The sequence below is a fragment of the Callospermophilus lateralis genome, chromosome 16 (assembly GCF_048772815.1).
Source record: "Callospermophilus lateralis isolate mCalLat2 chromosome 16, mCalLat2.hap1, whole genome shotgun sequence".
Classification (NCBI taxonomy): Eukaryota; Metazoa; Chordata; class Mammalia; order Rodentia; family Sciuridae; genus Callospermophilus; species Callospermophilus lateralis.
Genome location: NC_135320.1, coordinates 35,598,398 through 35,670,486, shown reverse-complemented (window position 1 = coordinate 35,670,486; position 72,089 = coordinate 35,598,398). Strand labels below are relative to the sequence as shown.

Below are 72,089 nucleotides of genomic sequence, written 5' to 3'. Positions count from 1 at the left end.
GTTCTGAGGCAATTCCCACCACATCTGTTCTGGATACTACAGTCATAATTATTTCCTTCCATTGAACATCTCAATAATACCAGAGTAATAAGCCAACTAGGAGCAAAAATTCTATTATTAAGCAGTTACAATAGCTTTAAATTATTCCTTCCTCTGATGTTTGATAATTGAAGTCAATTACTTTAAGACATCAGGTGGAATCCTTTCAAAATAAAGCTTATTTGTATTTATCACCCATAAATGAACACTTGTAGGGAACTAAAAATACAGGATTTGGCTTATTTTGATATTTCATGTACTCTTTAAATTATGAGTTTCCATTCCTCCTAGCCAGAGAGAAGACTACATCCATTCCAAGGTAATCAATTTAATCCTATAGAGTAACTCTTCAGTCAACTTCTCAAATATCAAAGTTTGCCTGTATTTATGTTTTATATGTTTGTAAGTCATGCATATATTAAACAGATTGCTAAAATATGGATTTTTATACGCATTTCCAAAGTTAAGTGCTTATCATATGCTCCAAAATTATATATGAGAACAAAATTGGAGAAATTCATGACTTGGAGAGTCATGTTGCAGATCAAAGATACAAAATGAAGTCAGTAAGAAAGCATCAGATTTAGTGGAGAGCTGCCATTGGGGAGTGAGATCATGCTGTCAGCTGCGTGTTGAGTGGAAGGAGTGAGGCCCCTAGCTTATAGAACTCAGCATAAGGGATGCACGAGAGCTTCTCATAAGCAAGTGTGAGCCTGCTAGAGATAACTAAATGTTCCCCTAGGAGATGTAATCATCAAAAGGATGAGGGACACTATAAATAGAATTTGTATTGGATTCCTAATTTTGAACAAAAAAGAGACCTGTAAAAAATAGGAAATTCTGCCTGATGTGGCTGAGCATGTCTGCCATCCCCACAGCTCAGGAGGATGAGTCAGGAGGATCTTGAGTTCAAAGCCAGCCTCAGTAACTTAGTGAGTCTTTAAGCAACTTAGAGAGATGCTGTCTCTATGTAACAATATAAAAATGGGCTGGGGATGTGGCTCAGTGGTTAAGCAGCGTTCCATCCCTGGTAAGACCCTGCCCCCTAAGAAAAAAGAAATTCCATAATATAGGAGGAAAAAAGAAAAACAGAAGGAGAAAGAATGGCCCCTGGTGGGGTCAGAAATAACAGTTGGCAAGTAGGATGCGATACAGCTGAAGGAGCAACCAGGAGATATTTCAGCTGTGAAGCTGGGTGGCCACCAGTTACTGATGTTAGCATATGAGAGAAAAAGGAAGGGTCTTAACTCTGAATGAAGGCTGACTAACTTTTGGTTGTTTGCTTATACCAAGACCTGTCATTTAAAAAAAAATTTTTTTTAAATTAAGTCTTCACTTGTAGTTTGCAAGTTTGATTATTGATTATTCTGAAGACTGAGAAGAAAAATCATGAAACTTTTCCAGAGTTTCCATTCAAGGACAGGGAAAATTATCCCACTGAATATATTTTAAATAATTATTATAAAATAAAATTTTTTATCTTAATTACAGAGCACATCATCACTATTTAACATGGTTAAATTGATTATTTTCCACCATAAATATGTCATATTCAGTTTTTATTCTTGGTAACTACCTGATTCAAGGTCTCCATCTCAAGATTTCCTGTATCTACTCAACAAGTAGGCTTACTTTGTATGGATTAAGTCACTTTGACATGGAAAAGGGAAATGGTATGGATAGTTCTGGTTACTACTGCCACTAAAATACTCAGTCATTCTGATATTTAGGACAGAGGGCAGCCATCTACTACACCATCATGGGGTCCATCTGCTTCTAAACCCACTGACCAAATCTTAATTTCAATTATTACATTATAGTTAAAGAACACTCATTTAGTTTCTTTTTTTATAGATTCCAGTGCTCTGGTGAAATTCTTTCTTTTCATCTATGTTTTTAACATATTAATCGGTTATTTTAAGTCTGTGTCTGATTATTCCATTAATTGGGTCACAGACACATCTGTGTCTGATTATGTGTCTCTCTTTCCCGTTTGTTCTGTTTCTTGTTATGCCTGGTCATTTTTTATTGAGTGTTGGGCATTTTGTATTGAAATTGCAGAGGCTCTGGATTGTTATTTCCCTTCTTCGGTCATATTCTGTGGTGAGCAGCAGAAAAGCAGATCACCTCAAACCAGTCTGAGGCTGCTCTGACTTAAGGATTGCTTATAGTCTGTCTCAGGCTTCCTTCATCTCTGTTTATCACCACTCCCAGATGGAAGCATCCAGGGGTCTCAGATTTTCCTTAGGGCATAATTTTTGGCAGACCCTGACACTAATTTTTAATTATCTCTCTATCACTGTGATACTAACAAAAATTTTCCCTTTCTTTTTAGAGCCTGTGCTTGGTTTCTTAGCATCTTGCTTCTCAGAATACAATCAGCAAATTCCCTGACCTTAAGGGGTGAAAATAATTCAGAGCTAACTACTTAGGGTCTCTCTTCTTTTGAAACATAGCTCCTCCTCGGGTTCTGGCTGACTTAGCATCTCTGCACTTGAAATTATCTTTCCCCAATTCCTTGAGTTTTCCTAAGGCTTTTCTGGTTTCTCTGTCTCTCAACAGCCACCCTCTACCTAACATTCCAGTTTTGTATCCAACACCAAAATTGGCGAGTGCCTTGTGGGAATGAGGAGCAAGTACAAAGTCAAGCTTACTTCAGTGATTTTCCTTCTCTTCTGGGACCTGGCCCTTTGAGTCCTGTCTGCTTTCACAGTTCTCAAATGTCTTCATACAAAATCTATGATTTTAAAACACTTTATGTGGCTTTTTTAATTCTTGGTAAGTATTTTGGTCTGCCATAGGCTTCATTAATATAGGCAGAGTGGAAGTTCTATGTGGAGTCTTGAAGGGCAAATTAGGAATAGAAAACCAAAAAAGAGAATCTGTATAACAGACAAAGTAAAAAGCATTGCAAAGCACAAAGTAGAAAGAAACTATGCTCTGTTTAGTGGGCACAGAGTTCCAAGAACAGAAATAGCACAAGTTTGATAAGGGGATGAGATGAGAGAGAGATTCTGGGTTTAAGTAAGCAAATGTCTTGTTTATCTTTCTAAGTAATGTGGATTTTGTCTTATCGATAGTGGAATGCCATTAATAGATACTTGGCATGGAAATCACACAAGATACATGAGATATTTTTTTTAAAGTAAAAAAAATAACTCCTATGATATTGTAAAACATGAATTTGAAGTGGTACGAATGATGGGTAGGTCAATTAGGTGGGCTGTGAATATACACCAAACAAGACCATCTGAGGACTTGAAGTAAGAGAGCACCAGGGACCGTGGGGAGATGTGAATTACAGAATCAATGTGATTTTATGATGGGTCAAGCATTATAAAGTAGAAGATCGATTCAGAAGTAACTCAAGTTTATGACTGATGGAAGGTTCTACCATTCAGTTATAAACAGAATACAGACAAAAAACAGATTTCTTAGTGAAGAGGATAATATGTTGGACCTGACTTTCAGAGGCCTGAAGTACATTTATGCAAAGATGTGCAGTAGGTAGCTACCCTGATATGTCCAACCATTAGCAGGAACATTGGGCAGGAACTTAGGGTGGGGTGTCATTGTGGGCTGAGTGGTAGTTACAAAAACAGCACCGCCCAGGCAGTACTTGTTCTCCTTTTTACACTAGTAATCCAGTCCTTCCCTACGAAATCAAGATACCAAGAAAATTTTTTTTTTTCTAGAAGATGCTAGAAATTTGTTTGGATCATAACTCATTTTCTTATTCCAGAGTTCAGATGAACTATCTGACTTGATCTATGCTTCTAATACAAAGATAATTATGAATATTTTTAAGGGTATTATATTATTATATACACAAACTACAGATTGAACCCAGGGGCCCTCAACCAATGAGATTATCTATACATCCTAATCCCTTTTAATTTTGAGACAGGGTCTCAGGAAGATGCCAACGTTGGCCTTGAACTGGTGATCCTCTTGCCTCAACTTCCTGAGTTACTGGGATTATAATGGTACACCACAGTGCCCAGCCATAGACATAATATTGTTACTAAGGGCTCATAAAAACTTGAATTAGGCATAATTTTAAAGAATATTTGCTGTGGATTACTCTTTCTATTTACGTGGGAAGGCATTCTTGCAAAAGGAAGGCTTTTGTGGCAGATAGAGAATCTATTATTTGGAAGATATTTTTCAATTCACAACAAAATTTCTACTGGCAAAAGTAACTCCTATGTGATATATTAAATTGCTCTATTATTATCTTAGGTATTAGATCATAAGTTGATTCATTCTGATACTATTTATTAAGAAAAAAACAATACTAAACCTAAAATTGGATACATTTATACAAGGTACGTAAAACATTAGCTTTGTCAGAATTACTTAGATAAGACATTAATTTTGTATTGATAATATTGAAGATTTAAGACAATGTGCTATGAGGGAATAATAACATTACAAGTTTCAAAAACATGTCAAAGAAATAAGTCCAAAGTCTGAATTCTCAAAATACTCCCATCTAGTATATTTTAGCTCCTTTTAGTTTTGCCCTTTCCACTTTATCCATTTCAGAATTATAATATTTTAAAACATTTGAAGTTCTCAGTTTATGCCTTCAACTTATTTGTAAGATGACATTTCTGATTGTTTAGAGATAAAATTGTCATGTTCGAGTACAATTTCTGTGTTCTTCCAAGCTTCAGAAAGCCTCCAATAGCATTCCTGCTTTCTAATCAAAGTCAAGAATTGATAAACTAGTAATGTCTGTGAGAAGCCACTAACATTTGTATGAAGTAAGGTGTCTAACAAAACCAAAACACTTTGCAAATCATGTTACTTTTTAGAGATAAAGTGGCTGCTGTTATTGAAATCTTTTAAGCTAATTAAAGTAAAAAGTAATGGAAGATAGAATTCTCTTAGATTATATTTCTTTAAAACTAACTGAGGATTTCTGCTTCTCACCATGATGGAATGACTGGGCCAGATTTCCCTTTTCAACTGAAGTGTGTAAAATGATGGAGAAACTACAAGAGAACACTCATTTCAGACTTCATCAGATAACCCTTGTAGTGCCCACAGGAAAGAAAGCCAGCAAGGTGATCCCCATGATGACCTTGGCTCTGTGCCCTGAGGAACATTCCATCTCAAGGAGTAAGTTCCCAAGCAGAGCACCAGAGCAAGATTGTCTGAGCTGAGCAGACAGTATAAAGTTCAAAGGAAACATACTCTATATACAAAGATATGAAAAATTGTACTCTATATGTGTAATAAGAATTGTAATGCATTCCGCTGTTGTGTATTTAAAAAATAAAATCAATAAAACTAAAAAAATAAAATAAAATAAAAGCTAATATCCAGAATAATTTTTTTAAAAAGAAATGAAATGTCATACTAATTTTTATTTACTACTTTTTATGCTTCAAATAATAAAGATGTTCTTCCTAAAAAAAAAAAATTAAAGTTCAAAGGAGGCACTTCTGAATATTGTAGATCAGACTTCTGGAAAAGAGGGAGCGATATACAGAATGAGGTCAAGAAATGTGCATGGGATCTCCTTGAGTGTTTTGCTGAATATGAAGCTACTCATGCATAATATAAAATTCTAATTTATTGATTCTTGATTTTATGTTTTGGGCTTTAGGAGTCATATTGGGGAAGTCAGTTCCTAAGCTGACATGTTGGAGAGTTGGGCCTACTTTTTCTTCTAATAAGTACAGGGCCTCTGGTCTAATTCCTAGGTCTTTGATCCACTTAGATTTGTGTTTCATGCAGGGTGAGAGATAAGGGTCCAATTTCATTCCATTGCATATGGATTTCCTGTTTTCCCAGCACTATCTGTTGTATCTGTATTCCAATGTATGTTTTTGGTGCCTTTGTCTAGGATGAGAGACTTTATTTATGTGGGTATGTTTTTGGTCTTCTATTTTGTTCCATTGATCTCCATGTCTGCTTTGGTATCAATACCATGCTCTTTTTGTTACTATACCACTGTAGTATGATTTAAGTCTGATATCATGCATGAGGCCTCCTGCATCACTTTTCCTACTAATGATTGTTTTTGCTACTCTGGGTCTCTTATTTTTCCAAAAGAATTTCATGATGGCTTTTTAAAATTTCTGTGAAGAATGTCATGGTCATCTTTATAGGAATTGCATTAAATCTCTATAGTGCTTTGGTAGTATGGCCATTTTGACCATATTAATTCTGCCTATCCAGAAACATGCTATGAAGAAGATTGAAATAATGGTATTTACCAGTAAATGAACAGATGCAACTGGAGAGAATATCATGCTAAGTGAAATAAGGAAATCTCCCCAAGCCAAAGGCCGAATATTCTCTCTGATTTGTGATGCTAACCCAAAACAAAGGAGGTTGGGAAGGAAAATAATAGAAATCCATTGGATTAGACAAAGGAAAACAAAGGGAAGGGCTGGGAAGGGAATATAAATGACAGTAGAATTAATAAGACATAACTTTTCTAGCCTTGGATTTGAATAAACAACCAAGGTAACTCCACATCATGTACAGTCACAAGAGTGGGATCCTAAATATAATAAGTCATACTCTATGTGTGTATAATTTGACAAAATACATTGTACTGTCATGTGTAACTACAAAGAACAAATTTTAAAAATATTCCAAGAAACTGGCAATTGGGGAAGAAAAGAGGGAACTACTTCCAGAGCTCTGATCAGGGACAGTGAAGATTCCTTTTTCATCATTTGAAACAGTTAACAGAGCCTTGGGATGGCCTCAAGTATGAGGCTAAACTCTTTCTAGATAGTGATAAAAAGACAGTCTGCCAAAATAGCTGCCAAGGAAGAACCAGCTGGTGCAGTGGCCCACTCCTGTAACCACAGAGGCTCCTGAGGCTGAGGCAGGAGGATCACAAGTTCAAAGCCAGATTCAGCGACTTAACGAGGCCCTAAGCAACTTAGAAAGACCCTGTCTCGAAATTAAAAAATAAAAAGGGCTGGAGATGTGGCTCAATTAAGCGTTCTAGATTCAACCCCCAGTATCCCCCTCCTCCAAAAAAGAGAAGAACCATAATTTAAACCACAATTTAGAGATGAATCCATCTATAGACTTTTCCTCACAAAACACATAACTCAGAAGACAATGAAATGTCATCCTTTAAAATTGCTGCAAGCAAACCACCGTGAACCTACAATTCTATGCCCAGTGAAAATATTTCTAAAAAAAAAGCAAATTAAAACTTTTGAAGGATACTTGTAATAATAAATTTGTGAGTGAATATAAAGATATTATATGCTATGTCTATGTACAAATATACCACAATGAATCACATCTGTGTACACATGTGTATATATGTGTACATATATTTATGTCATATTAATGTACTAATTAAAATAACAACAGTAATAGAGGGATATTAGTAGAGTTGAGAAAGTGAATAGGGAAATGATGATGGGGGGAGCTGGAGAGTAATGGGAAGAAGACTCAGCAAATTATTATATACATGTATGAATATAGGGAGTGAATTCCACTATTATGTATAATTCTAATACACCAGTAAAAACTTCTTAAAAATATCAAAATATGCTTGATAATTTAAAACAAACATAATTGTGTATTATGAAATTTACAATAAGTTAGAGTTAAATTTATGTGACAAATAGTATAAAAGGGAAAAATGTGAGCACTTTACTATAAGTGTTTTATATATAAGTAGAATAATATTTTGTAGAATAACTGTGATAATTTTAAAGACGCATATTGTAAACATTAGAGCAACCACTAAAAAATTAAAACAAAGAGAAACTGAAAAGGAGTGAGCAATGGAGATAAAATGGAATATTAAAAATATTCAACTAACCCAAAAGAAGACAAAGAAGAAGTAAAATAAGATTGCAAGTAAAATAAAATAAAAAGCTAGCAAGTTGAAACCTGACCATATTAATATATACATATATAATAAACAAATATATATATTTAATACATATGACCTAAATATCTAATTCAACTAAAGAAATTGTCAGACTGAATTTAAAAAGAAAATGTCCTATTCTATGCACCTATAGGAAAACCATATTAAATATATTAAGTAGAGAGATTGAAGGTAAGTCTATAATGATACACTCTCACTGCACACCTATTAGAATGGCTAATACCAACACATGCTGGTGAGGATGATAAGTAAATCTCAGACATTGCTGGAAGAAATTCAAAATGGTACAGCCGCTTTGGAAAACTTTTTGGAAGATTTGAAAATGGTCAGATATACAATGTAATTTTCAAGGCAATCACTATAAAGCTTTATTTATAATTACCAACATGTGAAAACAATTTAATGTCCTCAACTGGTGATGAATAAATATACTGCAGTACAGCCAGATAATGGAATACTTCTCAGCAGAAAAACTTAATGAGCCACGGAAGAATGGCTCAATATGGAAGACTCTCATATTGGTTATGCTAAGTGAAATTAGCCAGAATCAAAAAATTACATTGGTTCTATTTATATGAAATTCTGGAAAAGGCAGAAAAATAGTGACAGTGATTTCAGGAACCAATAGTAGGAGATAGTAGGAGTCTGAGTTCATCAATGGAGCATCAGACAAATTTGGAGGTTCATAAAACAGTTCTGTAATTGTGTTATTTGCTAAATGACTATATGTATTTGTCAAAAGTCAGAGAATAGTACACTAAATATTATGCAATATATATAATAAAATGCATGAAAATTAGGTCTCAAAGATAAGTAAGTGAATGGATGAAGATCTTTTTCAAGAACAATCATAGATTCTGGAGTGAAAAATAAACTAGTCTTTAGAATAAAATTATTACCAAATATTTTATAGAGATTGTAAGTTGGAATAATATTTCATATACATTGGATTTAATAAAACATATTATTCAAATGAACTTGATCCTTTTTCATTTTATTAATGTAACTATTAGAAATTTTAAGATGATATATGTGACTCACATTAAATGTTTATCACATCGTGCTGGAGTCATGTGTCCAGATTTTTTTTTAAAACATGAGTATCATGGTAATTCAATGGGAAGGGACAGTCTTTTCAACAAATGGTTCTCAGAAAACTGGATATGCATATGGAAACATAAATAAATAAATAACCAACCAAATAAATAAATAAAGTTTTCACTCTTACATCACATATCCACAAATATTAAATCAATAAAATCATAGACTTTGACTACAAAACTAGAAGAGACTATTAGAGAAAATACTTGTAATCTGATGTAAGCAAAGAATTCTTAAAGATGACATAAGAAGCATAATCCACAGAACAAAGAAAATAACATATTGGTTTTTATCAGAATTTAAAACTTTTGCACTATCTGGAAGTAAATATTTGAACTATATGTATTAGACACAGGCCTCTTATCAAAGATACATAAAATATTTATTTTTATTATTATAACTCAATAATAAAAAGACAACCACCCCAATTGGGAAATGGGCAAAAATGTGAACAAATACTTAAACAAAGTAGATGTATAAATGGCACATGAAAAGAAGCTTAACACTACATTCATCAAATAAACAGAAAATAAAACCAGAATAAGATGTCATTACACACGTGTAGAAAACGTAAAATTAACAGGTGAAAAATACCAAGTTTGCCAGACATGTGGATCAATTGAAAGTTCTGATACCTCACTGTGGAAATGTCAAATGTCACAACCACTTTGAAAACTAATTCAGCAAAATGTTTTAATTTAGTCATACATTTACCATATGACCCAGAAACTCTACTTATTTACCCCAAAGAAATGAAGATATATGGCCAGGAACAGTGGTGCATGCCTGTAATCCCAGTGGCTCTGGAGGCTGAGGCAGAAGGATCAGGAGTTCAAAGCCAGCCTCAGCAAAAAGCGAGGCACTAAACAACACAGTGAGACCCTGTCTCTAAATAAAATATAAAAAAATAGGGTGGGGATGTGGCTCAGTGGTTGAGTGCCCCTGAGTTCAATCCCTGGTATTAAAAAATAAAAAAAATGAAGATATATTTGAAGACTTGGATATGTATATTCATGCACCTTTATTCATATTAGCTAAAATCTAGAATGATTTTAATGCCTGTAAGTAGGGTAAGTGAATAGGCAATTTGTTGTATATTTATACAATGAAATAAATACAAGGCATTGAAAAAAAGGAGAAAATTACTTATAAATGTAACTGCATAAATAAATCATAGAAACATGCAAAACAAAAGACACCAGCACAAGATAGTACATATCATATCACTAAATTTATATGATAAATTTAATCAGTAGTAGCAAAAAAGGATAAAAGTCATTGCTGAATCTGAGGGCATTTGGGGATTGACAGGGACCAAGTGCCAAGGAATTTGTGGGAGTTTGTGGAAATGTTGTTTATCTTGATTATGATGGTTGTATACATTTGAATGTATACATTTGTCATCACTCAGGTAACGGTTTAAATTGTGTTTGCCAAAATTCATCTGTGTAAGTCCTAATTATCAGTACTTCAGAATGTGACCTCACAGATTAACTGGTTAAGATGAGGTCCCAGTGGAGTAGGGTAGGTCTCTAATCCAATATGATTGATGTCCTTATAAAAAAGAAATTTTGAACAGACCCACACACAAGGAGAATCCTCTGTGAAAATACAAATTAAGTTACAAGCCAAGGAACGCACAAACTTGCCTGCAACCCAGCAGCAGACAGGAGAGAGGCATGGGACAGATCACACATGCAATCAAAGGGAGCATGCCCTACCAACACCTTGGTCTTAGAAGTGTAGACTCCAGAACCATGAGAAGGTAAATGTCTACATTCCATCCGTGGTGCTTTGTTCTAGTAGCCCTAGGAAACCAATACAACCCATAAAAATGTAGCACACAATATTTGTGTTTAAATTGTACCTTAATAAATTTGATTTAAAGTAATTGAATATATTTCATAAAATAATTCTGAAAGAAAATCCATGCAACCTCTGAGAATACCATCTCCTTCTGTCTCCCTATGTGTGTATATGTGTGTGTGTGATATCATTTAATTAGTGTTCAGCAAGTGCCAGGCAATTTCATCTATGTTCTTTAATTTCTCGTATCAATGTTGTGAGGAATTTATCACTCTAGCATTATATGTAAACAAACTATACTGGAGAAGTTTGATAAAATGTCTCAATAATATGGCATTCTCTGATTAGAAAAAAGCAAAACTGTTACAAAAATACATTTCTCGCTAGAAATTCAGTGCTATATCATGCCTTACCCTTAATTTTTACATGATTACTGGTAGTATCAATGTACGTGGATGACTATTTGTATTGTATATTTTTATCTTTAAGTAGAAATTTTTCTGTTCCATCTTCCATAGCTCCCTTAAGACTCTGACTTTTAGTCCCCATCATGATGTATAAGCTTGTCTTCATTCTCAGTCCTTAGAGTAAAATAGCTGAGTCTTTCCTCCTTTGATTTTCAAAGTCTGATATTGTTTTTGTCCTCTGATTATTTTTTTATAAACCAGCCTGTTCTTGTTTACTGTTCTTGTTTACTTGTGTACTGTCCTCTAACCTCCCTTTGAGGATATTAATAATACTGTTAGAGGAATTTTTACCTGAAACACTGGTTTCCTCTCATGTCACTCAAAGTCATGCTCACTTATCTGTGCCTTTCTCTGATGACCCTTTTAGTTTTTATGGATATGTTTGAAGAAATTGATTCATGAACATAGGAATCTCTTTTTATCAGTGATGGCCTGACCTAAAATTCCCTTGTGTACCTGGTGACATGTTGGTTAGTTGGCCTCTTCTGCTGTTATGTAGGCAGGGTAGGGTCAGAGAGTAAAGAATGAAGTCCAGCTGCCAGCAACTGGATGTTAGAAAGCAGATTCTGTGGTCACTTTAGTTTGTGACTCTACCATCAAGTCACAAACTAATCCCTCACCCCAGTGTCAGTCTTCTCTGCTGTGGGTGCTGAGCCCAGTCTCCTTGTGCTCTGAATTAATCACCAGTATAACTCCAGCTGCCATCCATCTTCAGGACATTCTTGCTTTTACGAGCACATTTGTGTTTCTCTTTATTTTCCCTTTTATGAACTGGGGGAGGGGTATTCAGTCTGTTTCCTGGGGAAAGTAGCCCAATGATTCAAAATCTGTGGAACACAAACCTCAGCTTTCTTTGATGTTTCTTGAACCAATATTCTTTTTATCTTTGTTATAGTCCACTTGTAAAGAAAGCTATTATCTCTATTCCTCTTCTACAGACCTTCCTACATCTAGCAAATTCCTGGAATAGCCAAGGATTATAAAATGTTCTATGTTTCTATCCCTGGCATGGGAGGAACTCTTGAGTTCATTCACAGTCCCAGCAGAAAGATCTTGTGGGGGTGATCCAATAGAGGAGAGAGGACATTGCGCTTAGAGAATGGAGATATGAATTACTTTTCTCAAACTGGAGACACAATTTTGCTTAACCTTTTAGAATCTGCATTCTCACATTTAAGAATGGAAATACAATCTTGTCTCTTGGGTTTAAGAATCAACATGAAATGTATAGTGGTTTCTCTAACACATGGTTGGTACTCAATACATGTCATCGCTTCTCCCTGCTCATAAAATCATCCGCAATCCTTGGCTGACAGATATTATAATCACTTAAGAGTCAAACTCTTTAGGTTCCCAGAGTATTAAAGCACTTTGTTGTAAAATGATAGAGAACTCTAAGATTGATTTCTTTAGAGAATGTATTCATTACTTTTCCTTCTGTGCTCAAACTCTGAATATCTGAGTGCCTTTTGAGTGTATTGATACCTGTCACTTCATAATACTTATTCAATCCAGGCATCTCTTTGAGCTCCAATGGTGCATTTTAATCCTAGAAAGGTTCTATCCAGGCTTCTCTGTTCCCCAACTTTGGTCCTGACTCATATAGCACATCATTTCTTCTATGCCCTCAAAACATACTGACCTTTTTTTGTTGTTGTTGTTGTTGCTGCTGTTCCTGGAATGTTCCTGCAATATGGTATTTCCTTCCTTCCTTCTTGTTGGTGTGATTATAATTAATGTCTACTTAATATTTCTCCCTCACTAGATTCTGGTTTCCAGAAGACATTTTTGTTTATAGGCATGCATATCTACATTGATCAACAGTCCACAGCACATTGTAGAAATTCATTCATTTTTCTTGAATGAATAAAACCCAAAAGCAGAAAGCTTCAGGAGAGGCTATTGTATTTGTTGTTTTTTTTTTTCCTTGTATTGTTCCTAGGCATGCTGTTTTCACATAGCTTTTAAAAAATTCTTTTTATGTTCAACCCTCAGGACTCAATCAGTTTGGATTTTAGCAACCTGATTGCTATTAGCAACCTGATATTTTAAACCAGTTCATGCCTTTTAAATATAAATCCTGGATTTCTAATTCATTTTCTAATTCATTTTCTGTGTCTTTTTAAATTGAGCTTTTCAGTTAATCTTGTGTGAGCCCTCTGCTTTTCATATTCATGAACATAGTCATAAACATAATTGACAACAATTATGGTTTTAATTAGAAAATAGTTTTTAGCAATCATGGAAATATTAGTTTCCAAAACTTAATGGTCTAGTGCAAGGATGTTTAGTTATTAGCATTGTTTTCCAGACTGATTATTTTGTGCAATATACATAAGAATTGGAGGATAAGAAGAAATAAAGAATGTTTAATTGCAAAGTGGTAATAGCAGCTCTAAGGAGAGTGCCTGCCTTTTAAAATCTCAAACTGATATAATTTAGCCTTAATTCCAACAAATGAATGAAAGAGAATCAGATTATTTCATTCAACTATTTCTTTAGCTCCTGAATGCTATGGTGCCACGGTGAAGATATCACCTCATACAAGTTTGTTTGTTTTTCTTTTTAAATCAACTTAAACAGTGTAATTCTTTGTGAAATAAATACACTCCAAATCTGAAGTTTGGTATGTTTGTGAAAATGATAGCATGTTTCTTTGCTTAGCTCATTATATTATTTAGAAGAGTTGAAATTTCTTTTAAAAACATTTTTGAAATTCTAAAGAAGAGATTTCAAAATATAATATTGAATGGAAAGTAGACATTAATATGAAAATTAACTAATGGATTAGGAGAGCAATTTATTTTTGTATTTTTCTCATTTGCTTGAAATTTAGGAATTATTTTTAATAGATGAAGACACTAACATAATTAACATGTGTTCTATTAAAAATTGAAAGCTAAAATAATGATGATACTATTCTATCAGTATTGACCTGTTTTAAATCCACATAAAGAATGTCTATCATCTCCATGAACTATAATACTTTACATTAGTGTTGACCTTCCACTATGATAATATGCAAAAAAATTCACTTATGTAATCCACAATCAAATTAGGAATCATTGTAATATTCATTCAACAATATAGACCCGGTAATTGCAGAGTGTAATAAGTGCAAACTCATTCAGCTAATTGCACTCTCAGGTAGAGAGAAATAAGAATATTATTATTCTCAAAAACTTACTGTCAAGGTTAAAGAACTAGATATAACACAAGCCAATTTAATAATTAATAGGGTCAAATTAAAAAGGCATGATATTGGGAGCATTTAATTATTACCAAAAGAATTAAAGAAAAATTCCTAGAAGATTTCACACTTACTGAAATGTCAAAGGATGAATAGTATAGTATGATAGGTACATAGTTTTTCAAGGTAAATAATAACAAAAATGATGATAAAAATGAACACTGACCATATATTATTTGTGTAAAGTTTTTCTTACACGAAGCTGAGAGCTAGGAGGACTGCGAGTTCAAAGCCAATCTCAACAACTTAGTGAGGCCTTAAGCAACTCAGTAAGACCCTGTCTCTAAATTGTACATTACACATAATGTCACAATTGATTCTGAGGGCACTCTCTCTGAGAGGTTATATGTCCGTTTTTCAGGTGTGGTAACAGAAGAATAAAAAGTTTAATAACTCGCCCCAGTCCATAGCCTTGTGAAGAAGACAGACAATATAAATGTGACCATGTAGGTTCTTAAATGCTTTTATAATGGAGTTTGGTTTTCTTAAACAATGGAAACTCAGGAAAGGGAAAGATTGCAGTGAAAAAATAAACATGCATTGAAAGGAAATGAGAGGGACCTAACAAAGGGGCTCCAGTGAGTGACAATGCATGATGGAGCTCTAACTAGGGACAAATTCAAGAAACTGTATAACTAACAGAATCGATGGGAAGTCCCTATTGTGGGATAACAAGTGAGAAACAGAAGAATAAATTCATAACACACTATTTTAAAAGGTGGTAAAGTATGTATATTTTGGAAAAAGTGCTCCCACAAAATCTGCTTTAAGTTTTGAATTTTTAATGTCTAAATCATTAACTTTTGGCTATCTATATTTTGAACCAGCCATCTGCCTGTTGATTCCCCATTAAGAAATTTTGGCTCATTCACATTTTGCCTTTCTGTGGTCATATGATTCTCTTTTTTTCTTTTTAATTATACGGCTTGCTTGCTATCCCTGACCCCTGCATGTAAATGATCTCTCATTTATCTGCACCTAAACACTGCTCAATTACTCTCTAAAAATACTTGAAGTATTTATTGTCTTGTCAAATCTTTAATAATTTCAGTCACTGCATATCTTTTGAGCTCTTTTCTTCTACTTTAAGAATACACTTCTCTCATTTTATTCAAATTTCTTCTTGTGATTATGCTTCTAAAACTACATGACTATAGCCAGGCCTGGTGGCACATGCCTATAATCCTAGTAGCTAGGGAAGTTGAAAGCTAGGAGGACTTCGAGTTCAAAGCCAATCTCAACAACTTAGTGAGGCCTTAAGCAACTCAGTAAGACCCTGTCTCTAAATAAATAAAAATATAAAAAAGGACTAAGGATGTGGCTCAATGATTAAGTGTTCCTGAGTTCAATCACTGATACCAAAAAAAAAAAAAAAAAGTGTTTTCTCCTCCACATTTTAAATATACCTAAGTAATTACACTGACTTTGCAACCTTCTATTATTATGCTTATTTATACTAATATCAAAGTTATGGTTTGGATATGAGTTGTCCCCCAAAAGCTTCTGCTAATGCAAAAAAAAAAAAAAAAGTAGTTTTCAGAGGTTAAATGATTAGATTACGGGAGCTGTGACCTAATCAGTTCATCCTAGTTTGAATGGACTGAATAGGTACCAACTGTCCACAGGCAAGATGTGGCTGGAGGAGGTGGGTCACTGGAAGGGCACATCTTCCCCTCCCCCTCACCTTTGGCTTCCAGACTGAGCCATGAGCAGAGCAGCTTTCCTCCACTGGGCCCTTCCTCCATGATGTGCTGCCTCACCTTGGGCCCAGAGCAACAGAGAACTCTATGAAATGAGACCTCTGCAACTGTGAGCCCCAAATAAACTTTTCCTCCTCCAAGTTGTTGTTGTCAGGTACTTTGGTCACAGTGATGCAAAAACTAACTAAAATAGTTAATAAATCAAATTTAGCAACTTCTACCAATTGTGCTCATTAATTGCAATACTACTTCTAAATCAAAGCATCCATCATACAAACAGAACTGAAAACAATACTTTGAAACATTATTTTAATATGTTTATAGGAAATGCATAAATTCATCAGCAGAAAAAATACCAAAAGTGACATTTTACAGATTTTTTAGTCTCAAAGCACAAAACATCTTTCATAGAAACAAATATATCACCACTATAGGTACCATAATATGACAACATTTATACACAAGGCCATTTGCCACTATGAAGATCAGTAGCAATGATGATGCAATACATTAGTTCATCTTTGTTAGAATGTTTTACTATTATACTTCCTGGCCTGCAGGAGTATTTGCCAGGATATAAAAGACAATGTTGTGACCTCAATTTAAACATTGCACAGGAAGCTATAACTACCCATGCTTAACCTATGTTTATGACATGACCACTAGAAATGTTTTCATACCACTACTTTTACCTTATTCCATTTACTATTAAAGCCATTCCCAAGAAACCAAACATTTTAATAGATTCATCTGAATATTAAAGAATTATTTTATACAAAATAGCAAGTGTAATAACATGATTTACTATTCTATATTCCTAAACTTAATAAAAGAAAAAAAAAACTGTTCAGGTATTCAATGGAAAACAACTTGAGATTTAGTACAAGTAACAATAGCTGAGGAAAATGTGATAAAAAATTTCATTTTAGAGTTGATTATTTTTAAATGCACCAGATAATTTTCTGAGGGCCATTCACATTCAATGTTGAGATTTGTTTTATTAGTGGCATATACAAAGCACCATATAATATAACATATATAATGTAGAACAATCATGACTATGTAACTAACTGTAGAAATAACTGCTAAGAAAATATAGCAATATTTAACACAGGATTTCTAAAACCATTACATATTCATTACTTTTTTGAAAGCTAATGTCCCATGTTTTATTTCATAGATTTTGTCCATCAATTTTTATGCAGTTGGCACTTTTGGGGGGCTGAAAATAGCTGCTATCTTCTGTACAGTAATGTTACAGTTTTATACAAACTTCAGAAATATGACATTTGGAATAGTCTTTATGATCCCCTTCCAAGTGTTCCATTTCACACAACAGCAAATACTCTGAATGCCTTTCCTCCTGGAGGATTCTGTAAACTGCAGAAATGAAAAAAAATATTGATGTCATCTCTACACATAATCCTTCTAATAAATCATGCTGTCTTATGACAGTTAAGAGAGCAGTTATATGAATCCAGATGGTCAACTTTCTAAGGCCACTATAATTTGTAGCTATTGGAATGTGTGAGGGAGGATGACATAATTCTTTAAATTTTGGTTGTACACTAGACTGCAAGTTCATTAAAGAAATTGAAGATGTGCAATAGGAATAATAGTAGTCTCTAGAAAATGTCACAAAGTCTGGATCAAGTTTTCATATTTTATTTCCTTTGATTCTAATAAAACAGTGCTAGGCACCTATTGCTCCACTTTCTTGAGGTAATGCTGAGACTCAGTTTACAATTGATATTTATAGACAAAAGTTAACTCCAAGTCAAAAAGATGTCTGATACTTAAGCAATATTGTTGATTGAGTACTAGGTCAGTACCATTTCTGACAGAATTTAAATTATATTGCTATTGCACAGATTAATTCTTCTTGACATACACATTCTCAAGAAAAATATTAGCATGAGAATTTAATGGTGAAGTCTGAAAAGATTCAAAAATTTCTTCACCAAAATGGAAAAATACACACACAGACACATACACACACACCACAAAGCATGCAGTGTCATTTTGGAGGTACTTTTAAAACAGAGCTAAAAGTAATGAGAACCATAAATTCTATTCTTTATTAAATTGTTTATTTTTTATTTGGCATCAATGATTAAACTACATTTTGTTTAAATTTCTAGAAATTAAAACATATTGATAAGACCACTAATCATTATTTCATCTTTCAACTAGAAGCTTTTTAAGTTTTTTGCTTTTTTACATAGTTCTATTGGCTTAATAATTTTAAAAGATTTTAAAGATAATAAATGATCAATACAACAAATGCTAAGAAAGAGATAAAGTATAAGTGCTTTCATGTATTTATTTATATATATGTAACAAAAGGAAGAGAATTTTAAAGTGAGAAAATGATGCAGAAACCACAAATGTGCACCCACACACCAAATGTATGGATGGGCACACATGCACCAAGTTTTTCACACAAGCAAATGGTCAAGTTCAAGGTTTATCTCTGAGCCCATAGCCCTAGTGTGGAGCCTGAGTTCAGGAATTATTAAGTTATGTGACCTTGGGCACATCAATTATTTAATCAACTTGGAACATCAGTTAACATGTATATACATCAGAGTTTACAGAACTGAATTGACATTATGGGGCTTTTGGTGAAGTTGAGAGAGAATTCTTAGAGTATAGTAGTGTCTAGTGTCTGGAATATTCATATTACGTACTCCAAAATTATTATTCTCAGTTTTATTAGAACATCATTTTATAGCTTTAAGATGAATTTAAGAAATATAAGCAGTGAATGGAATCATATCACTCAGGTTAGCTTACAAAAGGAAATATCAGATTCTATAAACTCAAGAATTCACTTTGCATATCATATCTGATTCTCAAGGCCAGGAGGCAAGTAATTGAGAAATCCCCCTCTCAATAATGGCCTCTTGATATGATCTCATCTGAATATAGATACTAAATCCAGATTTGTCTTTTTATGAGGCTGATACCCAGATGATTATGTGAAAGACAATTTAGATATTCTGCATGGCATATCCTGTGGAGTACTTTAGAGTAACTAGTTGATATACGAATCCTCCATTGGTAATTTTGAAAATCCCAGGAAACATCTAAAAGTTAGGGATTTTATTCTGTGTCTATACAAATAAGTGGGACATAACAATACTTCCAAAGTACCAATAATTTCAAAAAATCATTAAGGGTTCATTTATCTTATTGTTTATTAATACTTGATAAGGTGAGCCACATGAATTTTTCTCAAATCCCCAAGTATATATAACACTAATGAGCTAAATACCATGAGAGGACCTGAAAGAGTTCGTTTACAACATACAAGGCATCCAAGTTCCAGTGCAAAAGAGAATTTGGTTCTAGGGAAAATCAGACTCATTGTTTTTGTCAAATACTTTGTCAGATAACTGGATTAGAGAAATATTCAGTGCCTTGTTCATCGAGAAAGAATTAAGTATAAAACCTAATCTAGAAAATCCAAAAGAGGATGAAAGAAATTTCCTAATTATAAGAGCAATTAACAAAAGAGTGGTTCTGACTTGTAATCCGATTTTCATGTTGATTTTTATAAGCCTGCAGGAGACAGGCACCTCTGGTACTGCAGATTCTCCCACCCCTGGAAAACCAGTTGTTACACAAGTATGTAAAGGAAACATCCAAGCTGGGTCGCCTAATGAAATCATGTGCAAGTGGGTCTGCTGTGAAGCAACCATACATCACAAGGTAGGTACATGAAAACAATTGCACACACACATACACATACACACATGCTTGTTTTTACCTTTCTGAGAAGATTCCATTCTGAAAAGAAGCCGTGTAAGTCTTCCTTTTGTCCACAGGCATAACATCAACATAACCACCATGATTTCGAACCACTCCAGCATGTACTGCTGCTCTGCAGATACTGGACAGCTGGGGAGGCAAGGAGAAAAACGTGCCACTATTAGAAAAGTACTGCCAAACTTGCCCAGCGTATTATTTAGGAGTTCCTGGACAATGTTTTGCATATAAAGGAATGTTTCAAAAGGCACAAAGTCAAAGCCAATCCTGAGAAAGTCTGAAGGAAGATCTTAAGGGTGGCTGCCATGGTAACACCCCTCCACCATCTAATCTACAAACACTAGTGCTGTACAAAATACAGGCTTTTATAATCAAAGCAATAAAAAAGCAAATTAGGTCCTTTTATCTCCTCAGGGTCCTATTTGTCATTATTAAATTTTGCCCTTTGCTGATGCATACTGAAATCAGTCTGCTGAAATGTTCATAGGTTGGATTATCTGTGCCTCATTCATGTTCCGTTTTGACTTCCATATAACCTTAGTTCTATGTTATCTCTATGGTCCATTTGCCAAAATATGGTCATATATTAAATGGGGATTTTTTTCCTATTACATAATACAATCTATTGCAGAAATGTTTTGCCCTACAGAATAACACAAAGTGACCAGATTACAGATTTCACTGTTATATTGTGTGCATTTACAAATATGTAGCAGTGAATTCCACTATTATGTGTAATTATAATGCACTAATAAAAATATTTGTGACAAAAAAGAAAAATTATAGCTTCTACTTAGATTTGCAATGGTTATTATTACTCTGGTTTGAAGGACCTGACATGAGTATTAGAAAAATGGCTTTGTTTACAATGTACCAGTTACATAATCTGAATTTAATACAATTTCTATGAAGGAGAAAATTACTGTTTCAAGTCTAATACTTTCAAAATTTTTAAATGAATCCTAAAAGTCAAATAATTTCTTTTGGCCTATCACAGTCTTTCCTAGATTTTACTATTGGCTTTAAGCCAAATGTTCTACCAAAATTTGTCGATAGCTGAGTGCAGCCTAAGGGAATCCCATAACAGGAAATGCCTGAACTGTTTCAGTATAGAGCCACCCACCTCAAATCCCCATGGGTCTTTCCCAGTCTCATTGGCATGTTCTGTTCTTATCTCTCTGCACATGTGGGTGATTGAATATGCTTTTTTAAAGTTCACATAAGCGTGTATATCTTACGTGACCTTGCTTTCTCGCTGTGCTCTGAACTCTGTGCCATCAGTCAGTATTTATTAGCTCAAAGAGCCTGCAGCCAGGCTGTTTAATCCTTCTCAGGCTTTTCCTATCTCACAAAAATACCACACAGCTAAAACCTTGTGTCCAGACTCTAAGGAGGCATTTTATTGACCATATGAAAGGCCCACACTGAATTCATAATCGTATCCAAATACAGTTCATAACAGATGGAAATAGAAACAGTTCTGTACACATATTTTTGCTCTTCTGTTAAAAGGGTAATATCAGCATTTTTTTTTCCCAAGGCAACAAAAGTGCTTAGATGATAACATTCACTAAATCCAAACACTTTTACTATGTTTTGAGACTATTGTTTCGCTTACAGCTCTGCAGTCAGCAGGCATTCCAGCTGAGTTCAAAAGTCAGAAGTTTTGTTTTTTTTTTTTCATATCCATACTTCGTAAGAATATATTATTTGAAAGAAATAAGAATTTTCTCCATGCATATAGTGGAATTTTGTAATGAATGTGAAATTAACAATCTGTAATAAACTACAAATAAAAATTCAAGGCAGTAAAATGTGCATGTTCTAACTCTACAGTGTAAAGTAGGAGAGGGTGGAGAGAAACAGAAAGCCAGAGGGAGGCAATTTGGTTGACTCATGCTCATCTTTCCATATCAACCTTATTTGAAGGGATCATATATATTGTAGGAGTTGGGAACCCTGGCAATTATTGGTTTAATCTGACTCTGCACTCCCCATGTGACTAATTTTTATATTGCCAACTTACTCCCTAAAGAACCAAATAATGATACATATTATCTACCCACTTCATTGAGATAGGAAGATAAAATGATCTCAGGATACAAGATCTAACAAACTCTAATTCTAGAAAATGATAGCTTCAAGGTACAAAACTGAATGGGCTATTCTGAAAGACTTTTTTACAGGCATGACTAAAATTAAAAGTTCTGATGCTTAATGGGAAAATAGGAAGAAACAATGCTTCCGGAAGTCTCTGAAGAGTCCAGATAGACACATTCCTATACATTAATTAGTTGCTTTCAGCAAATATTTATGTGTAAGATATTTGCTTAGTGTCTGATGCCACTGTGTGCTCTAAGTTCTGTCAGAGCAGGAACAAGTATAACTTGGCAGATATCAAAGAAGTGATGAAGAAATGATGGACAGCACAGCTGCTGCCCTTGAGGAACTCACAAACTAATAAGACAGACAGGGTAACCAACAGGACACCTAACAAAATAGGTTAAGTGGTAAAGGCAACACAATAGGAGATGAAAGCAGGATGAATTCATGCTTGGATTAGGAGAGCCAGCAAAGTACCTCACAGAGAAAGTAGCAATAATTTGGAATATAAGAAATAACCATGATTTTGACAGAAAAATTTCAAAAAGGGTGTATTTCAAAGAGATAAGGATATAAGTACAAATGTGAGGGCTAGAAAATTCCAGATATCTGTAGGACATTTAAGCTGCAGACAGTAATAATGCAAATTGCAAATCTAAAGCGTGTAAAGCTTAGAATGGGAGAATAATTTCAAAGCTGAATTTGGGAAAACCTTGGACTCAAATGAATGTTTCAAAAGAGACAAGGTGGTAATATGCATATTTCAGGCTTCTTTACACAATCAGATTCTTGTAGTATTCTATTGAATAAGTACATTCTTACTTTGGATTGTATAGAGGGGAGTGAGGGGAGGGGTGGGGGGGTTGGCGATGCAAAAGACAGTAGAATGAGATGGACACTATTACCCTATATACATGCATAACTACACTATTGGTGTGACCTTATACTCTGTACAGCCAAAAGAATGAAAAGTTGTGCTCCATTTGTGTACAATGTGTCCAAATGCATCCTACTATCATGTATAACTAATTAGAACAAACTAAAAAATCAAAACAAGAAGATTCTTAAATTTGTTTTTGTAACTCTTTGGCTTAGAAATCTGTGATGGTTTCTAAACGTCTACAGCATGAAATCTAAACTCATCAGCATGATTTTCAGATCTTCACCTGTACATTCCCAGAGCAGATTCCTCTCTCTCTCAGACTAATTTGGCTGTGGCCTTTCTTAGCTCCAATTTTCAAGCAATGGCTACGAGCAACACATTTAATCCATGTATTTGTAGATATCATGCAAACTACCCAGAATGTTCCATAATCCCCTCTACCAACCAACACTTTAAACCTTGCTCAAAGTACATTTATCCATAAGGAAACCATCATGGTTAATATTCATTGTTCAACCTTCTTAAGTCATCTACTTACAGCATACATGCAATTAGTTTCCATTTGTACTTTAGGGAATGATCTGATTTGTATTCTAAGTACTTCCCAAATAGATCTTTTTAAATTTTTCAACTAAGTTTATTAAGGAATAATTTATATAGATTAAAATTTACCAATTCAACCTTTTTTAAAAAGGTATACAGTTCAGTGACTTTGTCAAACATATAGTCATGTAGCCACTAGAATACTTTCTATGCATTTAGCAAATTCTATATGTTTAGCAAATTCGTAATCATCCAATTTATACTTCAGATGTAGATGAATTAAAAGGAAGAGAAAATAAAAATGCATTTTTCCTTCCCAATAATGCCTCCAAGGTTATTCCTTTAAGTGCCTGATATAAAATACATGAAAAAGATATATGCTAGGGAGTGATTTTGGCCAAATCATATTGTCATATTGTGTGTGTAGGAATATGTAACAACAAATCCAATCATTATGTACAACTATAATGCAACAACAAAAACTGTGATGAAAAGACAAACTGGAAAGATATAAATAACAATTTATGCAAAATTAATTATTGTACACTCATATTTGCACATGATTATATTCATTTTTCAGTGATATTATTGAGTAACTGTTTCAAGAGTAAGTCTCTTGGTAAAGAAACTTTTCTTATTCTCTACATAAAGGCACATATATACATTTAAATACATGTATATATTTTTATATATGCATGAATATTGAGATCTGTATTAATTAAGATACTTACATCAGAGTAAATTCGAGATCCAATTACACGAGCATAATGTGGATTTGCCTGCATACAGTTACGAGGACAATATACTCTGAAAAAAAAAAACATGTAATGTAAGTGGTTTACTTCAGTCATTCTTATTAATAAGAACATAGGCATTCATACACAGAACCAAACTCAACATTGTAAACCCTATTATTGTTTTCTCTCCTGAAGTAGGTCAATTGCACAAGCAGGCAATCGGCACAATTGTATGTTTATTTTATCCACATCTAGGTTTCAGCACAATTGTGAGATCTTAAATTTAGTCAGGAAGACATTTAACTTGGGGATTCAAAGCAGAAAAAAACATCAAAAGCACCTCTATGCAGTGGAGAATCTGCTACTCATTGTGTCTGTAGAAAAATGTAGTCAACAAACAACTAGGAAAATCTGAGTCACTGACATAACATCTCATAGTTCCTTTTCTGTTTACATGTTTTGACTTATATTCAATTCATGGCTTTAATTATCATCTACAAACACCTGATTTCCAAATTTGTATCTGCAGTTGGGACTTCTTTTATTCAAAAATTACAGTTGGGTGTGGTGGCACATGCCTATAATCCCAGAGGCTCAGGAGGCTGAGTCAAGTTCAATGCCAGCCTCAGCAAAAGCAAGGCTCTCTCTCTATATATCTCCTGCCATTTATTCAACCCTCCTGTTAGTTTGAGGTCTAATAAATATCTCAAACTTATTTTGTATGAATAAAAATTCCTAATCTCTACTCTCCAAATCTACTTCTTTGTAGGATTCCCATCATAATACATGATAATTTCATTATTATAAGAATCTCAGCCGAAACCTTTATTCTACCCATGGTCTCTATCTCACACTTTACATTCAATCTAGCCATTTCGATTGGCTACGTCTTAGGATATATCTAAGATCAGGGCAGCCCTAAGCATCTCAAGCTCAGTGACTCTGGATTCTATCATCTACTGTCAAACTGACTGCAACAGGCTTCCAGGGATGATCTTGTTTATTACTGGTTCTCTTCAATCTATATCCATATGCACAAGTCCAAACACATCATTTCTCTGCTTCAAATACTCCAGGGGCTTTCCATTTCATTCAGAAGAAATGACAAGGTACTTAGAATGTTCAATAAGCCCTGCATATTCAGTACACCATTAACTTTCTGATGTTATAGCTAAACACTCCTCTTCTCCTTCCTCACTCTGCTCCAATCATGGTGGTCTGACGGTTATTTCTTAAACACAATGTGATCCTGCCTTGGGTCATAATTCTTTGTGCTTATATTCTTCTTTGCATAAAAAGTTCTTTCTCCAGATATCCTATTGCCTGTTATCTGACTGATTAGTTCATTTAAAACAAATTTCCCCAAACTTTATTTAAACATAAAGTTCAGTTATCAGTGTTTAATCACAAATATTTTCAAATCTATTCCTTGAGTTCAAGAAACTGTTGTGATCCTGCAATCTGTACACGTGGAAAAATGAGAATTCATACCCCATTTGAATCAAATGTATGATATGTTAAGATTATTGTATTGTCATGAGCAACTAATAAAAAAGGAAACACACACACACACACACACACAAAGAAACTGTCATGTGGCATATTTTTTAAAATCAATTGCTCTTCTTAGTTCATTCTCTTCCCCTATCATGTACACACATTCACACACACGCAAGCATGCATGCCAACACATATTCATGCACTAAAAGGAAATATAAACCAACATTGGAAAAAATACAATTAAGTTTTACATATTAAATGAGATTCTCAATATAACAACTACATGAAAATCACTGGTGGATGATGGTATCAAGGATTTTCAAAAATTTTCATTGAAACTATCTTAACCAATTAAGCAGCTCTTCCTCAGGATAGCTTTTAAAAAATAGCTCTAGTTTTATTTCTAAAATGTGCACAACACTGTATACTTCAGACTGTTCCTATTTCATATTTCAATATCTAAACCAGAACCATTTAAACAATAAGAAATAAATGAATCTGAGCATTTTATAACTTTGAATTAAAAAAATGACCATTATAAGTGTTGCGGGGCACAATGGCACACGCCTGCAATCCCAGTAGCTGCGGGGCTGAACCAGTCTCAGTAACTTATCCAGGGCCTAAGCAACTTAGTGAGACCCCGTCTCTAAATAAAATACAAAATAGAGCAGGGGATGTGGCTCAGTGGTTGAGTGCCCCTGAATTCAAAGATGGTAGCCCTACCCCCCCCCCCCCAAAAAAATACAGTGTCTGGGGTTTTACAGAACGAAGGGTGTCCCATAGACTAGAAGATGAGCTGACTGTATCTGGGAACTGCTGGACATTCACTGCCCTCCCACTGGTTGTAAAACTACCTGCTATGCCCTTAAAGTCATGCTGTGTGAACTCTACCTTACTCATATATAACACTTGGTTTACAGAAGGCCAAGGTCAATAGCTTTGAAGTGAGTTAATATCTACTTAGTTAAGTTCAGGTAAAAGCAGAAAAGACAGGGCAACTTTTTTGCTTGTATCCTATATCTATTTTTAACATCTTGTTACGTTCTATAGAGAAGGTAGGGAGTGATCTAGTAAACATTCCATTATCTATATTTTGCCTGTAAGCCTTAAATTAAAATGCTGACACATTTTAATGACACTTACTTTTACATCTTAAGTATTCAATAACTTTAAAGACCTACTTATTTATAGATAAATGTAAAGCAGGATAAGATTTCTAGTAATACAAATGTGCATGCACATGCGGGTACACACACACTCACACACAAATTCTATAGTTTATTTTAGGTTATTCTGTAGCTATGAAACCTCCCAAGGACATGACTATGCAAGCAGTCCTTCACGTCCTTCATTAGCTACTTTATTTACATTATTCTTGCCATTCTTCTCCAGGATATACCCTTAAGTGAAATAAAACTCTAAGGCATATAAATCAATCACATGGTTCCCTAAAAGTTATAAACTATTATGTCAGTGATATAATTAAGACCTAATTTATGAACTATTAAAAATTTTACATAAGAAAAGATAATCTTGGTTTCACTATTCAATAAAATAAAAAGTTAAAAAGTGTATAGGGAGGTGCTTTCCAAACTACATAAGGTAAAAATTATGTCTAAATTATTACTTTTATAGATTTATTATTTTGGTGAAAACATAATAAAATTAAATTTTAAAAATTTATATAATTTTCCTTTTTTGGATGCTTCCCTTCCTGGAACAAGCCAAGAAGTAGGAAACACATTAATTAATATTTTACTTGAATGATTTTTCTCTTTGGGAAAACTATTGGTATACATACTGTGAGAGAGAATTACCATTTGTATTTACTAGAGAAAGGCTTTATAGTCTATGCTCCATGGATATTATGCTTATTATTTATTCCTACTCATTTAGCTGCATAGGTCCTAGCATAATACTGGCATATGGTAAATAATAAATATTTGTAAATGTGTAATTGTGATGCTAAAGTTCATCAACTTCACCTATCAATATATTTCTACTTCTCTCTGTAAACATATAATCTGTAAAGTACAGGACTAGTCTGAAAAAAAAATCCTGCAAAATTTTCAAAAATTATAATAATGACTTAATCAAATCAGTAAGATTTGTAATAGCATAACTGGTGAAGCTCTAGAAACAGAAGTTTATATTATTATAACAAATTTTTTAACATAGCCAGGCAATAGGTGGCACATGCCTGTAATCTCATTGGATTGGGAGGTTAACACAGGAGGATCATGAGTTCAAAGACTTCCTCAGCAAAATAGATGTGCTAAGCAACTCAATAAGACCCTGCCTCTAAATAAAATACAAAATATGGCTGGGGATGTGGCTCAGTGGTCAAGTACCCCTGAGTTCAACTCCCAGTACCCCAAAAAAGAAAAACATAGAAAAATGTTTAACATATAGTTCATTTGTGGTCAGATGGTAAAAAAGGATACAAAGAATTTCATACAGTAAGGGATCCTCAAAATATTCCATCCACTTTGTAATCTGCTGACTTCATAAAACACATATGATGAAGAATCCAGAAGTCTCAAATCAGTATGCACCAAGTTACCTGACCAAAAACATTACAACAGTATTCTTTCATTAGAGTAGAAATAAAAGGATTTGGTGTTCAAAAGGAAACAGGTTAGATATTCCTGTGCGAAAGAATTGATACCTTAAATCACATCAATAATTGAGAATCTTCCTTCTGACAGAAAACAAAGTATTTGCTTTCCTGTATCAACAACATAATCTTTTGTTACTTTGTCAACAACAAGATCATTCTTTAACTGAGATATTACTTCAGTTTTAAAAGGGTTTTTCCTAAGTAAATAAATTTTACCATATAATTAGATTCCTTAATTTTTTTTTGGGGGGGGGGGTAGCAGGGATTGAACTCAGGGATGCTTGACCACTGAGCCACATTCCCCAGCCCTATTTTGTATTTTATTTAGAGATAGAGTCTCACTGAGTTGCTTAGTGCCTCACTTTTGCTGAGGCTGGATTTGAACTCATGATCGTCCTACCTCAACCTCTGTCATCAAACTACCATTATTTCTCTAAATCTCATTATGAAAGTAAGTAGCATGTCTATGATTAAGACAGTATGTGCTGACGATGGCTTGTGGATGTACTGTCCCTCTAACAGTGTTCATCTTAACTTGGTTCAGAAAAGTGAAGACTTTTTCTTCATTATTTCATAGTAGATAAATTTCATTATAATTTTTAAGAACATATTAAAAACAAAAAGAAAAGCAGACATAGGCCTTTTGACTTATGAGTTGCAATTAGATTAATCTAATTTAGAACCTGAATAGCAATGCTAAAAATACATCATTTCAGTGTCTATGAAAGAACATTTTATAGAAAGAATGTTTTTGTATCTCAAAATTCATATGTTGAAGTCCAAACCCCATTGTGACTTTGTGATAGGACCTTTATGAAGGGAATTAAGGTTACAAGATGACATAAGGGAGGGCCCCTTACCAAATATCAGGATTAGTGACCTTCTAAGAAGAGATACAAGGGAGTAAGCCCTTTCTCCAGCCACCAAGTGAGGACACAAAATACACGGTGCTGCCTGACAGCTAGGAAGAGCCCTAATAAGTAACCAAATCATACAGCAGCTTGATTTTGGGCATCTCAAACCTCTAGAACTGTTAGAAAAACATTTTTGTTGTTTATACCATCTGGTCTATGGCATTTTATTATAGTAGCCCAAGCAGACTGATAAAGAACTCTTTTGTAGCAAATATGAACATACAAATCACATGCACCATCCTTGTCGAGAAAGAACAGCAGAAAGTACTCTGGAATTTGGAGAAGACATAATAGGAGGGCCAGGAGTGTGTGAAGTTTGTGAAGTCCCATCACTTCTTCCTGCTTAGCAGTTCATCATATGATTATGATCTTATTTTATAGTCAATGAATTCCACTATAATTTGAATCCTGGAGACATAGAATTTCATGTAAAAACAGACCAAAGCCATACACACACACACCCACACAAACATACACACACACGTGCATATACATACACACACACGTGCATATACATACACACACGTATGGGTTAAAAAAATAAGAAAATTTAGAAAATGTTACCTTGGGCAATGTGAAGCAGGCTTATGAAATGGACAGAGCTGTTCCACAGTAGTTTCACAAGTCACAGCCTGAACTGAAGAATAAAAGCACAAAACAATAAGTGACTCTGTTAGAAGTGAAAACCCAACACACAGTAATAAGAAAATAAGATTAAAAAAAAAAAGTCTCACCTGTTACTTTAGAGACTGTGAAGGAATTAGCAGACTGATATTTGCTAAAGATAAAAAGACAGTAATATCGATCATTTGCTTTTAGGCATCATCATAAGTATAACTGCCTTTCAGATCCATGCACACTATATTTTAAAAATCTTTTTCATTAAATTACCTATGTAAGTAGAGATATAAGAATTCATCACCTAGGATAAATCCATACTACCTTCACTTCTTAACATTAGAGGGTGGTTTCTTTTCATTATAAATCTCAAAAATAGATAATAACACAAACAATGCACATACTATCTGCATATTGGTTTCATATCAAAATTAAAATTCTTAAATACTAATTCCCGGTTTCCATGGAACCCACAGAGGTAAACACAAGACAATGTTGTATAAAGACTACAAATAATACATCCCTTAAAGGAGTGTGCATTAATCAATTTTTATTTATCCTCATATCTAGTGAAGTGTCTATAGCACATGAATGAATCTCTCCTCATTATATGAAATATTAAAAATAGGAATATAAAGTTAGGTATACCATTATATGTCAAAATTTTAATTGCTTATGCATGTACAGATTTTGAGATAAATACCTGTTGCAGAAGGTAAAGATTTTTGTGATGTATGTGTATGTATGTGTGTGTATGTGTGTATGAAAATATATATATATTTGGTACTGAGGATTGAACTCAAGGCCACTCGGCCACTGAGTCACATCCCCAGCCCTATTTTGTATTTTATTTAGAAACAGGGTCTCACTGAGTTGCTTAGCTCCTCACTTTTGCTGAGGCTGGCTTTGAACTCAAGATCTTCCTATCTCAGCCTCCCAAGCTGCTGGGATTACAGGTGTGCACCCAGCCATGTGATGGTATTTTTAGCATGGATATGATGTGTTCACCCTCTGAACATGTTAGCTCAGGATTGAAGGTGCAAATCTTTAAATCTTTTATTTCTTTCAGTTTCAAATTTAATATTTAATATTTATCATCTGCAATGTGACATCCAATAACATTATTTGAGTCAAAAAGTATATATAACCTATCAAACGTAGTACACTTCATATTTCAAGAGAATTTCTACAACAGACAAGAAAACTTAAACTTAAGAGAAAATATAAATATCCTTTAATACATTATGCAGAGCTTGGCTTAATAAAGCTAATAACTAGTAATTATTTATTGATGTAATTTATAAATTTTTGCTGAATGAATTAGCTAATAAATATTCCTACAAATATATTTTACTAAAGAGAGTTTTGCAAGTAGCTAAAATCTACATATCAAGCCTCTGAACAAAACTGTATACATCAAAGTTCATTCCACAAATTTTAAGGGTTTTTAATAATTTATTTTCTATAACTATGAATTCCAGCTTAACCCTACTATGGAGCTTGATTAGATTAAATTGTATAGTTACAAAGAAAGGAAATTACATTTGCTAAGAAAAACATTCTTTTGAGCCTCAACAATTCTTCTGAGGTTCAAAAGACACTACACAAAGATATGTCAAAATATTATTTCTATTTTCTATAGAAAAATGAACAAAAATGTAGTGTTTTAGAATAATGTACTTAGTGTGTATAACATGATCAACATTGAAAAATGTAATCAGTGCTTCTTATGGTATTGACTTGTATTTAGACTGACAATGGAAGACAATATAGTATATTATAGACTTAGCTAAATGCTCTTTACCAAGTAATCTGATTTACTTCATTAAAAAATTACTGTTGCATAAAATAAGCCATTTTCCTTAAACAGAGCAGAAAGAATATGCATAATAATTAGTCTTCTCTGGGGTATCACTTGCCATAGCTAAAAAATTCATTCCTTTATATTAAACTGTAAATTTACACATTCTTAAGGAATCTCTTGAAAATTCAGATCATGCCCTTTATAAGCAAAAAGGTTTCAACTTTGAATTTAGATCCTTTTCCTTCTTCTAATCTAAGGACATTATGTAGCTAAAACACATCTTGAAAATTACCAACTTCTCTTTTCATTAATTAAATGCTTCTACACTTTGCCCTAAAAAAAATGTTTTAGTTCATTTTTACAATTTAAAATCATCTGGGTACTTACCCAATTGTTTGAACACCGTTTCTATTGGACTTGATGAAATAATGTTTTCTTCCTTGTCTGGTGATATCAACCCAACCACCCTCATTGTCTATGATACCATAATGAATCGCAGCTCTACAGATGCTGGATTGCTTGAAGGAAAAAAGAGGAGACATCAGGATGTTAAAATATTTAATCTCTGCCTAAGATAAAACTACTTGCTACTGATATGACTTTAAATTAAATAAACATGTTTAAGAAAAGTATACTTAATATTAAGTTGCTATATCCCACATGCAAATCTTAAAAATTATAGGGAAGAATTCTATTTCCATAAAATTAACATTTTTGATACCTACCATTTCATAATGTACACTGCCAATGACTTTAGCTTTACTATCCAAACAGCCAGCGGGACATTCATACCTAAACGAAAGTAATGGAAACAAATTTAGCTTCTCTTTACACCAGTTTGAAATAAAAAGATTTCTTATATATTGTCAGTTGATTTTGAGAATGATAGTAAGTATTACCTATTACAGGTTGTCCCTTTGCACTGGTCTCGTAATCTTACTTCACAAGAAACAATCTGGGCTAGAAGGAAAATAAAAGAAATCACCAAAATCATCTAGATAATGTAAAAGCTGCTACATTTGTTATGTATAATATAAGGACAAGTTTTGGTTCATTCCCAAATGAACCAAATTAACAAAATCTACATGGCCTGGCCATCTAGGACAAATTTTGAATTCTTATAGTGATGCAGAGGTCTTACACATTTGCTGTGTGCTGATGACCTCGTTTCTGTTGCTGTCATCGGATCTTGTCCGGACGTGGGTGTCATGAACTTGTGCCTGCTGTCGCTCAATTTCATTGGTTTCCTCTTCTCGAGGAGGATAATAGCTATCTGACCCTTCTGTCAGAAAGAAAGAGATATTTGAGAAAAATGCATCCCAGTTTACGTGAGCAAAAGTTACTAGATAATGAAATGCCTGTATACAATGTTCAGTATTTAAAACTAGAAAAATCAGTACTCTTTCGGCACAGACTTTATTCTTAAAGTCATGACATTATGTACTGCTCTGAAGTAAATGAAATACACATACAGGACTTTGAGCCCTTGATTCATCTGTGGGAGTATCCGACTGATATTCAGTGGAGTCATTTCTAAACTCTGCTTGTATTTCAGTATGTTATCAGTGTTTGGTTTTCATAATGGCATCAGAAAATATGCAATAGTGATTTCATAATGCCAGGTATTAGGAAATGTAAGTTTTGCTTTCCCAAATGAAATCGTATTTTTAGGATTTTTAGCAGGATCACATTTAGAATTCTCCCACAAGAAAGATTGATGTGCCTGAAGAAGGATAGATATGCTCTGGTTATTTACTACAATATCCATTTCCATGGAAAACATTTTTTAAGAAGGAATTCAGTGTTCAAAAATTTCATCTTGACTATGGGAGATAGTTTCAAGCTTTGATTCTGCAATCTGTATTTGGGGTAAAAATGGGAGTTCATAATCCACTTGAATCTAATATATGTAATATGAGATGTCAAGAGCTTTGTAATATTTTGAACAACCAATAAAAAAAAGAAAAAAAAATATGATTTTTTTTCTCCGACTGTCCTATATCAAGGGCTTATCCGTGGCACATTATAGAGCAGTATATTATTTTCATGTGTATCCCAGAACTCAAAACCTAGGAAAAATGAAGTCTGAAGGCAGAGAAAAGCCAACTTTAAGAAAAATGATCCTTGGTAAAGGGCAGAGACATAGCAGGTTCATGGGTAGAGTACAAAAAACAAAAACTAAACCAAACAAACCAACAATCCTTGCCCCCCCCCCCACACACACACACTCACAGTGAAAAGATGGTGCAAATGCTTCCGGGAATTTAAAAATAATCTGACATAGATAGGCACTTCTTGACTGCTCATTATAGCAAATGAGCATTCATTCATCAAGAGAAAGCAAGACATTTCAACCAATCATCATTAAGAAGAATGTACAAGGCAATAAAAAGCATCCCCTTGGATCCTCAAAAGCATGACTTTCACAAAGCTCTGTTAAATATAATTTGTCTCTGTGTACTATAAATGTGACACCATATTTATATTTACTTTTTAAGATTTTAAACGCATTTGAGTGTACTAATATTATAATAGTTTCATAGTACAACAAATGCATTAATATTATAACAGTTTTATAGTACCATTATATATGTTTCGGGATATTTTGGCATAAAGAATTGTACAGCCTACAGTGAAAAGTGGAGAATCAATATGATTCATTGTGTATAAGGTACATGGAGAGTTTTGCAAAAACTTTAAATTCACTAAAAATAAACTTAAATTGTCAAAACATTAAAAAATTAAAACAGTTATGGAAACAACTCTAGTCAACAATATATCCTAAAACAGCTATGGAAACTAGTGTACTTTTGTATAATTAAGTACATTTTTAAATTAATTATTATTATTGTTTTAATGTGTGTGGTGCTGTGGAGTGAACCCAGAGCCTCATGCATGCCAAGTAAGGATTCTACCCTGAGCTATACTTCTAGCCCTACTTTTTTATTTTTTAGTACAAATTAATGCAGACTGAATTAAAATATAAATCAAAGTGAATATTACAACAAAATAGCACTTACCTTTGTAGCACAGATTTTCTCTACAGCCCCCTCCAAAACTAGGTGGGCAAGCAGAACAGGGTCGTCCATGTTTGTAAGGGGCATGACCCCACCAGTTTCCCCTTAAAGAGATGATACACTCCATTAAGAGGTAGTCTAACAGCATGATTTATAAGACATTGTTAAATATCACCATATATCTTCCAAGTAATGATCTTGATGTGTTACATGTATATATTTTGGTAAGCAATCCTTTTGGTTACTAGGTTTAAATACAGATTTCTACCTCATTCTTCTGAAAATTATCAAAGTAATTTACAATATTACTGTTAAAGATTTAAATTTTTTACTGAAAACTAAATATTATAATGGAATATTCCACTATATCCCATATGCTTTAATAAAAATAGCTCATAAATTTAAATTTGTCCCTAAGAATGATTGTGTAATTTTTTAGAGTATGTTCAAATGGTCTTTATAAAGATAAAAATACATTTTCTCTAATCAAAATTACTAAACATCTATGGAACAGAATAGTTCAATGAGTAAAACTGAAGACATAAATATATGATTCCTGTCTTCACAAAAATCATATTTTTAATTTTCATAAACGCTTTAAAAACTTATTTTATGACCTATGCAACTATAATCACTGTTATATTAGGTAAAGTGAATTAAAACAATGTGATTTACTCAATATATACTGAAAATGAGAAAAAATCACAAATATAAATTATTTTCATGTTCTTAGAAAAAATTACATCTAAAGGTAATGTTTTGTCTACTCACTTTGGAGAATAATTGCACACCAAGTAGACAGCTTTGGGCCATATCTGCCCCCAGATGTTCATGTTATGGCACAAATTAATGGCACAGCCTATTCTGTTACTGGTTGCCCACACCACCTACATTAGAGAAAAGAAAGATTCAGAAAAAGCAGGCTAAGGTGAACTAAGACAACATATCCAGGAGAAAAATTAATAGAAATTGAACTGGAGAAACCAATATTTATCAACCAATGTGAAATGAGGCAATATAAAAAATTGTATTTTCCCCAAGACTTTGGTTTCTGCTGAATTAAATTTTTAAAAGGAATCTAAAGGTAAATAATTCTTTCTTAAATAAAATGTCGGCATTTATGAAATATAAACTTACTAAATAATTCAAAATTTAATATCTTCACAAACCTGTTTACCATATTAACATGTCTATGAACTGAATTTCAGATCTTAAACAGAAAGCACTCAGAAAAAATCAAAGTGTTGAGATTTCTTATACGACAGGATCTTTTCATTGTGCCACTGGTAATTAGGAAGTTCCAAGTTGATCTGAAATCTTATCACATGGCAAAGACATATAGGTTTCATCTCACTGGTAGATTATTAATCTCACTGATAATAGGGTGTAAAAATTCTAGAAACTGAGATCAGTGGTGAGTTTTGCCTAGTCAAATCTGCCTATTATTTTATTTAGAAGTTTAGAACACATTCAATACCAAATGTGAACACAAAATATAAAAAAAATACATAAATGCTACACACCTATGAAAACTGAATTGTCACTGGTAAATAAAACTAAAGTTTTATACTTTAGAATAAAACTTTGACATTAAAGATAGTAAACTGCTCTCCATATGCATTTATTAAGGCCATATTAAAAGATGTTTCATATGAAAAACCAAGGATATAATGTCTTTTTAAGTCTTTTGGACTTTTTGTGATAATTAGCTTTATTATTTAAAGAAATTTATAAGGCTGTTTCATGTAATCAGTAATGATGTGAGTTTTTAAAATAATAACCATTTCAAATAACATAATAAAGACTGTTTATTATATAAACTCTGTTCTCCTCCTGTTGCTTAATTAAATTTGGAAGAATGGAGAGAAACATACCCCAAACATACCTGCGTATAATGGGTACATACAGGGCCAGAACATCTGAATGGACAATATGGGTTACATTCATGTTCATATGGGTAGCTAAAGTCTCTCACTTCATCATACCATGCTTGCACATGAAACGTTGGGGGTCTATACCTGTTAGAAGCAAATAACCACAAAGAATAAGTAAAGTTGGAAAAATTTCAAAACAAAATATGACAAAATAGATATATAAACCTTGGTATAAAGATAGTTCTGTGTAAGTTGCACATTTTAAGCACTTCTGCCCATTATATTGTATCAATGATTTAAAACAAGCCTAAAAACCTGCTGACAATTCTGGGATGATATTTCATTTTTGTTATTTATTTTATGACATTTTATTCTTTTAAACATCAAGGCTTTGAAAGTCTGCAATGAGAAATTAATAAGTATTTCATTTCTAGCATTTATGTTTTCAAAAACAAAAATTCGCATTTTAAGCTACCTTCCCCAATGTGCTCCCAAGTTTTGTCCGATGGATGGCAGCAGGCTTGCAGGTCCGTGCTCCCACAAACAAGTTTCAGCCCAGGATTCTGCAGATCTTTCCAGCTCTACATCCCATGTCTACAATTCAAAACAGAAATAAAATAAAGTTACAAGAATACAGTGTGTATATAGAGAGTATGGACATTTCTTAGGCTTATAGCATTCGTTATTCAGTTCTTAGGATGTCTTCCTTCTCTACAAGGTCAACATCTTGGTCTTATCATCTTGATTTTCTTATCTAGATTTCTGCATTAGTCATCTAATTAATCTCCTTGACTATGTATTTCCTCCAGCCAATCTGTCTTACAGATGTTGAGAGCTACTAAAGTGATCACAAATATATTTTTCTGCTTAAACATATCCAATAAATTTCCACACACATAAAACCCCTGGTCTTTGTTCCTTATGATGACATGCTATTCCTTGCTGGTATTGTTTCTTTTGCCTTAAACTTCAGTTATTGGTCATATGCACTCTTACTCTTTTTTTCCTATCCTACCTTACATAACACAGTCTCCGTGATACCTTTTCAATTCTTTTGGAAATTGAAGCTCTCAAAGACTCTTTATTTAGCACCTATGACACTATAGTATTAATGTCTGATTACATGTCTGATCATTTTCCTGAGATGTAGAGTTGTCACAGGGCAATTTACCTCATGCATTTTCTGAGTCTGTCAATAAATGCTGGTTGAAAACATGAATGAATAATAAATTTGATTCCTATAAAACATATATGATTTTTATACATTAAATTAAATGACAACCAATTCATTTTAAAATAATCTATAAGGAAATTATTAAAATTATAAAGTGATTACAGAAATAAATTTTCAAGCTCTGGGTTTAGAATTCAACTTGGTATTAATTTGAAAAATAGGCAGTGTGCTGAACATGATAGTAAAGACACTAAGTCAGGTAGAAAGGGGTTTGATCTTGGCACTACCACTTCAGTGTTATGAAGACAGGGAAAGAGTTCAGGGAAGAGAACATGAGCACAATTAAAGGACTAGCAAGGAGATTGCAGTGAGTAGACGTACTGAAATGACATTTAGGAATCTAAATTCCTCAAAGTTGATGGAAGACTGAAAGTAAGTGTTAAAGAAAAAGAAAAGATGAAGACTGACATGTTATGAGAAAGGAAAAAGGGAAAGAGAAATAGATTGTTGTAATAGAAGTATGTGTCTGTGGATTTCCCTGGCAGAATTTCAGCAGGCGGTACAAGGACTATATATCTGCCAAGTAGAGCACAGAAATAGATAATTGGAGTTCTGAAGTTCTATGTGAAGAATTATGCAGTTATTCACCCAAAGATTAATTTATTCAGGAAAAAAAGATGTAGAATGATAAGCATAATTTAAAAAAATTATAGGGTTACCAAAATCAAAAGGGAGGAAGAACAATTAAGATTGTACATTGTGTCAGAAAAATGAATTGAGAGAATCTAAAAAGGACTAGATTACAGGAATGACAGAACAAGAGATTTAAGGAATCAAGAATGGGCAGTGAGGCCCAGTGCCATATAATGGTTGAGAAATATGAGGTTTGCTAAGTACCCATTCAGGATTAAGAGACATTTCAGATCAGTGATGGGGGAGAAATCTTAATAAGTTAAGTGGAAAGAAAGTGAAGAAAAGCAAGTATGGGTGAATTAATGCTTTGCACAGAAGGAAGAGAGGTGAGGTAGAAGTTGAAGAAGGGAGGATGTCAGGGTGTGGGGAGAATTTGTTACTTTGATTTCAAAAAATGAAAGAAACCATGGAGACAGACAGACAGACAGACAGACAGACACACACACACACACACACACACACACACACACCAGTGTGAGGAACAGTCTCATAATTCATTCATATAATTTTCCCTAGATAATCACTCCTCCCTTTATGTTATGAAAACATAAAGAAAATCATGTTTTCAAAGTCACAAAGTAAAATACAATCAAAGTTAGAATAAGTATATTCCTATTATTGCACACTTTTATTAACCAGAAAAATACACAGGGACATATGTTTACATGCAACTAAAATCTTAGGAGCTGTAAGACTTTCATAAAAACTTAAATTTTACTGCTAATTAATGTCAAATATTCAAGATAACCAGTTTTATGACAAATATGAGAAATGCATGCTACAAATAAATATTTATCAGATGTACTTTTTGCTAATATGGGCATACTATTCATTAACTTGTAACTACTAATTAATTTGTTTGACTTAACTTTGTAATTACATATTTTATCTATTATATGAAGACATAATGCAAATTGCTATAGTTATCTGTCTAAACAAAATTTAGGTTAAAACTAACGAATTCAGCTAAAGTCCCAGAAAATGGGCAAAATGCTGATTTTCCTTTTGTTTCTAGAATGTTGAAGAAATAATCACCTCTCATGTTTCCAAGTAGAACTAAGAAATAGGTTGTCCTTAAGGGACAAATTGTCCACAATGCTGGAAATCAGGGACTTGCATCTTGTTAAGTCATACTACAAAACTACACTATCCTAAGGTGTCCAGTCCAGCAACCGCCTGTCAGGAATAGACAGGAATTGGAGGAAGATCACACACAGGTATAGATGGCTAGGGAAAAAATGCCTATTGATGTTTTAAAATGCTCTCCCCATACAAGGTGTAGATGAATTCCCCCCTCTCTCCTTCAGTCTGAGCTGCATAGTGACTTAAATAAACAGAATGAGGTTGTAAGACTTCTAAGGCTAGGTTAGGAAACAGAGCTTCGATCTGCTTTTGGTTTATATTTATTTTCAATTTTAAGAAACATCTTGAATACCTGAGCCAATAATTTAAAAGTTGGGCCACAGCAAAGAGATAGCTGGAAAGACAATGTGGAGAGACAACACAGAACAGCTTGCTCCAGCTTTGTGAGCTCCAGCCAAGCACTCAGGTGATGGTGGTCCAGGTCATGGAAATATGTAGGACCCCAAAGGAGCACCAACAGATGACCTGCATTAGAGTCCTGAAGACTGTCATTTGAGGTCATTTTGCTCTTGTTTCACATTTTTCTATAATCTTAGATGTCATTTTTTTGGATAAAATTGAAGATAGACCCCTTTGAGAGAAGATATACAACTAGCTTCAAATTAATAAATTTGTAAATTTTGATAGTTTGTTTATATATACTATATAGAATTTAAAATCAAATCTAAAATATTTCATTCATATGCTTTAGGCTAATTTTTCTTATCTGTAAAATATGTCAGCTGAAATTTGGTTACTCAGAAAGACAACTTTGAGGACTAAATTCATTTATTGTGTCTACACAATGTGTAAGTTGCTTCTAAGCTGCAACTTCAATTTTTGGTTAGCCCACTGAAAATAGGAGGAAAACACATTGAATAAACTATAATATCACCAATAAGGTCATTATTATTTTAACATAAGGGCTGAGGCAGAGAGGGCATACAGCAAAATTTAGTACTTTATCAATATTTAATAAATATTAATTAGTGACAATTTAAAAGAATATATTTAAAGAATGTAATCAAGAATAGGTATTTAGGTCAGATTCAATAATACAAATCAAAAAGATTATTAGAACACAAGGTACTGGAAATATAGCACTTCTGGAAGAAATACTGTCGTGACATGATGACAGTATGGTATGTGTATATATTCATTCTACAACATGATATTTCAGGTTTTAAGACTATCAATAATTCATTGTACCCATTATGTTTAAAATGAAGGTTGGTCTCTAAGAATTGATATTTAAATTCAGGTTTGAAAATTAAATCAAGATGGCCTAAGGGGCTTTGGTTTTGTCTCTTTCCCTCTCTGAACTATTCACCCAGCATTCAAGTCAAACTACACTAAAATTACCATTTTATAAAATGGATCCCGAGGTATATAGAAATGAAAACACCTTTGTTTTCCAGCAACATTTATATGTTGTTCCTTCTTAGAACATAGTAATGTCTTCAATGAAGTTTTATTAAGAAAAGAAACATTGAGAATACTATTGACATTCTTCATTTCATTAGTATTTTTTCCTGGTTTTTGTTTCTGTAGTATTGGGGATTGAACCTAGAGTTTGCATACTCTAGGCAAGTGCTCTACCACTGAGCTACACTCCCAGCTTAACATTTTTAAGCCAGTCCAATATGGCAGATTACTTATTCCAAGTATGTGCGTGTACAAATTTAAATCTTAACAAAAGACTTTGAATACATAATGACTTTCGTATTAAAATATTATATTTGTAGAAAGTAGAAATTCATAGTTGTCTGGACTAACATTAAACTTTGACCACTATCCTTTTTGAAATATGAATGAATATGAGCAGTTCATATTCCCACCAGGATATCTGCTATCCTGCTCAAATAGAGTATTCAATAGTAGTTGGAAATCATTCAAGAAGATGGCTTTAGTAGAGGTAATACTACAAGCTTACTAGTAAGTTATATCATTATATATTAGGCAAAAAGACTCCTTAGAAATTTAGTGTTTTCTCAAGTATGGAGAAGTTTTCTCTTTAAATGTTTTAAGTATTTTCAAATATATCTTCTTGAACATAGTAAATTTATAGCTATTTTCAGATTTATATAATTTGGAAATTGATGTTTTGAGAATTCACTCTTCATAGCTTCAAATTTTTATTGCACTATGTCATACAAGAGTTTAAGATGAATATTGATTAGTCACTATAAACTGTTTGGAGATGAGAATTATCTGATAACTAAGTTTTTGCAATTGGTAGTTGCTATGATTTGAATATAAGCAGTTGTCCTCCAAAAATACATATATGACAACTTGGTGCCCAGAGCAGCTCTGTTAAGAGGGGCTGTGAAACTTTTAGGAGATGGGGCCTTATGAGAGGTTCTTAAGTCATTGGGGGTCATACCCTCATGACTGTGGACTCTACTCATCTTCTCTGCTTCTCTGCTTGATATGTGACTGCTTGCTTCTTGATGTGCTACCACCATTGCCATGAGCTGCCCTCCCCAAAGGCCCAAAGCAATGGGGTAACCTAATCCTAAATTTGAACCTCAAAAACTGTGAGCTAAATAAACCTTTTGTCTTTATTAGTTGCCTCAAGTATTTTGTTTTAGTAATGTGAAGCTAACACAGTATTAAAAACAAAAGTGGAAGACAGACCATATTCCACGTAAAAGTTAAACAACCATTTCATACAGAACATGTTATAATCAATTATTGGAAAACTATAAATAGCATAAAAATATATAAAACTAAATTTGTTGTATGTTTTCACAAAAGTGATATGTCTTTAATGTATTCCCAAGATGAATGTGAAAAAAAAATCATAATCAGTTCTTAAGTACATCCTATTAGGTAATCTAATGAAATGACAAACACAAGCCCATGACATAATTCACATCTTAATGTGGACTTTTAAAATATGCATTGCTTTCTAGCAAAATAATAATCTAACATAAGCACGGTGGCATTAAAAAAGTAGTAATGCTGGATGTCTGGATCTAGTCTTGCCTTCCCACCACTGAAAACTTCAAGTAACATGAAAAAACTATTTCCTAAAGCTGTTTGAGCATTTGGAATAAACTCTGAAAAATGAATTCCGTGGTCAAGGGTGATATGTTTTTTTCTCATATGTGGATGCTAGAAAGGAAAAGGGGGGAAAAGATGAGTCTTTGATCTCATAAAAGTAGAAAGGAGACCAGTAGAATAGAAAAAGAGGCCAAGTGGGGGAAGAAAGGGAGAAAAACAGGGATTTATTCAATATAGCAGAATGATATATACTCAATATAGTAGAATGATATTGACCAGATTACATGGTTCTATCATTGGGACATATGCATAATTATAATGCAACCAATCCAATATAGGAAAAATTAACAAATAATAAAAATTTAAAAATGATTATGGAAGGGGTGGAAATACTTCAATTTGAGGAAAACTAATTAATTTCACAAATATCCTGCATTGGGGACCCATGACATACTTAATTTGGAAAACCACTCCTGTATCTCCAATACTACCCACCCCGTTTCTGAGCATACAGTCAGAACCAATGACAGCAGCTTTCTGTGAGGCTAAAATGTCCCTTCCGGAGTGCTGTGTGTTCTGGAAAACTACCTCAAGGGCATGAGTAACACACTTTCCTCCCATTTTCTTGTATAGGCTGAGACCAAGGTAAAAACTACTCAACCATAGGTAATTAAATACCCCATAAATTAAATACTATTAAAATTGTACCTTTTCATCTCTATCCCTTTGATTATGTCAAGTTTGGTTTCTGTTTTTCTTATCTGTAACATCAGAGAAATGGAAAATATCTTTTTCCTTCCTTTTAGCCTTAAATGCTATTATTTGGACTTACGTTCCCTTAGTGATGCCCCGTAGTACTTACAGCACCCATAAGAACATACTAACAATAAAATAATACTTCTGCTAACAATAAAGAGATTCTCTTAACTAAGGGGCAAAAGCAGTTTTGTGACTTCCAAGATCACATAACCAAGTAGGCTTCAGATGTTCTAATTATGAGTAATTATTGAAGCAGAGCTCAATTGTTTCTGAGCCACTTATTCTAAAACTATTCAAAACAGATATATATAACAAAAAAGTACAAATTTACAATTAAGGGAATAAGAAGATATTTTTATCAAGAAGTTAGCCTAACCAAGTTAGTTAGATATTTTTATCTTTAGCCTTGTCCTGAAAACACAATGATAATATATTTGATATATATATGTGTATATATATATATATATATATATATATATATATATATATATAAATTATCTTTTATAATAACACCTTTACAAGATTATTCTTGCTATCTCACCACTTCTAAAAGACAGGCTCTTAAATTAATCATCTTACTTCAAAATTAAATACCTCCTCAAATCGCTTGTGTTTTCTTATTTAAATCAGAAACTGCAATAAAAATAATCTGATGAAATGTGTTGCCCATGGGATCCTTTCTTTAACTGGATCACCCAGATATCCCAACAATTCATTATTCTATGGAAGCAACATCAGACAGTTTAAAAGTCACCGGATTCAAATTCCAAATATAACTCTTCATTCTAAGTCTTTCAAGTAACTTTCTTTTCTTTCAAACAGACATCAGTGAAATAAATAAATAATTCTGTGCTGAAAAGGCATCTGATATTTTAGTTAGCAAGTCACCTGGTATTAAAAAGCACTATGGAAAAGAGCCGCAATGTGCCCCTGGCCATTTGAGGTTACTACAGGTATTCAACTGGTCTGTTTCACCTGTCCTGAAAAGACTTTGTGGTTGAGGGGAAAATGCACAAGGCTCAGGTTTCAAAGGAAGCACTTAAGTCACCAGCACAGAGGCACTGCCAGCTTCTAAGAGAGCAGGATCACCTCAAGGCCATGCACACACTGAGGTCTCCAGGAAACTACAGAGACTGTGAGGCAGGCCAGGCAAGGTTCCTTTAAAATTGACTCCAAAACAAAGCCACATCACTAAAAGAAAAGTATGTAACCCATGAGAGAGATGCCTAAAATTAATTAATTTCTGATATGGAAATCTGAATTCCAATTAAACACCCATGTTTAATATTATACTAATACTATTTATATACATATATATTTTTTTTCTGAGGGGAGAGGGGAACTTACAGGGGATTGAACTCAGGGGCACTCAATCACTGAGCCACATCCCCAGCCCTATTTTGTATTTTATTTAGAGACAGGGTCTCACTGAGTTGCTTAGCACCTTGCTTTTGCTGAGGCTGGCTTTGAACTCACCATCCTGCCTCAGCATCCTGAGCCACTTGGATTATAGGCACATACCACTGGGTCCACAGGTACTATATTTAATATTATAACAGATGCATAATATAGGGCAGACTGTCCTCATGGTGCAATAGAGCCATTAATTTGAAACAACACTTACATTACATTTTGTCCAGAATTTCTATTAATTAACCTCATCTCATTGCACCATTGAGGCCCTTGTGGCTCAACCATTCTCAACATGGGCCCTTTACAGCTGCTCTAATAAACTTTTACTGTGGCTCCTAATATAAAATTTGGCTTAGAATAGATCACAAATAAGCACTTATTGATTACTTCTAGTCTCACATTTGGCCTGGGACTAAGCAATAACTTAGGTCAGATGTATAAGAACCTGAGTCCCCACCCTTAGATAACCATGCTTAGAAACCACTAGGGAATTCTGTCAAAATATAGATTATGACTCAGTTGGTCAGGAGAGAAATGCTAAGTCTAACCTGGTGCCAGGACCGTGCTGAGAAGCCATGCTTTCAGTAGTAAGGTTCTAACACCTCTCCATTCATATTTCTTGGTCACACCAGAGATAACCACAGGTTATCTTCAATAGGACTGTTCTCTCTATCCTCTCTTCCTTAACTACTTAAACCCTATCCTTTCTCCTCTTGGAAAGTCCCTTCTCTTGGAACTAACTGCAACCACAAAACTCCCTTTATCTCACCCTCCTCTGAATCTTTTTTAAACATATAAGTTACCTATTACTATATGTTATGGCTTGTATGTGCTGTGGTTTATATCTCGAGTGTCCCCCAAGGCTCATGTATTATTGGCATGGTCCCCGTGAAGCAATATTCAGAAGTGGATGTCTGGAGATAGGACAGGATTGTGAAGGCTCTCATCTCACCAGTGGATTAATCCATTGACAGATTCATAATCTGAGGGTTTTATTGGGAGGTGGTGGTATACAGAAAGTGAAGCCTAAGCAGGAGGAAGTAGGTCAGTGTGGACATGCCCTGGAAGGGTATATCATGTCTCATGTCCCCTTTGCTCACGCCCTCTCACACACTCTCTTTTTCTCCTCTCACTGTCTGTCTGTCTGTCTCTTTCACTCTCTTGCTCTCTGCTTCATGGCCACCATGAACTCAACGGTTTTCCTCTGCCACTCCCTTCCACCATGATGTTTTTGCATTGAAGTCAGCACACAAGGGCCTGAATCCTCTGAAACCATGAACCAAAATAAATCTTTCCTCCTAAAATTAATTAATTTCTGATATGGAAATCTGAATTCCAATTAAACACCCATGTTTTAATATTCTACTAATGCTATACATATACATATTTTTTGTATTTATCACATTAATGAAAAGCTGACTACCACACTACATATTCTCCTAATTCTCTCTATTGCTTTAAGTCTTACCAAACCAGAATTTTAACTCAAAATTGTGCCTTATACTTTTTTTTTCCATGGCACCTATGTGCCTGAGACTGGGCAATAACTTAGGTCAGATACACAAGAACCTAAGTTCCCAGCCTCAGACATACATGATGATTTAAATTTAGGTGGAAGGACATCCGTTACATACCTATGTTACATAAGGGTAAGTCCCTATTCAGCTGAAGTTGAATTCTTTCTGTAAATGTCATAACTTTTTATAGACTTTCTGATAAAGGCTACAGTAATGCCATTACTCTGTTCATTGTCACGTAAAGAGAAGAGTCGTTTACTCTTCAGGACTAAGCTTTCAAGATCTGAGGAGACCTCAGTATTCAGTTTTTAATATTTCATATATTTTATATTTTAATATAAAAATAATAGTAACAGGATTTGAAACTAATTAAAACTTGCTTTAATTTACTGCACTTAGAGATGCCTACTTTAAAAACAAACATTAACATGAAAATTTTGTAAAAGAAAAAGTAGGTGGACAGATATTCATTTTACCTCTCTCACTGTATTGAGAATTCTGTGTTTTTACCAGTGATTCTTGCCTCAGGAATGACAGGTTGCTAATGCTTCCAGAGAAAGCCATGCAAACTCTATGGTCTTCTGTTTTCTTGACTGCCAAGAAGCTGAAAGCTATTTTAATAACCACAGCATTTCTATCAGATTCTTCACTTTACTGAGGAATATGCCTACAGCATCCCCTTCCTGACATTTAAAACAATGACTATCATGATGGTAAATATGCACATACAGCTTTCCAAAGTCTTTATCTGAAAACCTGAGAAATAAACATTATGTTATTCTTCATTTGTCCCCATACAGCCATCTCAGCCCCCGATGTCATGTACTATATTTCAAAAGGCTCAACTACCTAGAGTCCCCTCAGGCTCTCTGGCTTCTGGTTGGTTTTGGCCAATGGAAGACATGGATGACAAATCAGGGCAATTTAAGTACTGATTATGCCTTCTGAGTCCTCCCCTCTCTGCCTGTCCTTGGTAATGGTGTTCTCTCACACAGTCCAGCTCCAGGTTTCAGTCCCACTAGGTTGTGGCTCCACCATTCAAGGCTGGACATCCAACCATCTCCTGTACGTCTGTCACCTTAACCCAGTCCACACTCTGCCTATAGACCTCTCTTTATTTTATTTTTTCTGTAGAGCACATATTATTGTATCATTTGTTTCCTGAGAAACAAATATCTGAGTATAAAAGGATCTCAAAATTTTTATCAGCAAACTATCTAACATATTATTGGACACATACCAGATCTTAATAAATGTTTTCTTCTTCCTATTACTCTAAGAATCACAAGACTCTAAGAATCTGCTGTAATTAATATAAACTTTTAATTTCCATTTGGAACCTTGTTGATATTCACATGACCAAGGCTGAATTTCAAACCCATTTTTTTTTTCATCAGTGTTGGGGATCAAACTCAGGGTCTCTTGCATGCCAGGCAAGTACTCTGCTGTAAGCTATGCCCTCAGCTCCCTAAATCCAAAGTTTGAATGATCTAAACACAGGATAGTCACTGCCATCTAAAGTTCAAATGAAAGAATAATCACAGAATATGAATTAAAGTTTAGAGTAAGTTATTCCTAGCACTGCTTTGAATCTCTTAATCATCAAATAATTGGAGACCTTGCTAACATTAAATTCCCAAGATTACATTTCTTCTAAAGCTTCTAACTTCAGGAAATAAATGATACAACAACATGTGCTCTACAGAAAAACTAAATAAAAGAGTTTAGGTGATACCAATGCTATCTATCTATCTATATATATATATATATATACACACACATACACAGAAATACATATTTGTATACATACATATGTATCTATATATGCTAAGACAAATATTTTTAAAATATGAAGAAACCCAAAGTTTTGAAATAATTTGTATTGATTTTCAGAAACCAAACTAAATGCTGCCAAACTACTCCCAATGAAATGTTTTTTTACAGGTAAGCAGAGAAAAAAATTAATAGTGATATGCTGTTGCTCAAGTCTGCCATGAGTATCACTCAATAGAACAAGATTCTCCATCATTTGGGAAAATATCCCCTTGAATATCTACAAAACAGAGGCCCAAATCAGTTCACACAGATCACATCTGCCACACTCTTCCCTTCAAAGATGTACTCATATTTCCCTACCAATAACTACAGATAAAGTTCTCACCATCCAAATGCTCTCTACTATAGACCCTACTACATGATCACTATAACTACTTCCAAATACCATTTCAAAATATACCTCTTCTAAGATACCTCCCCTGGTCACTCCTTCATTCTGAATTTGTTATGCTTATGAAGTTTAAAAGATACGAATGTTTTCTTCTTACCACATGGTGATTTATATTTTGAAGACAGTTCTCAGTGGAAAGCCCTAGCATTGTGATCATTCTATCTTCAGGAAGATTCCCCTCCCTGCCTTCAGAGAGGTTCTGACAAACCCACATCACATGACAGAGATGTCAGTGACCCATTGTAATTCTGAAAAATCACCAGAATCCATGAGAATTTAAAAACCCGTCATGCTTACTAAAGAAGTGTTTCCCTCTAATCAAAAAACTGCTGCACTTAAAAATGGAAAATTAAGTAAAACATAAGCTCTCTACTTCACTGGGAAGAATGCCTTTGCAATTTTCTAACGGAACTAACTTGTCAAAACAGAATCAAATCTTTTGCATTCAGTCCACTTTAAATTGTTGAAAACTCTAGTCATCTTTGTATTCATTCATCACGGTGTTTCTCCTTCCAACTAGCATAATACTGAGCTTAGAGCACCTGTGAGCTGCTCAGCTGGGGATTACAAAGATTACTACAGCACAGTCTCTAACCACAAAGGAATGCAAGGACAGGGGGGAGGGAGGACATATAGAGAAGAGGCAGAGGCATGTCTAGGAGGTTATGGAAACCAGAACTGGGGTGGAGGCAACATCTGACTCTGGAGGGAAGGTTTATTCAAAAGCTGATTATGAGGAAAAGTAGAAATCCCTTAAAGAGAAAGAATCTGCTGGGATGGATGAGCTTTATCAGCATAAAAACCCCAAAGGCATACAGAATGAGTACAGAGATGTCTCCATGTAATAGCACTACTTTTTATTGTTTTGGTTTTACTCACTTTGTTCACAAAAATCTCAGCCTAAGAGACCTCTTGGTCTTTCCTTCACAGACAAGATCTGATGTCCTTACTCCATCTTCATTCAAGAGCCACCCCAATGCATTATCATGTCTGTCTTTGGGTGACTGCTCTTTAATGTTGGGTTTGCAACACCATCAACATAAAAGGGAGAGCTCCTAGTAATAACTCCATGTTCATGGCAGGTCTCACCTAGTAGTGAGACCTGCCCTCTCTGAAATTTGCCTTTCTCCCTTCTCACTCATATGCCTTTGAAATGTCTCCTGTCACTGGCATCACTTTCACGATCCAGTAGAGCAGGGTCATTGCCTAATTTTGATGTTTCATTTCCTACTCCTCAGATGGAGCTCAACAGTAGGCCGACATATTGGACATGCTGTCCAAGCCTCTTAATTTCTGAAGTCTAAATACTTAGGAGGGTAGGAAAGGGGCTTCTCTTCTCCTGCATCAGTTGTTACACTTGCTATATTATAAAAAGAGAGAAGGAGAAAGAAATCATTGAGAGGGAAAATTAAAGAAAATGGATTCTGGAGTCAGCTATTCATGTCTGCTTTTAAACCTTGCTCCCTGCAGGAGGCAGAAAGCTTTCCTTCTACTTCATATGGGGATCCCAGCAGTTAACATAATCACCTGGAACCTTGTTAGGAATGTAGGATATTAGATCCACCCCTAGATCTACTAGGTCAATATCTGCATTTTAACATGAACCCAGGGAATTCTATGCACATTAAAATTTGAGGGAGACAGAATAAAGTACCCTTGTTTCTACCCCACAAACTATACCTCATTGGTTTTTCATAAAAAATACTTTCTACCCTTAATATCCTGGTAACTGATTTCAAAATATGTATTGGTTAAACGTTTACAATATAAAGCACGCACAGCCTGCTTTGTGCAAAAGAGACTGTGTTGGTTTTCATATTTTGCCTTTGAAGTTGATGAGCCATCAATACAGGCTATCTGTTGTCTTTCCCCCAATAAGCTACATGTAGGTAGTTGACATAGTAATATCTTATTGATTCTATTAATCAGTATAGAGTAAAGAAAACCAGTAAGATTCACCAGATTACAGCGTTAGGTTCCTGTCTTTGGCCAGTTCGTAACCCATGAATGCAAGTTATGTAGTTGGGTCAACAGTACCTAATTGTATTTTTAGAGTTCCTATACAAATATCTATATTTAGCATTCAGTTTTCAATGTAAACCTCAAATATACTATCTGGTCTGTGTGTCCTAATCTGTATTGTCTAATATCCAGATACTTTAAAAATGGTTCCCCTCCTATGATGACTTTAATTATCTCTTTCTTCGCATGACTTAAATTATCTCTTTCTTGCCTAGTCAAGCAGTGACACTATGGGCAGTGGCTGGATAGAGTGATCTGAACAATGGCAAAATAGAGAAGGCACCAATATTTACCATCTCTGACTTTTTTTTTGGTAACATCATAACATACTAGTAAACTTCTCCCATACCTAATAGACTTCTGAACTTAAAGTAATGAGAGAAAAGTGAATTTGAAGTATCTCAACACCTCCCATACATCTGATTCCATAAGTACCCTTACCCAGAATCTCCAGAATCACTATTTCATAATAGTGATAATAGTCCTATCTTTAAAACCACCTTCTTTCCTTCCCACTCAATCCCAGCTGATGATTTTGCTTCGTAGTTCACTGGAAGTAATAAAAGCATTCATATAAAAATTCCCTTTTCTTTATCAAACACACCAAATGACCTACTTCTGTGTCAACAGCCTCAGCCTTTGCTGTTTGAATAAATGAACTGACTTGTAGTTCTATTTTCTCTCTCCCATACCAAGGGCTTTCTCAACTTGTTTGTTTCCATTGACCTATAAATACATTCACAAAAAATCAAAACAAAGCTTTTCCATATGCCTCTATAGCTGTAGTCTCCCATTTCTCCAATTTCCTTCACAGCAATGGTATCTTGAGAGGTAAGTTACTTTATTTGCATATCCTCTAATCTCTTCTTACTCCTCACCAGGGCTTTTGGGCACACTTCACCCCTGAAATCCCATAAGAAGGTTACCAACGGCCTCCATATTGACAAAATTAACTTATCTTCATATCTTTCAGCTTTTTCAGCAATACTGAAAAAAGTAATCTCTCCTTTGTCAATCTTTCCTGGCTTTGGCAACACCAACTTATTCTGTCTTTCCCCCCAAGCTTGCCAGCCACTTGTTCTCAACTTCTTTGTTGGCTTCTCCTTTCTGCTGGATCTTTACATAGTACCATGCCCCTGGGCTCAATCCAGGGTGTCGACCCCTGTAAATAAGTCTTCTCCTAAAATGATGTTGCTCAGCAACTTGAGTTCAGATAGCTCCTAATAATATCTATATGATCCCCACACTCTTATCTCCATTATTTTCGTCTCTTCACTGACCTTAAAATGCAACTGAGGATGGCTCGGAACCTTGAACTAAACTTAGCCAAAATGAAACTCCTGATTTCACCTTCACCTTCTCCTGCTGTTTCTCCTCCTGTCTCATCAAATGCTTCAACTATTCACCAAGGGGCTTTTAAAACCTCAGAACAGGAGCTGGGGATATAGCTCAATTGGCAGAATGCTTGCCTTGTATGCATAAGGCTCTGGGTTCAATCCTTGCACACACACACACACACACACACACACACACACCACACACATAAAAAAAACAACTCAGAACATTCCATATTCTTTCTTATACTTCACTGTTTACAAAACTAGTCAGCAATATTATTAGCAAACATTCACTGAAAGCACATACCTCTCTCCATCTTTATCAGTCTCACCCTGGCCCAAGTCACCACTATCTTTTACCTAGAATATAGTGATGGATCCCTAACTCAGTGAAAGGCTGACAGAGATTGACACTGGCAATAAGGCTACATCAGTTCCTTAAAAGAAACTGTCCAGTGGCTTACCATACTAGGAATAAAATCCAACAAGACTCAAAAGTTCTCTGGCCCATGCTTGTGTATCTATTTCATCTTCACTTCTCCTGTTACTGAAGAACATTCAGTCACATTGACCTTCTTTATGAAGCTCCAAAAGATGACTTAAAGACCTTGTGCTCAGTATATTTCTTCTGCCTAGAATAATAGTCTGTGTATCTCTGCTTAGCTGACTCCTTGTAATTCAGTTCTCATTTCAAAAGCCAACAGCTCAGAGAAACCCTCCCCTACTATTCAACAGGACTAGTCAATAGATGCTTAAATCATGTGCAATTATTTGGTTGTATAAATTCCTAAAAGGAATATCTAAGAAAATACAACCTGAATGATAACAAAGAATGAATGATCCTGAACTATCCCTCTTAACTGTGATTATATATAGCTACAAATAAATATTTTCAATTTTTCATAAAGGAGTTCAGTAAAGATAACAAAAAAAAAAAACATGCAAGGAAATTGCATTTTCATATAACTGCCCGTAAATTTGAGATCTGTTCCCTCTTGAATTTCCTTTCTAAAACTAAGTTGAAAAATTACAGTTAGCAGAGCATTAACAATATGTTGTTCTGTTCTGAATCTCACGCTAATGTTCTCATCTTCTGTTATGCAGAGAATAGGGTAAATGGCTGGGTTTAGGGATTGGGGAGGAGATAAATTAGGAAAACAGCAGACTTCTTTTTTCAAGGAAGTTAGAAAGCAAGGTAAGTTCTATCACCTCTAAACTTTAAGGATTGTGCTGATAACATGAGTATCAAGTAACTGGCGATGTCTGGAATCTCTGTAACCACTCTGGATTCCCCTGCAAGTTGACAGATCCAGAAACTTCTCCATCAATATTTAAACCAGAATGGATAATGCCCTCAGTTTTCAAAAAACCTGAAGCCTAGGCATCAGAGATTTAGATCTTGTACTAGATGCAGAAAATCCCAGCCTACTAGCAGCAAAGTCAATTGCATAATCTGGCAACAAGGCTTCCTTGAATTTTTCAGGATCAATGTTATGATTACAAAAAGGTTTACATTCACACTCTTACTGCTTTTCAACACCTTCACAGCTGCCACCACATTCCTAGCCACTGTCACTGTGATTACGGCAGTCACTCTGTCTCTCTTCCCATCATTGCCCCTCTGTTCACCACTTAAATATGATTTTCAATAAATCCAAACAGTCCTGAGTAAGTATAAGATAAGCTCCTCCTCTATTCAAATCTCAAAAAAAAAAAAATTTTTATCACTAAAAGGGAGAATCTCTAGAATAACCTGTATTTTTCCTTGCTAACTAGTTCTTCAACCTCGTTTTCTACACTTCCCCAGCTTTAACAGCCACATTACCAGGTCTGGACACTCAGGGGCTTCACGTCTATTCCTTGCTAGGAAGAATGCTTGCGGAGTTCAGTGCTGGGCCTCAAACAGTGCACGGTAAACACCAACATATATTGAACAAAAGAATTAATATTATTACAATTGCAGAATTTTGTGGCATTCTTCTAACTCTGATTATTTCATTGTAACTCCATGCCATGTCTTGCCTGTCTAAAGCCCTACTTCAGTTGCTTACATTTAGTAACTCCCAGAACTCCAGGGAGTTCCTCTACAGTTATTATAAAGTTCAGTAGAACTGGGCTATAATGTCACTTTATTTCTACAGGCAATATTATGTACAGTGCAATTTCCAAAAGAAAAAAAAAATTAAAGTGTCAATGCATTTTTTAAAATTCAATTTTCATGTACTTTAAAATTTTGTAAATGAAGATACTTAAATCAAAATATAACTTTATTATTTCTAAGAATTCTTACTGAAGTGAAATAACACTTTGGGAAAATCAAAGAAGCTATTTCATCTGGATATGGTGGCACATGTCTGTAATCCCAGCAGCTCAGGAGGCCGAGACAGGAGGATGGTGAGTTCAAAGTCAGCTTCAGCAAAAAGCAAGGGGCTAAGCAACTCAGTGAGACCCATCTCTAAATAAAATACAAAATAGGTCTGGGGATGTGTCTCAGTGGTCAAGTACCCTGAGTTCAATCCCCAGTATTAAAAAAAAAAAAAGCTATTTTAAATTTAGAATATAGAAATTTTAGTTACTTTAAATAATGATAATATTTTATGAAACATAAAGGAAATTTCATGTACCTTTAAGTGCATGTAAGTACTGAATAAAGTTAAAAATATTTAAATTTTGAAAATAACCAGAGAAGCACTATTCACAGAAAACTATTGCATTAGGAATCAAGAATTACAATGAAAACTTTCATTGTGATAAACTGAGGATACTATTTTAAAGTAAGAAATGTATAAACACTGAGCTATGGGTCAGTGAGTCTAAAGCCATCACATGTTCATCTGCATTTATTTTAGATATATGTTACTGAGGGCAAATAAGAGATTTATGAGAGCAAACAGCAACCCACAGCTAGAGATTTTTGCACATCATTTGTACATCCCAGATTAGCATCACCCTGTTCAAAAAACAAGGTTTCCCCATGTTAAGTTTCTGGAATTATGTGCTATGAAACACATAAGGAAAAACCCAATTTCCAATTTTAAGCATGGCCTTAGAAAGAATGCAAGGGACACACTGGAACCAAGCCACTGTTTGCCTCATCACACACTGCACATTGAAAGTACCACTAGGTTCACAGTCTCCGGTTGCTTAGCAAAAGGAGAGGCCTTCAGTGGTATTTTGTTCACATTTGGAATACAGTCCTGCCAAGCTTCTGCCCATATCCTCACCCACATTTGAGATGAGAGTAAACACATCCAGCCATCAACCCTCCCAGATGGCTGCCAACAGGTCTCAGGAAGACATGGAAACAGTAGTAATAGCGGGAAATGGTTTACATAATTGGGCAGTGTGTCGTTTTTAGGTCAAGCGCTTGATTGCTAAGGCACATTCTAGACATAGCTGCACTTTGTACAATAGTAAATGATTTTAGATTTTAGTTGATCTATATAATGTTTTAAGAGAACACATGTTAAAAAATGTGTTAACAAGATGCAAATACCCATTACTACTTTTTTGCTATTTAAGTTCCAGGACACTTGATAATTTTTAGCATCCCCTGAGTATCTGAAAAAACAAATTGTGAGGGATTCTGAATTATCTGAAGTATTTATGCCTTCTTCTCAAGTTGTTTCTATTTTCCATTCAGTGTCTCTGGTGTTGGTAATATTCTTTCTTCCAGAACTTTAATTATTTAATAATAATTTTAATTCTTTTTACCTGACCTCCTTAGCTATCCCACATATAATCTTACCTGTTCTTTTATCCATCCCTTCATTCAACACATATTTACTGAGCATTCAATTAACAAACACTTACTGAATACCTCTTCTATGCACCAAGCATTGGATGCTAAAGATAAATAAGGTATGATCCCTAATGTTCTAGGAAAGGAAAACAGAGAGGCAAATATTTTATTACAATGAAACTTAAATACTATTAACAGGCTACAATGAAGTGCTTTAGGAGCAGGGTAAGGAAATCAATACACCAAAGAAAACATCATAGGAAAGAATGTTTCAACTTAGTCTTGAGGGATAAATAGGAGTTTGCTAGGAGGAGACAAGAGTAGAGGTGAGTGACAGTGACGAGCACATATTCGGTTAAGGAAAATGTCAGTTTTCCTAAAAGGGAGGAGGGTGGATTAAGTCAGAAGTAAATTAGGAACAGATTGGTATAGTAGGCAGGTGGAAAACTCTACTACCCATGTAGATGTGAGGCAATGAGCAAATGAAATATAAGAGGATAAAACAGAAGAGATTCTGAGACAAATTCAGAAATATTCCTGAGACAAACTCTACTGAACTAGGCAAGTAGTTGGTATTTGTTTTTTGTGTGGAAAGGGGTGGCAGGACTTGAGGATGTGTCCAATTACCTGTTCGTTCATTTGTTTCTTGGGACTGAGCAGACAGACATCAGTGACATTCACTGAGAAAGATGCCAGGAAGGAATGCAGGTGGGCAAATGAGAGTGAAGGAAAAGGTAGTTAGTTTCCTTTTCAGACATCCTTTGCTTGAAATCTCTGTGGAAGAATATCACACAGAGATCATGCAAGGGACAGGAAGAAGTATGAGAAAGATGTGCACAAAGAGAGCGCGCAGATGGAGAGATGAAATATAAAGCCATGAATATCAGAGGGTATTTAAAGTCAGGGAGAAAAGGCACTGTAGAAGGAAGAAGGACAAAAAGCAAAATTCTGGGAAACAAATTTTAAGGACGAGCAGGAAACAAGGACATAGGAATGTATAAGCCAAATGATGAGGTCCCACAGCTCATGGACCGAAAGGCTTGAAGAAAGCAAACCCGTTCAACAGACTCCAATGTGTCCTCTCACGGCAACCTGTGGGCTTTATATTTTTTTCACTGATTTTACCAATGAAAGAAACAATATCCATAATGGTTGCCAACCATCAGAGTTAATACCAGCAATCAGCAGAGAAAAAATATGACCCTATTTAGTTCCAAAGCCAGTATTTTTTTCCTTTAAAACCATTGCGTCTTCAGCAAGAGTTTCCTTTGATGACTAAAAGGATTCCATTTCTCAATGTGCCCTAAATTAAATATAGAAAATCTCTCTTCAGGATTACTGGTTTCTTTCATCAATAACTCATTTCTCCCCTTCCTGACTCTGCCACATGTGTGAGATTTCATCAGCTCAATGTGCTTCTAGTTCCTGATAATCAGCCTGACAGTCCTTGCCACCTGCATGTGTCTGATCCTCTTCTTCTCATTGACATATGCCCTCCAATCTCTTGTAGAATTCGTGGTGCTGACCACCTTCACGAAACACCAAACAGCTTATCATTCTAACTCACAGTTAGAACATTCCACTACTCTGTGCTGCCCTGGTATTGTCCATAAACAAAGGATGTTGTGTTCTGGCTTACTAGAAAAGTTTCAGGTATTTCTATTCCTTCTTCTCAATCAACCTATAAGTTTTGCAAGGGAAGATGCAGCTTTCCAGAGTCAATGTTTAACCCTCCAAGTTAAATGAGGATAAGAGTAGGGTGGGGATGTGATGCTAATAAGTGTGGATGTGGCTTGGCTACCCTGGCACTAAAATAAGCACTAATTGTAAATAAGGTAACTGGTTATTCAAACATGGAATAAGAAATGACATACATGGTATACATGGCCAAAAGTGGTGGCATCTATCATAGGGCATGGCAGATTTTATGAAAACAGCTCTTTGGACAATTTTTAATAGTATTTTCTCAGAAAATAACAATTTGAATCAATTGTATTTTACAAGATTGATCCATATCTGTACTTACACTATCATAAAATACATAAATCAACAGTATTTCCAACAAGTAATATTTTTTAAACTTCCCCTTGAATGTGTATTCTAAAAATCCTGTATTCCAGTATTACAGTGAAGCACTGAACTCCTCTGAAGCCTGGTTAAAGGCCAAGACACAGTTCCAGTGCTAATAGTATCTAAGGGCAACACAACATAAACCCTGGCTGGTTTCTGAATCTACATTTCAAGGACAGAATGAAACCAATGAAACTAAAAAGAAACTCCTATAAACATCCCAGACCAGACATCATACAATAGACAGTTATTTTTTTTGGAAGTCAGACATGAAAGGGAATCACAGAACTGTTCTTTCATGATTTCCATAAATTTCTTAAATCACACACACAAATATTTTCAGATTTCCTTTTGTGGGTTTGAACTTCCAAGTTCTTTTTTTATTTTAAAGAAAAAGCTACTGAATACCTACCCACATGGAATAAGCATACAGTGGCCTACTTGGAAAGGTTCCCTAATTGGGAGCCTATTTGAAGACTGGTAGATGAAGAAGTCATGCTCTCTTTCACTATGGACACACACTTTAAGATACACAAGAAGCAGAAATAGGAAACATTCGAGATGTTATATCCTGCACTGAATTTTGAGAAGAGTTAATGATTTCTTTAGATGATATTTTAAAACATATGAGGAAGAAATAAAATTAGTTGCATATGGCATAGCAACACTTACTGAGATCTTGTGAGACACCAGTTAATGAGCTAACCTTGCACAGGTTATCTGTCCCATTTAATCCTCACAACAACCATCTAAGATTAGTACATGCATTATACATAAGGAAATGAAGTAGAGAGAAACTGTCCCACATCACACAACTAATGGGGGTCAGTGCCAAAATTTAAATCCACACAGCCTGTCTCGTGGCCCCCAATTCTCAAGTTCTCTTGAGTACTTCCTACCTTCTTTGGGGTAAAATATTTTGCCCAGTAAAAATCAAAACAATATAATGCAATATTTTCTAATGGGTAATGGAAACTTAGACTTCTATATATCTTGAAAGTTATCTAAATGAAGAATACCCAAGACAACTAATGTAAATGTAGAAAAAAGGAAAAACCAGAATGCATTAAAAATAACCACACCCTGCAATGTATGCAAAGGAGAAATATTATTTCTAATGTTCCTTAAAGAATCTTTGGTGTCACCAACTACTATTTACTATCAGGCTTTGCTAGTGCATAGCTAATTCATGGAAGTAATATCATGAATATTTGACATTTTCTAAATATGGAGAGTATACTAATACAGAAGTAATTTAGTTTCCCAAACTTGTTAATTTATGCTGAGTAAATATAAGATTATCAAGGATAAGGTGAATATTTTTATTTAATACTTTGCCCAGCCTTATTTTCATACTTGAAAGTTCACAAAAAAATGAATCCAGGGAAGGGGAAAGTCATTGCTGAAGCACTGTAACAGAAATATGCCCTTTACAATGTCAAAGGCCCATTAGAAATATATATATGGAATCCAGAAAGCTTCTTCAGAATCATTATCTCGGAACTTTCCACAACCACCATTCATAAGGTTCTATCAGATATTAGGATGTCATCATTCTATTAAGTCACTTAAAAGCCAATGCCCCTGCTGTCCAGTAGTATAGAGACTTTCAGGTTAAGAGTAGAATTTGGAGCACTTTAGTTGCATTTGAAGGTACTTAATTCTCTGAAACTCAAAGAGCTCTTAGAAATAAGAGGAACACTAATAAAGAATGTGCAGAGGAAGATATCCTTGAACAAAAGCTTTTTTTTATTTTATACAGGACAATGGTAAAATATTAAAGAAAAGTATGAAGAAATCTAACCATGATGGCTGAAAGCATCAATAAACATTTCTTTTGTATTTATCACTTGAAAAACATCCTTACCATATACTCCATATTTGAAGCTGTTGGATACACCTGACTTCGTAATTTATTATGAAGGTCCAAGATACTTTGCATGTCATTGTCTGTGATGGCCCTTTTGCCTCTTTGCTTGGCCGTCCACCACTCACCATCCTCATCCATGTATTTTTCCAACAGTTTCTCCAATAAAGTGGCGTTAGGAACCACCATGGCTGGAATTGCTCTAGCCATGAATAGCACTGTGGTTACTCTCAGCCACTCTTGCACGGTACACTTCATAATGAATGACCTCAGGATTTCCCCGGGAAAATCTCCAAGACAGGCTCTTCCACTCCTTTTGGCTATAACGACATGTCACGTGATTAAGATGAACGTACCAGTAGATATTATTAATACTCTAATAACAAAAGCAAAACAGTAGTTACAAAGGGAATGTGCCAGTTTGTCTATATAAAACCTTTCTGAAATTAGTTATCTACTTTCTTAAATTAATTTATCTTCAATCCATTTATTTTTCTTTTGGAGTATTTTAAACAATGCACCATTTCCACAAAATAGAGAATTATATTTTCCAAGATAACCACGAGGTCAAAAACGAATAGGAAAAGTAGATCAGGAGAGTCTAAGCTAGGAAAAAAAAAATTTTTTTTTCTTAAATACAAGACTTTAAATTTCTACACATTACATAGTGCCTGAAAAAGGTGTTATCTACCTAGAATGTTTATTTCCATCTGGAGGTTCAGTGTTCCTCTCTGGTGACTTTTAAGGTATTTTTGTTTTTAAATTAAGGCATTATTTGATTCCAGTGTCTCATTTTTTGTTAAGAGGCATTCATAATGACCATTACATTTCTGAAATTGAGGGTGAATGTTTTAAAGAAGTACAAAATGCAATTCATACTTGTTTCCGTGGGCACATAGAGAGGACCCAATGAATGGTTAGGGTCACTGGGGAAAGTCTCTTATCCACGCACAGGTCAAGAACTCGATCAACTCTCTCTTGGAAGGTATGTGCCTAACCTGTACCTCATCCAAGAAAGCCAGCAACTTCAGAGATTTTCCTCCCTTTTACTAAAGGAGCACACTTAACCCAATGGAGAGCGCGCGCCTGGGGAGGTGGTGAAACCAACAGAGTCACTTACAAGAACAAGATCCCGCTCATCTCCACAGCCACTGCTTTCTCAGCAGCCCACCTATCCTCCATGCTGGACCATTCTTAACAAGTTGGCTTTTTTATTATTCTTACTTAGAGTTAAAAAGAAAAGGGGAGCTAGGAAAAGGTAGCAGTGTGACCAGTGAATGATGCGTTTTAGAAACGCCCTTACCTCTCCAGTGTGAAGTTTCCTACAGGAGCTGAGCCCAGCAGGACGGCCGGCCTCTGCAGCCGCCTCCAGTCTTCACACTCCACTGCAAACACACAGCCCTGTTCGGGAGAGACCCGGACGCAGCGAGTCCCTGAGCAAGGAGGGCGCTGACTACAGGGGGACGCGAGCCTCTGACTCCTCGGTTCCTTTCAAACCTGGAAGAAGTAGCAGGCAAAGCGCTCCAAGTTAGACCAAGAGCTTTGGGGCGGAAAGAGAGCTGCTTCTTTAGCTTGCCACGGTGGGCGCCCAAGCGTCTCTAAGCGTTATCTGCAGGAGCAAGGGGCGGGGACACCAGCAGGGCTCGGCAGCGACCTCGCGCTCCTGTCGGGTGCAGTCTGGGCGCGCAGAGCCAGGCGCCAAGCGCTTCCGCCGCTCCCTCGCGCTCGCGGGCATTTATTGCGGTCCCTGCGCGCGCACGTGACGTGGGCGCTCCTCCTCGCCCACCCCACCTCCACCTCACCCGGCCCTGGCCCAAAGCCCGCTGCAGCGCAGCAGCTGCCCGCCCCGCTTCTCCTGGCGCGGGGAAGCCAGGGCGCCCGGCCTTTGTGGGCGAGCTTTGGACCTCAGAGGCCAAGGAGGGGATGGACTGAATCCTGGAAGGTGTGTGTGAGGAGGTCTCCCACTTCCTCCCGCTCCTTTGGACTCCTCTACTTTCAAAGATCCTCTTCTTAGTTCCTTTCTGATGAGATTCTAAAATGCTTCAATAGCCTTTACAGAAACGTAGCTGCCCTGCCTGAGAACAGGGGGTAGACGTGGGGGGTTATCCACCTTAAATGGAGACACAAAGGAGAACTGGGGGAGGGATGGAGAAAGGAAGACTTTTTTTTTTTTTTTTCTTTTCATTTTCTGCAGGGGTCAGCATCTGTTTCAGGAGCTAGTATCTAGAATAGAGAAGTTATTCTTTTTGGCTCCATTACGTCTTTACGAGGTCCAGATGGAGAGTGGGTTTCATAAAATGATGGGGCTATGGGTGATTAAGGTTGCCTGACAATTGAGAGCCACAATTCACCCATCATATATGTAGCACTGTCTTCCCACGGTGACTGCAGAATTTTTTTTTCTTCCTATTAATGTATATACTTATGGAGTTAATAGAAAGGGTACCAGCAGTTAATTTAAACAGTACTAGGTTGTCACAAATTCAAACTCCAGTCCTAGAATAGACAATGAAAGAGAGTCTCCCTGTTGTCTATGTTGTAATTTAGAGTAAGAACATTAATAGGTTACAATCCATAATGTTACAGGCTCACCCTGCTGAATACACTGATTTCTACAGGCACGTTTTGTTGTTGTTTGTTTGTTTGTTTGTTTTTAAGTGCAAAAACAGTTTCTAACTATTTATTTATTTATTTATTTATTTATTTATTTATTTTTGCATTACGATTCTTAATACACCATCCCATTACTTTTGGAAGGAGGGGTGGTACTGCAGATAAAATCTAGAGCCTTGCATATACTAGGCAAGCACTCTATTAGAGAACTACCTCTCTAGCCCTAGTTCATTTACTGTTGCTTACTTTTTGTAGTGAGTTATAATCTCGATGTCTAAATACTGGAGTATCCAGCATATGATTAATATAAAACATTCTAGTAACTCATACCTCAATGGCTGCCTGTCTTCACCATCTAACTACACTTCTTTTTAAATTAAACTTGAAAAGCTCAGCTTTAAGCCTCATGAGACCTTTCTTCTCACAGGAAGAAAGAGGAAGCATCATTTATCTGAAGGGTGAGAAAGGTGTCAGGTTCTGGTGCACATAAGTCTTCCATAGGTATAATTTCACAATTTTTATAGCAACTTAAGCACAAAAGGACTGTTAAATGCATACTTTTCAAATGATTATTTTTAGTTCTCATGCACTAGGTTCAGAAAACTTGATATCCTCCTACAAACTGATGGAAGATCACCAAAGTCCATGGTTCAATAAAAAAAATCATTTGTAAAAGCAATCATTTGTTACAGCAATTAAAGAACATGTTTCCATACTTCAACTTTTACATGGCATTGAAAATAAACCAAGTATTGAGTAAAAAGATTAAAAGTAATAATATTACTTGAAGTACTTTTAAAGAAAACTCAAATTGGGAAAAAGGAAATTAAGATAATACGGAAATTAAGTTAAATGCAGTGATAATCCTTAAAGGTTTCAATTTAAAACCTTTCCACACAATGGACAAATCTGACTCAAAAATGCTTACATTAAAGAAAATAAAGTTTAGTTTTAAGGTTTTACTTCCAAACTTTCTCCAGGCAAGGAAAAAAAAAACTTTAATTCAATGTTTTCATTGGCTTTAATATAAAAGAATGATTTTATATAATTCTCATGTTAAACATTAACATTTCAGTGATAAATCTTGTCATTCCTGTTCAGTATATTTTGAAAAGAAAAATCATCAATTAAATATTTTTTTAAAAAGTTAACTTAGCCAAAATACTATGATAAATTTTCTATGACAGTTGATGCATAACAGAGTGGTTTGCCTTAGTACAGAATTAATTCCTTAAGGAAAATAAATGTGCTCTCAATTATATAGTTATTTGACATAGTTTCAAATTTTTATTTTGATAAACACATAATTTATGTGTTTAATAATTTTGGGTTATTTTACACAGTTTATAAGAATGCTTAAATGAGGGATATAAAAATAATATATCCCTAGTAAACTATGAGTAAAATACAAATTAACATTTTCTATTTCAGAAATTCAATTTATATTTGTCTGCAATTCTGTCATTTCCTTTTTATGTAAATATATGATGTAGAATTGTCATATTGATGAATAAAATGTTATATATTATTTTGAAGTAAACTTACCAAATGACAATCTGTAAAAAAAAAAAAAAAAAGAAAAAAAAAGAAAGAAAGAAAGAAAAGAAAAATCAAATACAATGTTTTCAAGTACTCAAAGGGAACACTGTGCACATTTTACTCATTGTTGAGAAATCTGTGTAGACAGAATAAAGTCTCTTCTCCACATCCAATTCATGTCAAAATGGCTCTCTGGTCTGTGGCTAAACTATTACATGTAAAGACCAGCTATTTTTAGCATTACTTCTTTTTTGTGGTAAATATTGTTGGTTGTCTGATCAATAACCAGCTTTCTATCCCTTTCTTCATGCCAAGCCCACAGCCTCAAATATACTCAGGATGTCCACATTTTTATACACAATCAAGCTGACATCCTCAGGAGGTGCATGTTGCTTAGCCAAAGCCTGGCATCTATCCCAGCTGCTAGCAACTAATTCTGCATGAACAGGTCATACAACCCTAGTCACTGAAAGGAAGGAAGACATCTACTTGGAAGTGAGGAGAAGTCTTGGCAAGAGTTTTCTTTTCTGATAAAAAGAAATGGAGTCTCTTTATCCATTTATCTATTGAAGGGCATCTAGGTTGCTTCCACAGTTTAGCTATTGTGAATTGAGCTGCTATAAACATTGATGTGGCTGCATTACTATAGTATGCTGATTTTAAGTCCTTTGGGTATAGACCTAGGAGTAGGATAACTGGGTCAAAGAGATGAATGGCTAAAGAAACTGTGATACACACACACACACACACACACACACACACACACACACACTGGAATATTACTCAGCATTAAAAGAGAATAAAATTATGGCATATGCAGGTAGATAGATGAAGTTGAAAATATCATGCTAAGCAAAGTAAGCCAATCCCCCAAAACCAAAGACTGAATGTTCTCTCTCATAAGTAGATGCTGATCCATAATGGCAGGGAGTGGGGGTAGGGCATGGGAAAAATGGAGGAACTTTGGGTAAAGGGGAGGAAGGGGAGGGGAGGAAGTATGGGGGCAGGAAAGATGGTGGAATGAGATGTTCATTAGTACCCTAGGTGCTACATCATGTACAGTTAGAGAAATAAAAAGTTGTCCTGCAATTGTGTGTATACAATGAGTCAAAATGCATTCTGTTGTCATATCTACCTAATTAAAAAATAAATAGATAGATAGAAATGCAAACAGAGAAAGTATCTCTTTAGGTACTTATTATAAGTTTGTGAAATTTAAAGATGCAGCATACCAAGAAGAGAGATAACCTGAAGGCAGAGACATATCACCCTGCTCAAAAATGAAAGCAGACATAGCTGAATCTCTCTGACATTAACCCATTATCGATACACTTTCCCTCCATGTTCTTGCTGTAAGAGGTAATGAACATCTGAAGTCACATTGATTTCAGAATTCAGTTACTTGCAGCATAAAGCATTCTAACAGATACATTTCTACAGAGATGGTTTCTTCCCCTATCGATGTCATATTTTCTTCATGCTGTTATTTTTATTCATGTGCACAGTTAGATGTTATTTTTAAATGTGTGTTTTTCCTATGTGTGTTTTCTAATCTCTGCACTTACAAAAGTGAGCATATAGTCATTTTTAGACATTTCATTCATTGTGTATAGTTTTATGACATCAAGACTTTTCTCTCATCACATAGTTGGTAAGTCCATCTCTACTGGGAGAATAAAATTCTCGTAGTAGTTAGTTTGGGAGGAGGTAGCAGTGTAGCACAATGTATTAAGACATAGAATGTAAACTAAGCTACTTAAATTCATGGGGTCTTGAGTATGATACTTGACCTCTGTAAGCTTTAGATTCTTCATTTTTAAATGGAAATAAAACTAGCCATCTCACATTGTCACTTCGTGTATTAGGATGAGTTAATATGTGGAAGCATTTAAAACAATAACATAAGTAGAAAGTACTCAATAATGGAAAAGTATTACTACAACCAAAACTAACTAGGGACTTTGTATTTGCTATTTTATAAAGTGAATGGGCTTTAATCAAAGTGTTGTGTAGTTTTAAGCATTAAACTTTTGAATAAAAGTAACTGGCTATACACATGATTCATAATAAATCTTTAAAATTTTTGGTCATGTGTAGTGAATTTATTCTCACAACCAAAACAGTTTTAAATTCTGCATATTGTAGGACACAGTTTTCATTCCTATTAAAAGCAGTTATTTTAAGATATATGAATGTATATAATATGGAATATTTTAGAATGTTCTATTTTTAAGAATACTTAGTACAATTATATTGCATGACAAAATTTTAACACACATAGGCTTTCTACTTTAATTGCAAATGCATAGTTGATTATTAAAAGCTCATTATTGAAATGTTGCACACATGCAGTAAAGTGAAAAAAATCTTAAGTAGGCAGTTAATGAAATTTTCCAAATTTAACACACCTGTATAAAGACCACTCAGTTACAAATAGAGAATATAACCATCTCTCCAGAAACCTTTTCATGCCTCCTTCCTCTCCAAAGATAACTTATAATCTTATCTTTTATTGAAAACCAGTTTTGCTTACTTTAAATCTTTATATAAGTGAAATCACAGAGCAAGTAATTCTGTGACCAGGGATGTAGCTCAGTTAATAGAGTACCTGTCTAGAATGCACAAAGATCCTAGGTTCAATCCCCAGTGTTATGCGCGCACCCACATACACACACACACACACACACACACACACACACACAAATAGAGCAGATGATTCCATTGTATAACTTTTGTGTTTAGAGTTTTTCATTCAATATATTTGTAAGATATATCCATTTTGTTTTATATAACAGTAATTTATTATTTTGTTTGATGACCATACCACAAGTTATTTATTCATTATGTTGTTGAATATTAAGGTTATTAAACATAATTAAACACAATGTTGCTACGACCATTGTTATATGTGTCTTGTGGTACACACATTTATGCTTTTTAATATTGGCTATGTAGTTAGAAGGAGAACAGCTGGATGCTAAAATATGCTTATTTAGAACTTGAATAGATAAAGTAGGTTGTATATCTTTTTCTTATTGACTTGTAGGAACTTTTTGCAAGTGTTGGGTACATGTATTTTATCATTATTCCTCTTCATTTTTTGCCTTTTACTCTGTCTCTTAACAGAATATCTATCCAAATTTCAAGAAACTTCAATTTATTAAGTTTTCTCTTTATAGTTAGAGCTGTGTCAGATCTGTCAGAGAAGAATTTGCCTATCCAAAAATAATGAAAAAAGTCCACATTTTTATCTTCTAATTCTATTATTTAAAATTGTAAGTCAAGTCTTTGATCCATTTGTAATGAATTTTTTGTGTCATAATGTAAACAAAGAAAATTTAAGATTACAATGATTACATTAAAAAGTCTACATTACTTGCCATCATCATTGTAAAACTCTTCATGAATTATTATTCTGCTTAAAGTCAAATTTGAGAATTCAAAGATAGAAAAAAAATCATTGGTATTTGCAATTAGAAATATAATGATGCTTCTTCAATTGAATTATTAAAAATATATGAGTGCTGAGACCTATGTTGATGCTACAAGCTGGAAACTTAACCTATTTCTTGGTGTGTAGAGAAGTAACAACTTTAAACTTATTTTTAGATTTCAAAAAAATTATTCTATTGTCTTTTTGCAGTTTGGCTGGTTTTCAATCACGAAATGCAATGATTATGTTAAATATTATTTTAAATATTAAATAAATTAAAATATTATGTTAAATATTATTTAAGTTATCTTCTACTAGTCATGTACCTCTCTATGCACTGGAAAAAGAAAATAAAAATCCATAATTTCTATGTCTTTCTGAGCCTTTCTTGATACTGTTTCCAGTGCTGAAAGTCTTTTTGATTCATGCTTTCCTGACTTACCCACATTCGAAGCATCCTCCTCCACAAAGATTTTCACTGTTGCAGCCAGTCTTTTTCTGTTATTTCATTTTTCTCTAAATCTGATCATATTTTGTATTGTGAATGACAGATCTTCACGTTTGTATTTCTCCAACAATGCTAAAAGCTCCTTGAGAGAAGATATCATGTTCATATGACCTTTGTATTGCTTACAATGTAGGTTAAATGCACAAATCTGGATTTTTTGAATATTGCATATTTATCAGAAAAGTGCATGTATGTCTGGATGCACAAGCCTGTTGGCAGGAGAACTAGAATCTACAAAATGAACAAAGCACACCATGCTGGAGATGGTGGTCACCTAGAGCCATTTCATTTGAAGAAAACATCCCATGCTGAAGTACACATTAATATCATAAATGTGCACTAGTGAAGACAGGCAATTCCGTTTTTTTTTTTAAAGTAAAAACTATGTGCAAAATAAATACTGTCTACAATATCTCCAGATCCACTACCATTAGCCCTTTTTCAGTAGTTAAACAATTTAAGAAGTACTGGCCTAAGCTATTCATTTGGGTTAAAATATATGTTTTAAGTCCTTTGAGTATAGATCGAGGAGAGAGATAGCTTGGTCCAATGGTGGTTCCATTCCTAATTTTCCAAGGAATCTCCATACTGCTTTCCATTCCACCAGCAGTGTATGAATCTATCTTTTCCCCACATCCTTGCCAACACTTATTGTTGTTTGTCTTCATAATAGCTACCATTCTGACTAGAGTGAGGTGAAATCCTTAGAGTAGTTTTGATTTGCATTTCTCTAATTGCTAGAGATGATGAACATTTTTTCATATATTTGTTGATTGATTGTACATCCTCTTCTGTAAAGTGTCTGTTCAGGTCGTTGGCCCATATATTGATTGGGTTTTTTTTTTGTTTTTTTTAGTGTTTAACTTTTTGAGTTCTTTATATATCCTAGAGATTAGTGCTATCTGACGTGTGAGGAGCAAAAATTTGCTCCCAAGATATAGGCTCTCTATTCACCTCACAGATTGTTTCTTTTGCTGAGAAGAAACGTTTTAGTTTGAATTCATCCCATTTATTGATTCTTGATTTTAATTCTTGTGCTATAGAACTCTTATTAAGGAAGTTGGGGCCTAATTTGACGAAATGAAGATTAGGGCCTACTTTATCTTCTATTAGATTCAGAGTCTCTGGTTTAATTCCTAGGTCCTTGGTCCACTTTGAGTTGAACCAACCTAAATGCCCTTCAGTAGATGAATGGATTAAAAAATGTGACAGATATACACAATGAAATATTACTTAGCAATAAAAGAGAATAAAATCATGGCTTTGCAGATAAATGGATGGAACTGGAGAAGATAATGCTAAGTGAAGTTAGCCAATCTCCCCCCTACCCCCCCCAAAAAAAAAAAAAAAAACAAATGCCAAATGCTTTCTCTGATATAAGGTGACTGACTCATAGTGGGATAGGAGGGGGAGCATGGGAGGAATAGGCAAACTCTAGATAGGGAAGAGAGGTGGAAGGGAAAGGGAGGGGGCAGGGAGTTAGCAATGATGGTGGAATGTGATAGACATCATTATCCAAATTGCATTTATAAAGACACGAATTAGTGTGAACATACTTTATATACAACCAGAAATATGAAAAATTGTGCTCTATTATGTGCAATAAGAATTGTGATGCATTCCTCTGTCATTTATTTTTTTAAAAATCAATAAAAAAGAAAAAATATACATACTTCTCTAAAAAGAGAGAGAGAAAGGAATAGCCTTTTTTTCCTAAATATTTTTTCTATATATCCTTCCTAACCATTCATAAGAAAATGTTTCCTATTGACAGAAGAATCAAATTATATTTCAGAAGGATGCTCTATTTCATTGATTTTTTTAATGTATCTTTTATCAGCTGATAGCTAATATTGACACACATCTCTTCATGGCTGATATGAAGATCTGCCATATGCTTAGTGTTAATTTCTGCAGATTTTAAGTCATAACAAAAGCCATAGATAGAAAACCGAAAAGAGCTTTTCAGTGATATGAAATTCTCCATCCAGGTTAAAGAACTGTATGTTAGGGGCCGTGGTTGTAGCTCAGTGGTAGAGTACTTGCCTGGCATGTGTGAGGCACTGGGTTGAATCCTCAGCACTAGATAAAAATAAATACATGTGTCCATCTACAACTAAAAACTTTTTTTAAAAAAGTAAAAGAACTATACTTTAATTTCTCCCAATCCAAATACCATAAACAATTGGTAATAATAAAATCTTTTAAAATTTACGGAGTGTTTCTGAAATACATTCAAGGTAGCAAGAGAAATCTAGCGGCGGCTCTATCTTTTGATGATCACTTTTCTTTCTGGACCCACAGAAGGACTTGACAATGTGCTTGGGTTAGAGGTTGCCTGTCAGGTTTACCAAGAAGAGCAGCTGAAAGGCGGACTTTGTAAAAGGAAAAGTACTCACCCTTTCATGTGCAGAATTAATGTCAGACGGGCTTTTCATCCCAATATAAGGAAGATGAAAGCTTTCTCAACTGTCATTAGTTAGCCTATGAAGAAATAGTTGGAAGAAAACCCCTGCAGCTCACTTTTAGTGATGATTTTAAAGAATGATATTTAACAAAAGTGAAAGAAGATTCCTAGTGTCTAGCAAATATATATCCTCTCCAATTAAAAATTGTATGTGTGCATGTTCATGTAGTGCTTGAACCTTAAACTCATTCTTTAATAGATAGCAGGGGAGAGATTAAGAAAATTTAATTTTAACTAGATAGGTTGCAGGGAAAACACGGAAAATGTGGAAGAAAATGGACAACTTTATATTTGCAATGGTACCTCTAACTATCCTCCCGAGGAAAAGCCCAAGAATTAACACAGACTTTAGAAATTCTTTGGTTCTAAAAGAATGAAATAACTACAAAATAAAAGCTTTGGTAACTAATGATTTTACAAACAGGCAATAAGCACATGAATAAATAGAAAATATGCTTAAATACGCTTTCACACATGAATCTGAAATGGTTTTTAACTCAATGCTCTGCAGCTGTGTAGTTTGCAGAACGTGCCCTTACTTCTGCTTTCATCTTACTTCATGTTCTACCCTAATTTGGATACCCATTCTCACTATTTCTCTGCCTCTTAAATATTCCTAACTTTGTGCTGTTTGCCCAAATTCTTCCCCAAATTATAACATCTCTCTTGATTGCTGCGTGTATCTCTCTTTCTTTTCCTTTCCTTGCATCTACAATCTGATTTCTCCCAAGAAACCTAACTATTTAGAAGTATTCTACCTATACTCTAAAATCTATATAAACCTGAAAACACTCAATGAAAGCCAAAGTTAACTGTAAACCTATGAGTTTTTATTCACTTTTAAAATTTTGTATTTATTTATTTTTATTTGTTCTTTTCAGATATACTTGGCAGTAGAGTGTATTTTGGCATAGTATACATACATGGAGTATAATGTATTCTAATTAGGATTCCATTCTTGTGGTTGTACATGATGCGGAGTTTCAATGGTTGTGTATTCATATATAAAGATAGGAAAGTTATGTCCCATTCATCCTATTTTCTTTCCTAATCGTATCCCCCTTCCTTTCTTTTCATTCCCCTTCCCTCTCCCATCTTTTATTGTGGGTTAGCATCCACATATCAGAGAAAATATTTATCCTTTGATTTTGTGGAACTGGCCTATTTTAACCATCATGATAGTCTCCAGTTCTATTCATTTACCAACAAAATTCATAAAGTAATTCTTTTTATGGCTGAGTAGTATTCCATTGTGTATAGATAGTATGTTTTCATTATCCATTCATCTGTTGAAGGGCACCTAGGTTGGTTCCATAGCTTAGCTATTGTTCATTGAGCTGCTATGAACATTAACGTGGCTGAATTACTATATTATACTGATTTTAAAAGTCTTTTGGGTAAATGACAAAGAGTGGGATAAGTGTGTCAAATGGTGTATCCATTCAAAGTTTTCTGAGGAATCTCCATACTGCTTTCCAGAGTGGTTGCACCAATTTGAAGTCCCACAATTATATATGAGTGTACCCTTTTCCTCACATTTTCACCAACATTTATAGTTACTTGTATTCTTAATAATTATCATTCTGACTGGAGTGAGATGGAACCTCAGTATAGCTGTAATACGCATTTCTCTAATTGCTAGAGATTAAAACCATGTTTTTTAGACCTAAGAAAATCCAGGCTTTCATTGAAATTTTATATTATACAGCGGATCCAGATATTAGGAATTTTAAAAATAGAAATTATTTTATTGAAAATAAATAAATAAATATTTATTTATTGATTGATTTATTGGTGCTACAGGGGATTGAACTCAGGGCTTTGTGCATGCAAGGCAAGCACTCTACCAACTGAGCTATATCCCAGCCCTAGAATAAATATTTTAGCAAACTAAACACATAATAAGCACAATTAGGTGTAACATGTACTTGCTAGAATTTATGGGGTA

General features: G+C 34.6%; 1 protein-coding gene across 2 annotated transcripts; it reads right to left on the bottom strand.

The window, feature by feature from the left end:
• Positions 1–17,559: 17,559 nt before the first annotated feature.
• On the bottom strand, positions 17,560–59,839 carry Crispld1 (cysteine rich secretory protein LCCL domain containing 1). 2 transcript variants are annotated; one of them, XM_076835962.1, is made up of 14 exons: positions 59,582–59,839; positions 37,108–37,226; positions 36,644–36,776; positions 35,530–35,645; positions 34,762–34,862; positions 32,883–33,023; positions 32,641–32,701; positions 32,467–32,533; positions 32,129–32,259; positions 30,054–30,097; positions 29,884–29,956; positions 24,280–24,355; positions 20,021–20,151; positions 17,560–17,628 (listed from the first exon to the last, which is right to left on the bottom strand). In XM_076835962.1, the coding sequence occupies exons 1-14, from the start codon at positions 59,837–59,839 to the stop codon at positions 17,577–17,579; spliced, it is 1,503 nt and encodes a 500-aa protein (XP_076692077.1). In that variant the 3' UTR covers positions 17,560–17,576. The 2 variants fall into 2 exon arrangements, with proteins under 2 accessions (XP_076692077.1, XP_076692078.1); XM_076835963.1 differs by lacking the exons at positions 35,530–35,645; positions 37,108–37,226; positions 59,582–59,839 and having other exon boundaries at positions 36,644–36,711.
• Between the last annotated feature and the right edge of the window lie 12,250 nt (positions 59,840–72,089).

What these genes read in the sequence shown, in the direction of transcription:
- Crispld1 (XM_076835962.1), bottom strand. Translation starts at nt 59,839, where the DNA reads ATGAAGTGTACCGTGCAAGAGTGGCTGAGAGTAACCACAGTGCTATTC. An exon ending in AGAAAATCTGTGCTACAAAG is followed by an intron (nt 33,024 to 34,761) that starts GTAAGTGCTATT and finishes TCTTTCTGACAG; the next exon opens with AAGGGTCAGATAGCTATTAT. An exon ending in CACAGTCTCTAAAGTAACAG is followed by an intron (nt 29,957 to 30,053) that starts GTGAGACTTTTT and finishes TTTATTCTTCAG; the next exon opens with TTCAGGCTGTGACTTGTGAA.